This window comes from Lissotriton helveticus, chromosome 4_2 (genome assembly GCF_964261635.1).
Source record: "Lissotriton helveticus chromosome 4_2, aLisHel1.1, whole genome shotgun sequence".
In the NCBI taxonomy this organism is placed as follows: domain Eukaryota; kingdom Metazoa; phylum Chordata; class Amphibia; order Caudata; family Salamandridae; genus Lissotriton; species Lissotriton helveticus.
In genome coordinates this window covers 35,457,945-35,530,033 of record NC_136064.1, presented here as the reverse complement: position 1 = coordinate 35,530,033, position 72,089 = coordinate 35,457,945, and positions in this window count along the sequence as shown.

The following is a 72,089-nucleotide window of genomic DNA, read 5'->3' as shown; positions in this document are numbered from 1 at the left end:
AGCTGCCCCTGTGTAGCTGGTGGTGCAGTTTTGGTACTCACCTGACCCTTTGCCCTTGTTGAGCTTTGGACCCAAATACTGGAACTGTAAGTATGGTACATACCTTTTTAACCACAATAATGTTTTCCCCGTAGGATAACACAGAACTGTTTTGAAAATATTCTAAGTGTCGAATTCTGAAAATGAAAAGTAGTATTAATTAAAAAATCTGATTGCAAAGAACTAAGACTTAAAGTAAAATACAAACAAAGTATATTTTTCCTAATTGGTGTGGAGCTACTTTTGAGTCATGTGTCAATTATTGATAAAGTTTGAGCAATACATATCTTACTCTTTTCTGTGTTAGGCCTAAGGCTCCTCTTCCACACTACCACTAATAGAGCATTTTGGGTTTTACAATGGGCCCTGTACATTCTTAGGGAACCTCCGGTCTCTGTGAATAGTATTACCACCTCGTGGCAATATCATATACAGAGCCAGCTTCCTACACTTTTTCATATAATTCACTTTAGAAACTCCTCTAAGTTTGAAATCAGAGAAAGAAAAGCAAACACCAATGCTGCCGCAATTTGTCAGAAGACATAGCCAGATATTTGACCTCTGTCTGTGAAGCACCCTCAAATGTGAAAAGTTAAACACAGAACTTAAAGTCATCTTTATTTTGTTCTAGGACTTTCCCAACCCACCAAAAATGACACAACGTGTGATTGAGGATGACACCTTTTCATTGCCTATAAGCTGATTGAGAAGTGTGGCTCACTGGTTAGAGCAGGCAGACCCTGATGCAGAGGTCAGACCCGGGACCAGGGTTCAATTCCCGACGCGGCAGGGTCTTCAGCCCAAATGTCCACGGACTTGATAATTCTCGCCTCGGTGCCTACTCGAATCATGGGTTCACACTCTGCAGCTCTGGGCAATAGCTTGCTTAATCTCCACTATGGCCCCCCCTCGGCGGGATGCCTGGTCTTCACCTTGGGGATGCCCAGTAGGGGTAATCTCGCAGGGAAAGCCTGGACGGGTTCCCAAAGCAAGTGCTAAGAGACCTGTCGGTGATTTGGCGCTATATAAATCAAAATTAACATAACATTTTTATTGACAAATGGATTTCTTGATTCAAAGCCACAGAGAACTCTTTCTTTTTGATACTGTTAAATGTCCAAGTTTTAGACAGGTTATTCACCCCGACCCCCATTTGGTTAATATCAACCAATGTAGCAGTCTGGTATGCAGCTCCCTGCAGGTGTCAAAAGGCACCCCCAACAGGCAACATGCAACAATTCCCATAAAAACCTGACACATCCGGATTCAACATTACTCTGGGCAAGCTTGGTACAGTATTTTACTTCAGGTACATAAGAGTTCACAGGTGACTCTATTGCCTGAGGCAGCCTTCAGAGGTTGAAAAAGAATAGCCTTGCTCTGTGAAGGAAGGGTATTGTAATTTGTATAACACAATCCCCATGTCCTTTCCATACTACCCGTCTCCAAGGCATGTGAAGCCAAGTTTCAAACATTGTCAGTCATATCCAGATACGAATCAAGCAAAGGTAGGTATAATGTTCCCAAAAATACATTTCAAGCATTCCTTAGAGAACAAGTGACCACAAATATTTTTACAATTGCTTCAGGTTTTCTACATCTTCTGAAGGCGCTGCAGAACAGAGCTCAAAAAGTAATTGTGCCAGGATTATGTTTATTTAGCTCACGTAAAGATGAATGCACGTACTCAGGACACAGTACCATGATTGACCCTCTAATCCACTAGATCCCACTCTGTCATGTTATCTTGTTCAAACATGTCTCCCTTCACCGATCTACTCTCCACTTGTAACTCCACTTTCGAACCAGTCTCTTTTAGCACAAACCATATTTGCTTTCGACTACAATTCACCTCTCCTTCAGCTTTACCTTGTCTTTTTGTACTCTCACTCTATAATTTCATCTCTTATGCAGCTCCTGTATCTCTTTGACTATCCTTTCCTGCACATATCTGCATATTCTAACCTCTCCTACAACTCAGTCATGTCTACTCTTCCAACACTTTAAAGTGTCTTACCCATTGTAAAGCTTTTTCTCATTTGTCCTGGGTTAGCGTAGCAAGGATGCCATGGGCCCTGGTACAAACAAGGATATGGGCCCTCTAACTAATGTTGGGGGACAGTAAAATCCTCATTGTCAGGGTTCACTTGGCTGGGTGCCACTGCACTTACTGCACCAGTTAATTTCTTTTCGGCCCTCACCTCTCCAGTAGCTGACTCTCTATATCCACTCTCTTTCATTTTTCATCACTTGCAGCTATGTCACTGTTCATGCTCCAGAAATCCCTATGCCCCTCACATCTTTGCAGCTCGCTTTCATTCTCTCTCTCCTGCTCCATTATTGTTAACTGCTATCAGACACCCTACGAGTCAAGTGATATGCACTACTTCAAAGGGAGACCAAAAATCTGATTCTGTGAGGTAGAAACAAACTTTTGAAAAAGAGGTCCTTCTGACATCTTACTAACTCAGAGCCACAATGATTCTAGGTGTATAAAAGGGAGAGCTTTATATGACATTCAAATAGAGGCCCTTTTCAATTATGCCTATATAGTTGTCAATAAGAGTAATGGTTGAGAAAATTGGAGTTCTGTCAAAGTGAAGTGATACTCTGCATGGCCTGAGGTATATTTGGTGTATGCAGTAGTATTATATTTAGACACAATCTTTTTCGATCATGCTCTGCTGCTTGAATCGGCAGACTATGGTTAGTCTATGGCCAATTAAAAACAAGAAAGGAACAAGACAGCATGAAATAAGGTATGCCATGGGACAATGGCAGTGTCACATGTAGTTAATGCCCTTTTCAATCATGTTCACTGCTTGTCAGCAAGGGCAAAGCTGGATACCATGGAGAGACTTGAGGCTTTCTATTGTTGGCCAGTCCAACATAATTAAGATGATTTTTTCCCCCAAGATTCTATATCTCATCAGGGTCATACCCCTGGAATTTTAAAAAAACGCTGGTTTAAGGGGTTGGAGAATAATAAATAATTATCTGGGCACATGGGAAGACTGGGAGAGCATTGAAATTCCTGACACTTGCAAGAGAGAGAGGATGATGGGCAGTGCCAGATCTCACAGAGTACACCTACTACTTTTGGTATTCACAGAATGCACTTACTACTTTTGGTATTCACAGAATGGATTTACGACTACTAACTTTGCGTCCACAGTCAGGCCGGAAATTCCAGCCCCCAAGCTTCCAACTTGGGGGCGGAGCGTGCAGCCCAGAGGCGGAGCTTGCGGCTTGGAGGCGGAGCTTCCGGCTCAGAGGTGGGGATTTAGCCATGGCTGAAATCTCCACCTGTGGGCCGGAAGTTCCGCCCCCAAGCTTCTGACTTGGGGGTGGAGCGTGCTGCCCAGAGGCGGCGCTTGCGGCTTGGAGGCGGAGCTCCCGGCACAGAGGTGGGGATTTAGCCATGGCTGAAATCTCCACCTCTGTGCCGGAAGTTCCGCCTCCGGGTCGCAAGCTCCTCCCCCAAGCCGGGGGCTTGATTGCATTAGTAAACCATGTGATTTAGTGTTGTTGGCAACATAACAAGTCGGTTTGGTAGGGAATTAAACACAGTATCCTGAATGTAAATTAAAGCTTGCCAAAATATAAAAAATGTGTGAGTAAGTTTTTAACCTAAGTTAAATTACGTAATATGCAAACGATCGTTAAATTGAATACAAAAAACGATGACTTGTGTCAACTTGCGTGTAACATCAAGTTGATATGATTAAAGTATGAAAGACCGTTTTTGCTTCAAAAACCGTAAAATTAGTTTCATGCAATGAACTGTGGTGTAAAAAGGATAAAGGGATTAGCCCAAACTTTTGGGACGATTTACCTCCGATATAAAGCGTGTAGCTGTGTCAAAAAATAGTCTTACTGGCGTGAATGCGAAGGTTCGTGTGTCCATTAAGTTTGGTAAAACCTAGTTTGGTGATAGAAAGTTTAAATGGACCGATGGAGTCCATGAGCCAATCAAATCAGTGCTTCACTTAGTTTAAGGAAGAGATACGTTTGCAATTTCTTGCAACAAAAAGAAATTAGTGCGAAAGTTTGTAACCACAACATCAGAATCAGAAAGTCGCTGTTGCCCGTAGTTTGAAATTGGTTTTAGGAACCGATAGTACAACCGAAAAAAACATATTCTACAAAGAATTACAATAGAAATAGAAGAATGTGGATGAAAATGCTCAGTGCGTTCATAAGTGAACTACGAAGACATGGAAATTTGAGGAACATCCATTCTAATGGCATGTATCTGAAGTAAAAATTGTTACAATATTTATGCTGGTGTTCATCATTCGTGAACTAACTATGAGAACATTTAAATAGAAGAAAACTTTGTCTTGTGAACGTATGCCTTACAAAATAATCTGTGAAATGTTTTAACTAGTATTCTCAATAACGTGTCTGGTTTAACTGAAAGAGGGTGCAGGATAATTGTTGTGGTAAAGCATGTGCATCAACAAAGTACAAATTACATGGTTTTTACAACAATGAATTGTATGCAATCTTATCTATTAACACAAAAGGAAGGCTGATGGCTTTACTATCTGTAAATTTGATGTTGAATACTTCATACTTCAAAAAACTGTTACATAGTTTATACCCAATATCCACTTCACAAAAAACAGCTAAGATCCATCCTTTCATTGAGTCCCTTAGGATTTACTGAATTAAGGAAGTTGATCCAGTCTACTTCTCCTTGCAGGAGATATTTAGAATTGTCACGTACGCTGATTACAGGAATTTGTTCAAGGACACAAAAACGCAATTGACTATTGTTGTGTTGAGTGCTGTTAAAGTGTATAGCCACTGGTGATATGATGTTTCTAGTGCATATATTACTTTTGTGTTCATTTAATCGAATCCTGATTTTGCATTCTGTTTTTCCAACATATACAAGACTACAAGGACACTTTAACATATAGATAAAGTTTTCACTATTGCATGTAGCATTGACCTTAAGTTTAATCAGTGTTCCTTGCTGTGGGTGTCAGATGGTAACACCTTTGATTATCACATTGCAATTTCCGCAGTTGTAGCATGGTACAATACCTTTAAAGGTTCCTAGTTTAGTTTCTCCAGTGTATTTTTAAGTCTGTTTCAAGTTTCAGGTTCTTTGATAAGTGAATCTAGGTTGTATTTCAAAAATAGATCTGCAATCAGGTTCTGTTTTTAGCATCAACCAGTATTTTAAAATTGCTTTTTAGATGAGATAGCTGTGTGTTGAAAAGTTGGACACAAATACACATCTGTTTTCCTCTTTACTCATTTTTCTGGGCTGTAGTGAATTTACTCTGGTTATGGTTTTTACCTTGTTCATTGCTTCTTGTAATATGGGTTCTGGGTATCCTCTGTCTCAGAATTTTTTAATGCAAATCTTTTGGCTTTCGTTAAATAAGTCATTGTTGGATGAAATTGTTTTTAATCATAATAATTGAGAGTATGGGAGATGTTTTTTGAGTGATGGTTGGTGAAAAAAATGAAAATGTAGGAGATTATTTCTGTCTGTTGGTTTTGTATAAATTCCTGTGGTTAATTGTCCCTCGTTGTTAGTGATACAAGTATCTAGGAACGTTATCTGATGGGTGCTTACGGTACGTGTGAATTCAATCCTTTCATCAACTTTATTCACATTCTCAATGGCTTCTACTAATTTCTTCTCAGGTCCTGCCCATAGGATGAAAATGTCATCAATAAACTTCTTGTATGCAATCAGGTATTTCTTCCAAGGTTCTTGACCTAAAGCGTGATGAAGTGCATTATAAAATTTGCATATGTTGGTTTGGCACAATTGCCCATGGAAGTTCCCGATGCTTGGATGAAATTGGAGTCTTGCTATTTAAAATAACTATGGTATAATGTGAAGTGTAGTAGGTCCATGAGAAAAACTTTCAATGTTTCTTCTTTATCACTGTTAATGAGAAACAATCGTACAACTGCCATGCCCAAATCATGGGGGATGGACGTGTAAAGAGACTTTACATCTATTTTACATAGGATGGTATTGCTGGTGGCTTCAGATTTTAACGATTCCAATGTGTTCAGAAAATCTGTGGTGTATTTGATATACGTTAATGTGTATGTTACCAAAGGTTGAAGATTTCTATCAAGGTATTTGCCAACTGGTTAGTGTATTGAATTAAATATGGATACAATAGGTCTGAAAGGTGGCAAGGTAGCGTGTTTGTGTATTTTACGGATCATGTGGATATATTGGATAGAAGGGTTAACTTTGATGAGCCAATTCTTGTCTTCACTTGTGATTGTGCCAGAGTCCAAGGCCTTTGTGATGATTTCTAACAAAATTCTTTTAAACTCTTTAGTGGGGTCCCATGTTATTTGCGTGTATGTGTTGGTATCTTGTACATGTTCTTGGACTTTTTCAGCATAATAGCAAGTGTCCATGATCACCATGGCTCCTCCTTTGTCTGCCTGACAGATGGTAAATTCTGGATTGGAAGCAATTTCTTTGAGAGTTTGTTTTTCTTTTTGCGTCATGTTAGATGATTTGGATTTCTTTTGTTTGTAAATATTGTGAAATTCTTTTTTTACAATGGTTTAAAAGCATCCATAACTTTATGACTCACAGGTGTAGTGAATGTGCTTGTGTTCCTTAAGCCCATAAGTGTATTGGGTTTGTGTTGTGTTGTTTCTTCCACTATGTTGTTATAAAAGTGTCGCAATCTTAATATTCGCGTACATTTGTAAAAACGTATTTCTGTTTCCAAATTATTTGAATGATATATAGGAACAAAAGAGGACCCTTTTTGTAGTGTGTTACGTTAAAATTGAGTGAAGTGATGTTTGGAGATGTTCATCACGATTGTTTCTGACTCCGTGTGCCCTTTGGCACTGGCTGAGTGTCCCTTTGTGGTTCCCCTCCTGCCTCGTCTGGTGGTCTTTGGCCTCTTTCTAAAAAAGACTGATTTTCGCTCATGGTAGATGATGTTGATAGAACAATCGCAATGGACCGCACACCGCTAGCTCCTCCTCCGGATCGCCCCTCGGGACTCTGGTACATGGAGTTCTTGAGTGGTTCACCCATGTGGTTGCAAGTAGGTACTTGTTGGACTGATGATCTCTAGACCCTATACATGTCCCGGGTTTTTGGATATCGCCCGAGACATGGCTCGGGTTTCGGGATAACTTCCCTCATCAGTAGAGAAAATAGGGGTGGAAGAGAAGGCCGCCAAACAACCGTCAAAGGCCTCGATGCCCAAACCGGCATGCAGGTGCGTCGTCCAGGAGCCCGTCGGCTCAAAGCTCAAGGGAGCCAATTTGTTGAACAATCGCAATAGACCGCACACCGCTAGCCCCTCCTCCGGATTCCCCTCGGGACTCTGGTACATGGAATTCTTGAGTGGTTCACCCATGTGGGTGCAAGTAGGTACTTGTTGGACTGATGATCTCTAGACCCGATACATGTCCCGGGTTTTTGGATATCGCCCGAGACATGGCTCGGGTTTCGGGATAACTTCCCTCATCAGTAGAGAAAATAGTTAGGGGTGGAAGAGAAGGCCACCAAACAACCGTCAAAGGCCTCGATGCCCAAACGGGCACGCAGGTTCGTCGTCCAGGAGCCTGTCGGCTCAAAGCTCAAGAGAGCCAATTTGTAGAACAATCGCAATGGACCGCACACTGCTAGCCCCTCCTCCGGATCGCCCCTCAGGACTCTGGTACATGGAGTTCTTGAGTGGTTCACCCATGTGGGTGCAAGTAGGTACTTGTTGGACTGATGATCTCTAGACCCGATACGGTTGTATGTTTAAACAACTACTGCCGGAACCACAACTTCCTTAACCACGATTGCCTAACCACGATTTATCTTAACCACTACCTTTTTTTAGCACGACTTCCTTAACCACGAAATGTTATATCTCGTTTTTGGCCATTAGATGGCACTATTGTAATTATAATACTTCTTGCGTGAACCTTTCTTTTTAAAAAATCGGATCTAAATGTATTATCTTATTATTCTTTTACAACGCATACCATTATCTCTTTTTTTTTATTTATCATTTTTTTGTGGGGGGAGACCCCAACGCCCCCTTTTATCCCTTAATTTTTTGGAGTGATTTTTTACAGGTGCAGAGTGTAGTGGAGAGACTCGTTGTTTAGGGAAGTCGTGCTTAATGAAATTCGTGGTTTTTGTAAGTCGTGGTTCCGGCTTCGTTGTTCAGGTAAATCGTTGTACAATCTTCATTGTTAAGGATGTTTCCCACCCGATACATGTCCCGGGTTTTTGGATATCGCCCGAGACATGGCCCGGGTTTCGGGATAACTTCCCTCATCAGTAGAGAAAATAGTTAGGGGTGGAAGAGAAGGCCACCAAACAACCGTCAAAGGCCTCGATGCCCAAACGGGCACGCAGGTTCGTCGTCCAGGAGCCTGTCGGCTCAAAGCTCAAGAGAGCCAATTTGTAGAACAATCGCAATGGACCGCACACTGCTAGCCCCTCCTCCGGATCGCCCCTCAGGACTCTGGTACATGGAGTTCTTGAGTGGTTCACCCATGTGGGTGCAAGTAGGTACTTGTTGGACTGATGATCTCTAGACCCGATACGGTTGTATGTTTAAACAACTACTGCCGGAACCACAACTTCCTTAACCACGATTGCCTAACCACGATTTATCTTAACCACTACCTTTTTTTAGCACGACTTCCTTAACCACGAAATGTTATATCTCGTTTTTGGCCATTAGATGGCACTATTGTAATTATAATACTTCTTGCGTGAACCTTTCTTTTTAAAAAATCGGATCTAAATGTATTATCTTATTATTCTTTTACAACGCATACCATTATCTCTTTTTTTTTTATTTATCATTTTTTTGTGGGGGGAGACCCCAACGCCCCCTTTTATCCCTTAATTTTTTGGAGTGATTTTTTACAGGTGCAGAGTGTAGTGGAGAGACTCGTTGTTTAGGGAAGTCGTGCTTAATGAAATTCGTGGTTTTTGTAAGTCGTGGTTCCGGCTTCGTTGTTCAGGTAAGTCGTTGTACAATCTTCATTGTTAAGGATGTTTCCCACCCGATACATGTCCCGGGTTTTTGGATATCGCCCGAGACATGGCCCGGGTTTCGGGATAACTTCCCTCATTAGTAGAGAAAATAGTTAGGGGTGGAAGAGAAGGCCGCCAAACAACCGTCAAAGGCCTCGATGCCCAAACCGGCATGCAGGTGCATCGTCCAGGAGCCCGTCGGCTCAAAGCTCAAGGGAGCCAATTTGTAGAACAATCGCAATGGACCGCACACCGCTAGCCCCTCCTCCGGATCGCCCCTCGGGACTCTGGTACATGGAGTTCTTGAGTGGTTCACCCATGTGGGTGCAAGTAGGTACTTGTTGGACTGATGATCTCTAGACCCGATACATGTCCCGGGTTAATGGTGTTGATGGTGTTGTAGTCTTGTGAACTACTCTGTTCTCTTCTCTTGGTTGTTTTTGATCTCCTCGTTGCATGTCATCCGATAATGAACCATCTTTGTCTGAAAATCTTCCAAAATTACCTCATTGTTGTCTTCTTTGAGTGTAGATCTCTGGCCCATTGTATACTTCATCTAACTTATAATCCATTGTGTCCCTCTTACATTTCCTGATTTCCTTAGTGTAATTATCCAGTTGTTTATTCAGGTCATTTAACATTTGATCTAAATCTTCTTTAGAAATGACATCTATCAGTTCTTGTTTTAATTGTGATATTTCCTCATTACGGTCTTCCAGTAGTTTTAATAGCTTCTCTATGATCAATAATATGAGGTCTAATGAGCATTTATTCAGGATTGCCTGCCATTTTTCAGTGAATCTTACTTTGTTTTTGCAAAGTGTGAAATTGAGTGAGATCCTTAATCCTCTAGGAATTCTCTGAACTTTATGTATATTTAATGAGAGTACTAGCATTTAAACTTTGGTTATTAGCTCATTTCAAAATATATAAAAGATGTTTATGTTAGACTGTATTGATCCTGTGGTTCGACTGACACTTTCCGTTTCCTCTATCAGTGTGTAAATCCATAGTGTTTCATCCATTGTAAAGGCCAATATCTCGACCCTTTGGTCCGTATGTTTTGCAATATCTTCATATGACATTGTATTTGTTTGGTGCTTTGTCCGGTCACTCAGAATATGAATAATATTAATGTCTTTTAGATGGACTCTCGCACTCATGTTAAATTAATCCCTGTGAAATGATGTTAACGTTGGTAGGTGGTACAAGAAGGTAATACTCCTGAGTGTGAGGGTGATGCGTATCCAAAGTTAATAGCGCGATCCTCAAGATTGAGGGGTGTCCCCCACTTGCACTCAAAAAGCACAGTGTTCAAATAATCATTGTATTGTCAATAAAGTTTGTTCAAAAATTCAATGTATTATTCAGTGTATTCATAATTTCTTCACTGTAATCGTTGATTCCATATATTTTTGTCATTCTTATAATTGTAGATACAATATAATTTTTACATTAACCATAGTCCTCACCATTTGTTTGGATGTAAGAAGTGTTGGTTACTGATTTTTACCTCACAAAGTTACAAAACTAAGGCTTGTGATGGAGGGTGCTAAATTTTCCACTTGTGCTTTTTTTCAAATTGAGAAAATGATCACCAAACGATTTAAGATTAACACAGAGAAATCTTTATTAACATTTTTGGATGGAGCTCCAGATATTAATTCAGAGGATGACAGTGACATTGAGGTGGAATCTGGAGAGAGGCAGGAGTCGGGTAGTGGGGAAGAGAGTGTAGGTGATAACTTTGGTGAGAGTGGAGAAGAAGATGAAGAAGAATTATCTCAAGAAGATGTCTGTGGGACTGTCTCGGATAAAATTGCACCAGGTAATGATAACAACAATTATGGGATTGAGTTTACTGCAAGGAATCTAGGAGTCTGGAAATGTCCATTATGAAATCCCCCCCCCCCCCCAGTTGCATGTTTGCAATTGTTGTTAACTATCGAAATGCTTGTACACATAGTTTTAGTTTGTGAAACTAATAAATATGCAAGAGCTTTATTGGAGAAAATGGCAAAATGGATCAGTGAGCATCCCCATTCGTGGCAACGCCGATGGATGAATGGGGGATTGACTGTAGGCCTCTTGAGTAAATGGATTGGTTTATCTATTAACATGGGCCTCATAAAGAAATGTATTGTGAAACATTACTGGGATTTGTCACACCCTTCTCAGGCCACACGTTTCTTTGGGCAGGTCATGCCATTGTGACAATACCTTATTGTTTGTTGCAAGAATGCTTCACATAAATGACAATGACACTGCAAAGGTGAGGGGAGATGAAGGTTATGACCTGTGGCATAAATGTAAATGTAAATGTATTTGAGCTTGTAAAGCGCACTGCTACCCGTCCGTAGGTTTCCTGGCGCTGTATAACTCTGGGGAACCCGTCCTGGCTTTCCCTGTGGGATGGTCCCTGCTGGGAGTCCCCAAGGTGGAGCCAGGCATCCCCGGAATTGATGGGGCCGTTGTGGAGATTAGGCAAGCTAATGCCCAGAGTTGCCGAGTGGAACCCCTGGTTAGAGTAAGCACCGAAGCGAGAATTATCGAGTCCGCTGACCCAAGTCCACGACCCTGCCGCGTCGGGAATTGAACCCTGGTCCCGGGCTGACTTCTGCTCCCAGGTCTGCCGCCTCTAACCAGTGAGCGACACCACTCCACTCCATAAAGTACTTGATTCACTAAACCATGCTTTCAAGCAGTGCTATGTGCTTTGTATTGCTGAATCAATGATTGCCATGAAAAGCAGGGTAACTTACATTGAGTACATGCCTAATAAACGGCAGGCTAGATTTGGCATTAAGACATTTCAGGTATGTGACAGCAGTAACAGTTACGTCCTTCATGTAGCTTTATATTCTGGGAAGGATAAAGAATATGAACAGAAAAGGGATTTGTGTTTTCAATAAAGTGATTAGTCTTCTACGGTCTTGTGATTTACTAGGCAAGGGTTACCATCTAATGACTGTTACACAAGTATCAGTCTAGTGGAGCAGCTTCTTGTGAACAAAACTCTGTTAACCGGAACGGTGCGGGCACACTCTAAAGGGCTACCCCAAGAGATTGCGAGGGCCAAATTGCATGCAGAAATGTTTAAGTGTATGAGAAAGAATGGTGTTTTGGCGTGTGCCTTTAGCGAAAAGAAATGTCAACACAAGCCTGTTCTACTGCTGTCCACCTGCAGGCTAACAGATGATGTGACTGTAGACGAGGTATGGGAAGTCAATCATCAAACCTCAAGTCATTCTAGACTACAATAAAGAAATGGGTGGTGTTGATGTAAGCAACCACAAAATGTACAAATTCTCAGCAGAGAGATCAACACACATATACTGGTCCAAGGTTTGGCATAATCTAATAGATGTGTCGATAATGAATGCTTACAGATTGTATACATTGAATACTGATCCATGCAATGTCCAGAGTCACCACAGTTTTATAGTGAGCGTTGTACAGGCTCTTTCTCTACAGCAGTATGGGGTCTCTCAGGAACAAATATCTACAACACCACTACTTTCTCTATGCAGTGCGGAGCACAGGTTTGCGCCATTGCCTGGGTGAAAGGAGAGAGACTGTGCTGTGTGCTCTGATAGGAGTCAGCCTCGGGGGAGAAAAAGGTCCAGCCACTGGTGTCCTGCATGTAAACTTGGAGTTCATGAGCAATATTATCCTCAGTTAAGTAACTGTCATCCCTCTCCTAGTGTTCAGGAGGAAGAAAACTAGCTTTTTGTTGCTTTACATTTCTCTTAAAAAGTATCAAACATTTTACATTATTGTTGCTATATTAGTAATTTAAATATTTTAGTGTTTGCAGTTTATTTCAAGTCGTTGTAGGTAGTTCTAAAAATATATAAAAAACAAAAAAATAAAAAATAGGAAAATCTAAAAAGTAAAAATAATGTTTAATTATTTTTTTGTTTACTCTTTATAGTACATACCTGTAGGATAGTATGTGTAAATAGTTTTTGAGAAGCTTTACTTGAATGTGTCTCATGTTTCAAATGAAGTCAACCTCTGCCAAAAGATATGTATTTTCAGCAGCAAGAAGCAAAGCACATGGGTAAATAATCTGTTTTTTGGCATGGTATCGGTTATTATGATACTGAATCCAGCTCTTCTATGAAAAAACATTTAAAGAAAGGGAAAATAAATCTATGAATGGATGGACTGGTTTACAACACTGAAGTCTTAACCCTGTTCCAATCTCACCACTCCATTTGCCTAGTAAAATTGTGAAATGGCAGGCCTGCATAGAGTTTATTTTGGCTGTAAATGTGCACATAGAGTCAGAGGTCTCTCTGGATGGAGTCTAGTGTAGCATCATGGCATAGCCTGAATGCAACCAACAGAAGGCCTGTACCTTTGGACCCCCTTACAATAGGCAGGACCTTCCGGGTGGTTGCGGCGCGCCTGTGGAATGAACTTCCCCTGAGCATCAGACAGAGTCAGTCCCTTATGAGTTTCAGGCACAGCCTGACAACTTGGCTCTTCCCGCCGACTTGTTAGTGCTTCTCTGTGCCCATGATTCTTCTTCATCTGAGTCTGATAATGTAAAATCTAAAGCGCCAGGATACCCTTAGGGTGACAGTATGCGCGGTATAAAACTTTCATAAAATACAATGCAATACAATACAAAAGGTGAACACAAAAGAAGTCAGAACTTGTTTCTCAGTAAGCAATGTACTTTCAGCTGCATAACGTAGGGCACATGGATGAGTCCTCTTTTTCGCGGCATAGCCAGAGAAACAGGTTTTCACTCTAGAGAAAATATTAACATGGGTCCACCACTTTGAGCGTGTAGGCAGCTGACAATGAAGTCTGGCCGTGCTCCAGGCCCAATTGTACCTTTGCCTAGCCTAACAAAATGGAAGGATGCAGCTCTAAAGGGAGACTGAGAAGCCTATGATGCAGCATGGATGTCCTGGAGATAAATGGTGCAGAAAGAGCTGGATTTAACTCAACCTACTTTGAGTTCATCTCCGCTCTGTGATGCACGAAGAAATTGGGGAGGTAAGTGCTCCTACTAAAGCATCATAGCCATTGGTATATGCTAAATTAGATCTTGGAGCTCATAGGCAGACATCACAGAGATAACCTATGCTTTCCTGAATTGCCTGTGATCCAGGAAGGTAATGCCATGTTAGCCTTCCTTACCCATTTCATACAAAGTAACACAACCTTTACATTTGAGCATCCTCTAGAGTTCCAAGAGGCTCACAGGATCGATTCAAGACATATGACAAGTATGGTAGGACTTTGTTTAAATAGGTGCTTGTTTCCTCTGATACCAACATGTGCATCTGATCTTCACAGAAGTGAGTAAATGGGGGCATTTTGTCTACACAGAACATATAATATTCACCTTCAGAGAATTCTCCCAGGAAACTGTGCATAGACACAATAGAATCCTGAAGCAAAAGCCCTTTCTCTAGACAATAGACATCCAATTTGGCTTGCAAGAGCTTTAATCAATGGGAATCCATCATGTCAACAAGACAATATATTATGACAAACAAGGCCTGCTGGAAAGTTTTTTGCCCTCAATGTTTGACACAGACATTGACACTTCTGATAGACAAGAACATCTTGACCAGCCCTCAGCCTAGCATGACAGTTGCTTTATGATAGCAGTAACCTATGGGGGTTGGTCTGTGTCCACAGGCACTGTTTTGGTAGGGGGGCAGACCTCTTCTGTCCTCCGGTAGCAAAGCTTCCCCACTGCCACCCCCCTGTGTACCTCCAAGCCTCAGACACATTGGCACATCCTTCCCCCGCCTCGGCCTGTCACCTGTAATCCTCGCTCCCCAGGGGGGGTTCTCCGGTGGCCAGTGGTGCCTTGCCTCAGGCCTCTAATCAGTGATGGTCTTCTACGGCATTGCTGTATTGTCATCAGCTGCAGGAGCAGGCCAGTGCGGCCTGAAGCTCTCCACACTACAGTGCCACAGCTGTTGCCACCTGCACCATGCCACAGCTTTGCAGGCCTCTTTGCAGCTTTGCCTCCACAGTCGGCTGCTCAGGTGCTGAGTGCGAAAAAACACCCCTGTCTGCTTCTGCTCTCTAAGGGACAGTATGTTTCAACAAACAAGGGACAACATGGCTACCCTCAAGCTCGCCACCCGGAAACACCACCAACTGATCCGCGCCACCAAGAAAAATGCATACAAGGACCGGCTTGACAACAACGCACACAACTGCAAGGAACTCTTCAGCATCGTAAAAGAGCTCTCCAACCCCAACGCCAGAAACAACGACATCACCCCGTCGCAAGACCTCTGCAACTCCCTCGCCTCCTTCTTCCACAACAAGATCACGGACATACACAACAGCTTCAGCACCCAACCGACGCACGCCACGACCACAGCAACGCCACCCACCACCACTCTCCGCGCCTGGACTCCGATCAGCACCGAAGACACCATCCGCACAATGAACTCCATCCACTCCGGATCTCCAACCGACCCCTGCCCTCACCACGTCTTCAACAAGGCCGACGCGGTCATCGCACCCCACCTGCGGGACATTATCAACACCTCCTTCGACACCGCCACCTTCCCGGAGATCTGGAAGCACGCAGAACTCAGCGCTCTACTCAAGAAACCCACAGCGGACCCCATCGAACTCAAGAATTACCGTCCCATCTCGCTCCTCCCGTTCCCGGCCAAAGTCATCGAAAAGACCGTCAACAAACAGCTGGCCGCCTTCCTCGAGACGAATGGATCCCTCGACCCCTCACAGTCTGGCTTCCGAGCCAACCCCAGCACCGAGACCACCCTCATCGCTGCCACCGACGACATCCGAACCCTGATGGACAACGGAGAAACAGCGGCCCTCATCCTCCTTGACCTCTCCGCGGCGTTCGACACTGTCTGCCACCGCACCCTAATACAGCGCCTCGGCAACATCGGAATCCAGGAGAAGGCACTGGAATGGATCACCTCCTTCCTCGACGGAAGAACACAGAGAGTCCGCCTACCACCGTACAAGTCAGAGGCCACCGAAGTCATCTGCGGCGTCCCCCAAGGATCCTCGCTGAGTCCCACCCTCTTCAACGTCTACATGAGCCCCCTCGCGGCCATCGCACCCAAACACAACCTCAGCATAATCTCCTACGCCGACGACACCCAGCTGATCCTCTCCCTGACCAACAACCCCGCCGCCGCCAGAACCAACCTGCACGAAGGGATGAGAGACGTAGCCGAGTGGATGACGACCAGCCGCCTGAAACTGAACTCGGACAAGACGGAGGTCCTCATCCTGGGCTCCTCGCCCTCCGCCTGGGACGACTCCTGGTGGCCCCCCGCCCTGGGCACCGCACCCAAACCGACTGACCACGCACGTAACCTGGGATTCATCCTGGACTCCTCCCTCTCCATGACCAGACAAGTCAACGCCGTCTCCTCATCATGCTTCAACATCCTACGCATGCTACGGAAGATCTTCTGGTGGATCCCCACCGAGACCAGAAAAACCGTCACCCAGGCCCTCGTCACCAGCCGACTGGACTACGGCAACGCTCTCTACGCCGGAACCACCGCCAAGCTCCAGAAGAGACTCCAGCGGGTCCAGAACGCCTCAGCCAGACTCATCCTCGACCTCCCACGAAACAGCCACATCTCCGGACATCTGAGAGACCTGCACTGGCTCCCCGTCAAGAAAAGAATCACATTCCGTCTCCTCACCCACGCACACAAAGCCCTACACGACCAAGGCCCGAGCTACCTCAACAACCGAATCAACTTCTACGCTCCCAAGCGCCACCTCAGATCAACCAGCCTCGCCCTCGCCGCCGTCCCCCGCATCCGAAGAGCGACAACAGGAGGAAGGTCCTTCTCCCACCTGGCCGCCAAGACCTGGAACTCCCTCCCGACTGACCTGCGCCTGACCCAAGACCACCTCGCCTTCAGGAAGAAGCTCAAGACCTGGCTGTTCGAGCAGTAACGGCACCCCCCCCCCCCCCAGCGCCTTGAGACCCTACGGGTGAGTAGTGCGCTCTAAAAATGTCGTGATTGATTGATTGATTGATTTTTGATCGGCAATCAGGTCTCCCGGGGCAGGACTATGACGTTGATCACTCCTGGACATCAGGAGCCTCATTAATGTGTGACCATCTTGATGGTCCATCCCTCTAGCTATATGTCAGATATGTCTGGCGTAGAGCACACACCATATTTGGAGAACAAAATAAATTACACAAGTACAGGCCCATATGGTGAAATACAATAGAACTTCGAGACTTGGATCAAAAATGGGAGAACCTCTAGACCAGATATTTATTAAAAACATATATGACTTTCTCACTAAGGACTGTTTGAAAAAACATGCAAAGGTGCAAGAGGATATTGGGTTCCTACACCCATTTTTTGGGGACTGTCAATGTCTCAACCACAGTTTCAACTAGGCTTTTGGGCCCAGTCCTCTGGTTATTCCAACCCCGACTATTCTTAAATATTTAAATACTTACGTAGGTGGGGACCATACAAGTAAGTGGTATCCAAACTATTAAAAACCCTGATAAATCATCTCTATCCCAACACTTGAAAATGTAGTGGTTGAATAGGTTTCAATGGAACGGCTTGAACAATGAATGGTCAGCCCTCAAGTCATCGCATGATAAAACACTTAGAAGCACGTTTGAAACTGAGCTAATACAAAGTACAGAATAGATGTCATGAGTGCCTCCAAAATTGTGCCTGTGGCAGCATTCTAGAGATGTTTCACCGCAGACGGGGAAAATTGTCCACCTGCTTTTGGAAGGTATCAAAAACCTACAAGCTATCCCTAGGCTAAACATGTGTACTTGATGGTTTTTGAAGACCTGGTCCAGCTAGAGGGAAAAAAAGAGAGAGTATGCCTACAATCTAACCTTTTACTAAACATTGTTGGTACAGCCAGAGAAACTAAAGTAGAGTGAGATTACCTTACACCAACTGTAGAAAGTGGTACTGTAGGTCTCCTTGCACCAAAAGTCCCTCAGCGAGGGTATTAGAGCAAGGCAAGCTGCCATAAACCTATAATCTGTCCCTAGGTTAAACATGTACTTGACGGCTGTTGAAGACCCGGTCCAACTATTGGGAAAATAAGAGAGAGAGTATGCCTACAAACTGACCCATTACTAAACATTGCTGGTACAGCCAGTACAAAAAAGGAGAGTGAGGTTGCCTTGAACCAATTGTACAAAGTGTGGCTTTGGGTCTCTAGCCACCAAAACCAACTCAATGAGGGCATTTGCTCAAGGCAAACTGCAATAAACCTACAAGCTGTCCCTAGGCTAAACATGTGCACTTGATGGTTGTTGAAGACCCTGTCCACCTAGAGGGAAAAAAGAGAGAGAGTGTGGCTACAATCTGACCCATTACTACACATTGTTGGTATAGCCAGTAGAAACCAACAGAGAGGGAGACTGCCTTGAACCAACTGTACAAAGTGGTGCTGTGGATCTCCTGCCACCAAAAGCACCTCAGTGGGGGCATTAGCGCAAGGCAAGCTGCCATAAACCTACAAGATGTCCCTAGGCTAAACGTGTGCACTTGATGGTTGTTGAAGACCCGGTCCACCTAGAGGGAAGAAAAGAGAGAGAGTGTGCCTACAATCTGACCCATTACTACACATTGTTGGTACAGACAGTAGAAACCAAAGGAGAGGGAGATTGCCTTGAACCAATTGTACAAAGTGATGCTGTGGGTCTTCTGCCACCAAAAGCATCTCAGTGAGAGCAATAGTGCAGGCAAGCTGCCATAAACCAAAAAGCCTAGGGTAAACATGTGTACTTGACAGTTGCTTAAGACCCGGTCCACCTGGAGGGGAAAAGAGAGAGAGTGTGCCTACAATCTGACCCTTTACTAATCATTTTTGGTACAGCCAGGAGAAAAAATGGAGAGTGAGGTTGCCTTGAACCACCTGTACAAAGTGGTGATTTGGGGTCCTGCCACCAAAAGCATCTCAGTGTCGCATTTGTTCAAGGCAAGCTGCCATAAACCAAGTAGCTGTCCCTAAGCTAAACATATGTACTTGAGGGTTGTTGAGGTTCCTGGTCCACCTAGGCAAGAAGAAAGAGTAGGTCTATAACATGACCCTATGCTCCTCTTGTTGAAAGAGAATGAACTAGATCCGGATTCCTAGAGTGCATTCCAAGATGCTTCCCATGAGGCCCACAGATTTGGTATACCTTCTAGTCACCGACTTACCTGAATGATGTTTCTTGACAACATCCAACAGTCTTGCCAGCATGACATGATTGTTCATCTTCTTCACCTCCATCATAGACATCATCAAAGTGTTCTTATAAGTACAGTTTCCACCATGTGAAGAAAATATAATAATTCAATGATAAAGTACTACTAGTCACACATCCTCAAGCTGTATCCATCCATTTCTTTCACACTCACCTTCTTACCAGGCAGAAGTGGAAAGTAAGTAGCACTTTCAAAGGCAAAGCATCCCATCAGAAACTCCCATGCAGAACATGGTTAGTATTATTGAAACCATGTAATGCTAAACCAAGGGCAATCAAATCACTACAAAAAAGACATGGGTCACCCCCTCTCACCCCAACATCAAACATGACTGACTTACCACTGATTTCTTTCAATCCAGTTGTCAGTCAACCCAGTATGCATCTCTGTTTTCTTTTCTGTTAAGTTAGACTGCTATTTATTATGCAGAGAAGAGCAGTTAAATTCACTCTGTACTGTCCGCAAGGTCATGTAAGGCGAAGCTCATAATTTAACCAAGCTAAGATCAAAAGACAGTCACTGAACAGGATCTTGCATTCTTCACTAACAACCCATCTGACCATCCCTATTACAACAAGACACCAAGGGGCATATGTATGAAGCCCATTTCCTGTTCGCAAACGGGCCGATTCTCAGAATCGGCCCATTTTCGAATGGGGAAAAAGCCTTTTGGAATGTATCATCTAAAAAGGACCTCGCAAAATAGGAAATCGTAAAATGTGTGATTCCTTATTTTGCAAAAGCATTAAGGAATGCGATGTAAAAAGCACCCAATTTGTGCGATTTCTCTTTAAGAAATCAGAAGTACCAGAAACTTCAAGTTGGTGGTAATTAGCGATTTCTTTGAAAAATGAACTTTTTTGCATTTTTTAATGTGCCATGTGGCGCACATACATGCCCTTAGAGCATGTATTTGTGCCACATGTGTACACATGCATATTTCAGGGGTACACCAGGGTGTCCTTTTGACATCCTGGTACCCTTCAAATTGCATTCTCAATTTGCGATTCTCTAATTGAGAATCGCAAATTGAGAATGTCTTCCCATTCATTCTTATCGGCCTCCTAGCTCACAGGAATGAATGGGAAGGTATTCCTTATTTGTGAATCTCAATTTGGCTCTGCTGTGCAGGGGCAGATCAATCCAGGCATTAGCAGTTAGGAAGAAGGCAGGACTACCAGATCTCCTTCTGTATAAGCAGGGGTGTGTGGGAGTAGGAGTGTGACTCTACCTAACTATAACGTCTGTGTAACCTTTGGTTTTTTAGTGAATATATATATACACATACATAGACACACAAAGACACACAAGCATACCAACAGACAACCACACTCACAATAATCAGGCATCAACACATGCCAGATAGCCCATAAATTACTACATTCATAACACAAAGAAATATAACAGATACTCCCTCAAACATCATTAAATATCCACAGACATGATTAATCAGTACTGTATCAATGTTCAAACATCATCACGTGTGATTGGACACCCATGCACACCAGTTATCAGTATTCATGTGTCCAATCACATACCCCACAGACAACCGTTCATAGCGTATGACCCTTAATCAAACCAAAAAAAAACACTTTCAGGCCAACAGCTAATCTTGCAGGTCATCAGAAACCCTTGCAGGCCATCTGACACCCATGCCCATGCCCAATAAATATGTACCCACAAGGGCACCTGTGCAACATGCACATTTCTACATTTACAAACACATATACACCATGCATATTTAGTAACACAGAACCTACCTGAATTAGATGCATGATGGCAGAGCTGATTCTATAGAAGAAACACTGCATCATAAGTCAAAATAAGCAAAGTGAAGCAGTTTCAGCTGGGAATCATCTGTAATGCCAGAAAGCTTGAATTTAGATATGAACACTTTTCATTGTGTATATTACCTATGCTTATAGTCAAATACCTATGTGGCTTTAATCTCCTGTTATTATCCACACATATTTAAGAGTCCTCAATATACATAAATTGTCTTAGGCAAACTTTTGCTGAATAACTTTTTCTGACAGAGAACATTTTCTCTGAAAAAACATAGTGAATGATTACCTCTCTGAAAAGTGTCATCCGGTCATATGTGAAAACGTCTGATACTCATTTAAATGTATTCAACTAAGTAAAGGCTTACATTAATGACGCCAGTATATTTTTGACCATGCTGGGCTTGTTAGGAAACTATCTACTAAGGAAAGGCAGGAAATAAGTACATCCCTAGCTTTATCAAAACTCACAAGTAAAGTAAAAGCAAGGAAGGAAAAAGAGGGAAGGAGGCACAGTCATGGTAATGAATTTGTAAATGGTGTGGAGATATGAAACATTTTGTAGTCTGTTATACTGTGGGAAATTTAAAATGGTAGAAATGTGCAATTTCTAGTCAGTACGCTCCAATCATAGTACCTGATCCAGTGCATCTTGGTATTGACTTTCATTTATGTAAGGGTCTTGGGTACAGAAACCGAGTGCCAGGACCAAGTCAGGTCTTCCTTAGCTCGTAAACTGGACCTAAAACCTGGACCGCCGAAATGCATTAAAACAGACCTGCTAGTCACCTTGTGTAGTCATAAGCTGAGGTGGGCTACTTTTGAATATTAGCAGTGTAGACTGGCAGATGTCAATATCAGGGCTCCTTTCCACCAAGAGGTTTCAAGTGGAATCATAGACAAGAAGTTGTTTATATCAATTGGAAAACCTAAGATAAATACTAGAATTTAATGACAGACACCCATCTAAAAATGTAGGTGCCGTTTTATAACCCCAAGTCCCTCTAATGCTAAATATCATCATCATCATCATCATCAATAAGCTTTATTCGGTTGTGACAAAGCAACCATAAAAGTGCAGTACAAAAGTCAAAATACATTAGATACAATAAGCAAAAAATAAAAAAATAAAACTGCACCAAAAAGAATAATTACATTAAAACATCATACATAACTCATTAATATTAAGTTGAAGCACCCCTCAAGTTTATAAACAATCTACTCCTAGCAGCTTTTCAGTACTAAAAAATGCCTCCACTTCAATTCTCCTGAGGTAAACAATAGACTCACAGCAGCATTACATGTAGTATTGTTTAACATGGACGATTTGCAGAGACAAAATTAAAAACAAATAGGCTTCAGAATGTGCAAAAGAGCAAAGTACATAGATGCTTACTTTAGTATAGACGATCCCCGGGCTTAGGGTGGGTGGTTGTCATTATCATTATAAACAAACCATTCAGAAATCGGTTTAACAGATCAGTGCACCAAATCTATACCGGAGAATAAAGCAAATCGGTTGTGAATGGGTATATTATAGCTACTAAATACAGGGCCTCTGCCACCCATATAGTAGTTCTTTTCTACATTTGTTCTTACAGGGGGCAGGTATGTAGTTCTAGGGTAAAAGTCGCACAGTTCCCAAGTTACTATGGGGCCGTCTCCCATTTGTGGCTGCCAACTTTGCAGATATGGGACGACATGGGTATCCCTAAAGTTTATTATAACCAAGTCTCCAGCTATGTCCTTCGGGAGGGATCCTATCCACCCCACCCTTCTAACATTTAAGAATTTTCCATCGATGTTAGGTGGAAGGGGTCTATTTTTGGTTAGCCAGAAAGATACCTTATTTACCAATTCCAGTTGTCCTTCGATTTTGCCGTTAGTGAGTTCAGGGACGCCTGAGAGGATGCACACAAATGGTGCGGCCTCCGGCGGTAGGTCTATTTGGTTAATCTTTCTTTGAAAGTTGCCATGGTTGGAAGATATCCCCTCTGTGGACATGGATTCTGTGGTCAGCCCTACTCCGATGGCAGAGCTCTAGACTATTGGGGGGTTTGATGTTGTTACATACTGAATATTTGATGTTAATGATGTTTTTGGGGCAACTGAGTGAATTTGGGCAGTATTACTTTTTGCAGGAGTATTGGGGACGTCAGTAACAACTGGGGACTCTACTCGCTTATATCCTGCCATACTTTTTTATAAGTATCGCATTTGCCTTGGTTGTTTCCTCTATACTTGTGACCTTTTCCCCTATTACCTTGATCCTTTTTGCCAGCGGGGATATTAATGTTTTGACCAGAAGTTCAATCTGGGCCAGTAGGTCAGATGATATAGTGGATAGAGGGGACTCCAGAATTGAACATACTTCAGATGTTTTTGGGGTGTTGATAATGACCGAGGGCGGACTTAAATGCAATTTTTGTTTTTTACTGGTCTTCTCCTTTGTTTAGCACCTTTGCGCTTTCAATCGACAACAGGGGCCTGAAGGTTCGCTATCGGTTGGATATTGTCTTTAGCTGATAGTAAAGGGGGTGTACCCAGATGGCTTACATTTAGTTGGGATGGAGTGCTGAGCTGGGGACTTGTGTTTCTCATTTCACATGTAGGAGCACCAATTTGCTCGTTTCCCTCTTCAACGCTAGTGTATATAGTTTTGCAAATCTGATTTAAATCCTCCAGTAAAGTAAAATTGTGAATTTGGTCTGCTGCCACCAGAGGAGATTTGATGCTAGATGTAGTTTCTAGGGAAAGACTTTGTTCTGTTCTTTCTATTTCACGTTCAATTTCTGATGTTACCCTAGTTAAATAGTTGTCCACTGTCCCCCTCCGTGGCCCCCCCTGAGAGATAATATTTTTAGGAAACCCTTTATCAGTCATAGTGTGGCTTGCTTTTGTGTATATAGCAGTGTAGATATAACAACAACAGACACCTATGCTGGTCGGGGGCGTAACCTAATAACCAAAAGTAGTCCTATAGGGTGAGCCAAAGTGTAGATAAAGGCAGTCACTGGTGTGGGTTAGTTCGGTGTACCTCCTTTTTCCAGCGGAAATCAGGCGAGAGCCAAATGGGGTGGCCCTGCCCAGCCTCCTCCGGCCTCAGAGGGCCACAGAGGGCCCGCTCTTTGCCCGGGCTTAGCTCGCGCGTTTCCCGCGTGGCGGAGATCCAAACTCACTAATGAACTTCCGGTGTCAAGGGGAGGGGTGGTCATCTCTCACAGCCCCAGCAGCCCTCTGGAGCTTTTTGTCCCTGCTCGGCTCCTTCCACAACAACGCAGCGTCTCCCGCGAAGCGGGAGGCGCAAGAGGTATTTCTAAGTTCTCCCGGTGTCAAGGGGAGGGGCGGTCGTCTCTCACAGCCCACGCAGCCCTCTGGAGCTTGTTGTCCCTTCTCTGGCTCCTTCCACAACAACGCAGCGTCTCCCGTGAAGCGGGAGGCGCAAGAGGTATTTCCAAGTTCCCCCGGTGTCAAGGGGAGGGGCGGTTGTCTCTCACAGCCCCCGCAGCACTCTGGAGCTTGTTGTCCCTGCTCCGGCTCCTTCCACAACAACGCAGCGTCTAAATAGCTGAATGCAGAATGCAGATGAGCCTCGCCTTCCTGTGTTTGTGGCTGTGTATAGGAAATGCACAATGTGTGGCTGTCATACAACCCAGATGTGTGTTTGAGACTGGCTCTCAGGCACAAATAGCAGTAAATACAGAGCAATTTCTAATTTCTAAAAGTGGCATAGCTAAAGCAGTAAGGTTAAATCCAACGTTACCAGTAAGGAGGATTTATTATTATCATTCCAATCACATCAACCATGAAAAGCTGCCCCTCTCTGATAAGGTACTACAGGTTAAAAGTATACTACTAAATTTCCAATGCTGGCCTATGAGTGGTAGGCTTTACAGTAGTAAAAAACAAAATAGGATATTTGTTTCTACCAGGACATTCAAAACATAAAGGTACTTGTCCTGCCTTTTACTTACATAGTACCCTGCCCTTAGGGTTTCTTAGGGCCTACCACCTAAGGGCTAACTGATATTTAACAAAAGGGGAATTTAAGGATTGGCAAGTAGTTTTAAATGTCAAGTCTATGTGGCGGCAAACTGCACGCACAGTTACTCCAGTGGCAGGCCTGAGCCAGGTTTGAAAGGCTACTTCTGTGGATGTCATAATCAGTGCTACAGCCCACTAGTAGCATTTAGATTACAGACCCTGGGTATATCGTATACCACTTTACAAGGGAATAATCAGTAGACTATATATGCCAATTATGCATACACCAATGTCGTCATGTTTAGGGAAGAAGCACATGCACTTTAGTCCTGGTTAGCAGTAGTAAATTGCTCAGAGTCCTAAGAAGAATAAAAAGAATCAGCAAACATGGGAGGCAAACAGGAAAAAATTGTGAGAAAGACCACCCTAAGGACAACATTGCTAAGGCTTTCACACTTCCATGGTTGATCAAATGAATACCTCTTGGTAACTTTAAAATATCAGTAGTGCCAAGAGTCCACTTGAAGGTGAATGTGAGCGCTACCAATATGTCTGTTACGCTAAGAGCATGTCTTGCATTACGGGCTACCTCAAGATTTCAAGATGGCTTTTTGGCTTTCGTTTTACCCTGGCAGATTATACCTAAATTACAAAGCAACGTAAGCTTTGAGTACTATACTCCTAGAAGAAGAAGGTTCACGCATAGCAAAACAAGTCAGCTGAGTAGTGTTTTTGTGATAAAGTCATCCTTTTTACCTTGTTCAGCCCCATTTTGTAGACGTATGCTGTGGTAACAGACTCTGACTGTGCCCCAGGCTCTGGTAACCAGCCTAAGGGCCAGTATTCTGATGGACAAGATATATGGTATTTAGTTATAATTGCATTTGGTCCCTAGTATATAAAAAGGCAATGGGGATTCAAACTACCTATGAGTCCCTGTTATATAATAGGGTAGGGAAGTTTAAAGGCCCAGTAGATTTCCTGCACTAGAGTGTGCATTGATGTGTTGCCTGATGTCACATTTACAGGCAGCCCAGTTTTGCAGTCTTTAAAAGTAAATTGCATGGAGATTCGACTTTGGAATTAATGGTGCTTCCAAAGTAATAATCTACCTTCTTTTTACATATAAATCATCACCATTAAGGTCTCTGCTAGGTGCTCCAGAGGTGGGGTTTTGAGAAACTATAAGCAGGGACAATATAAAAAAGATGTGTTGTATGTGTCATGACCCTTGGCACATATTCTCCTTCTTTTGTTCTAAAGCTTGTAGCAATTCCCCCCACTTAGGGAAGTTGCACGCCGATTTCAAAGGTAAACATGCAATATGAAGAGATTACGCACTCTACGGATCAAAGAGCAGATACGTTTGCATATACGGCAGAAGCCAGTGAAAAAATATATTCTTTGATACAAGCAGGAATAACGGAACCAAAAGTAACAAGAAATAAGGAACAACAAATTAAACAACTCATGTATCTGACACGTAGAGAAATTAACCAACGACTCCATGCGAATACAATGATAAAATATCACAAGGCACAACGAATCCCCAGAGGCCTCAGAATAGCCCTGAAACCATCCTTGTGCAAAAACTCCAAACCATTCACTGAGCGATGGTTTGCGATACTAAATAAATGCAGTTTGGATTTAATACTCCTTATCATCGAAGAACTGGCCAAAATCCTGGAAGAACTAAAAACATAAATCGATACAGTAACAGAAGAATTGAAAAAGGGAGTCACTGGAGAAGAATTACAAAAAATTCTTGAAGACATCTCATCACAGTTAGCCCAGCACACACAGGAAGTAAACGAACGTAAACTAAGAAAATATCGTCGAGATACTCTCGACTATAAACTACAAGAGGTCTATACATGGGCAGAGGTATACGCCAGAAGGCGGCAAACCAAGCAATACACATCTCAGACAGATACTTCTTCAACAGATAGTGATAAAACCGACCAAAGAAAAGACAGTACAAGGAAAGTACCCTCAGACAAACCCTCCACTTCTGAGCCTTTTTTAGATGTAGGCCCAACAGCAACAGAAGACCCAGGAGGGGACGCAACAAGAACAAAAGAAACAAGCCATCCACAGACGAGAAACGCAACAGCCAGGAAAGACAGAAAGAAACAACATTAACGATAGAAGAGAACCTAGTGTTGAATATATCGGATTACCATTTAAACGATGTTCAGACAAAAACATTACAAAGAGGGTTGTCATTTGTACCTAGTACCCACACTAACCTATTGGAATTAGAAGTGAGCCTTTTCAAATTAACACGCAAGATGCGATTGAGACATTTCTTTGAGAATGTAATTACAGAAAAAACAACACCAGGAGAAGATGAACTTAAAGGATTAAAAAATCCAAGTAACTATATGCCACCTATCTCACACAAGACAATTGATCTTTTTGAGAACTTATGCAAACAGGAAATCTACCAAATCAATACCAATAAGAGAGTCAAAAATCCAAACATGTCGAGCAAGGAATATGGCGCTATAGAAAGTATAGCGAACAACGAACATATCATATGCCAAAAGGCCGACAAGGGAGGAGCACTAGTAATAATGAACAAGGCGTTCTACGAACAAGCCATGAATATTCATTTAGGTGACGTTAATACATATATGGAAATAGACGAGGATCCCACTACAGAGATACGCAAGACATTACAAACCATATTAAGTCAAGCTACAGAAAAAGGTATCATTCAAGAAAAAACAAAAAAATATCTGATACAAGAGAATCCTAAAAGTCCAACCATATACCTAGTACCTAAAGTACACAAAGATCCAAAAACACCACCTTGTCGACCGATTGTGTCCACCAAGATGAGTATCCATGAGCCGGTTGGAAAATTCATAGATAAGTACCTGCAACCGTTGGTGATAAAAAATCCTTCTTATATCAAGGACACGACTGATTTTTTGGTCAAGTTACAAGCAGTAAAAATGGAAACAGATTGTATCATGGCGACCATTGATGTCAAAACGTTGTACACGGCCATACCACACAGAGAAGGCCTGGAAGCCATAGAAAAAGCCCTGTTACAAAGTACTTATCCACAAGACTTACAAATTTTCTTGATGCAACTGATGGAGTTTACCCTCATGAATAGCTATTTTACTTATGACAAACGTTGGTTTATCCAACTAAATGGAACAGCTATGGGAAATTGCGCCGCTCCGGCGTACGCGAATTTGTTTATGGCATCTTTTGAAGAGGAACACATTTACCATAATCAAGAATGGGCGACACACTTACTAGCGTACATGAGATTTATCGATGACATGTTCATCATATGGAAAGGCTCACAGGAATCCTTGGAACACCAATTAAAAATTTTGGATGATCGGAATGATAGAATAAAATTCACGTGGAACATCAACAAAACAACCATTCAATATCTAGATGTGGAGATCACGTTGAACAATGGGAAATTTACCACAAACCTATTTCGTAAACCAACAGATAAGAACAATTTGTTACAATATACTAGTCACCACCCAGCATCATTGAAGAATCACCTCCCGTACTCACAATTTCTCAGGGTTAGGAGAGTGGTATCTGAGGAGAACGAATGCCAAAAACAATTGCAAACCATGGCAGAAAGGTTCGTATCTAGAGGTTACCCAAGAAATATGATAAAGAAGTCCCAAGCCAGAGCAGAAACAAAAACAAGGCAAGAGTTACTAACTTACAAAACAGTTACAAAACCTCAACGACTAACATGTGTCAGCAAATTTTCTAATGTAAGCGCCCGATTCAAAGGCATAATATATAAACATTGGCAAATAGTCAAAATAGAGCCGGACTTTAAAGGAATCTTTGATCAAGAACCATTATTCGCACATTCAAGAGGCAAAAATCTAGGTGAACTATTGAAGAAAACTAAGCAAATCACCCCAAAACAAAATTATAGGGGAACAGTTCCATGCTTAAATTGCGCACACTGCCATAACATCATTAAGGGCACCAACATCAGCCACCCCATGAGAGGTCAGAAAATACCTTTAAAAGTCAATGCCACATGTGATTCCACCAATGTGGTATACCTATTAAAATGCCCATGCGGAAGCGTATATGTGGGACACACCGAAAGAAAACTAAAAGTGCGATTAACGGAACACAAAAGCAACATCAGAACTCATTCCACGAAATCCACGGTAGCGACACATTTTACAGAAAAGCGACACAATCTAAACCAATTGAGAGCATGCGTACTAGAAACAGTACCTAAGAAAGAAGGGGCTCTGAACAAAAAGAACTTGTTAAAACGAGAGAATTACTGGATTTATCATTTAAACAGCCTCAAGCCGAATGGATTGAATGAACGAACTGAATTTTTGTGCTATTTATGAATTAGCATTGTTTACCTTTAATGACAGAATTTAATTAACATTGTTATTAGTTATGTTAATATTTCTTTTGGAGTCTTTGCTTAATCTCTACTCGCAAATCCACTTTGATTTTAACTAGATGTCAGGGAAGAGAAGATTCAGATTGTTAAAGTTTTGTTGTTTCAAAAAAAAAACGGGCTACGTTTATAAAACAATCAGAGAGAGGATCACCTGCGCATGCGCTAGGAGCACGGCGGCAGTTGGAAGTTCCATTACAGAGAGAACGCGTTAAGCGGGAGGAACCTTCATAGAGTAATCGGCATTTGAGTAACGGGTAAGCATTCGAACGCAGCCACAAGCTAACGCGTAAGCGGCAAGCAGAGTGTACGAAAGGCCCACGCCCTCAGAGAACCATTTAAGTTAAAAGTTAGACATTAACGAACAGGTTGGGCGGAGCGCATAATAGGGACTATTGATAACGGTGATAGTTAAACTCGATGTCGAGCAAAATAGTAGTTACATTGAAGTCATGTATATGAATTTAAAGGAATAACTTGAGAGCACAAACTAGATTAATACGAGTTATTGAGAATGTGAAACGTAACAAAATTATGTTTTAGCGATTACATTGTATACATTTGTGTTTATTTGTAGATGTTCCCTGAAGAAGGTGAAATAATCACCGAAATGCATTGGAACTACTTGAAAGTCGCTAAATAACATGCACAAATTGGAATATGATTGAAAAATAAATTTGTGCTGAACAACAGAAAAAAATTTTATGTGAAGCTTTTGTCATTTGGACTTAAATTTAAAGCTGTAGATACAGCATTGATACTGGTGCCATGGGAGATACACCTATGGGTTCATAGGTGTGCAACTAGTAACATATTCTCCTTCCTCATGCCCCTAGACAAGTTACCTTAACATTCTATATAAACTTGTTATCTTGTTTCTCCTGTCCTTAGACATTTCAACCCAATATGCCATACAATCGAAAGCAATCTCTTTATGTAAAATACATCCCTGGTGGTAGCAGTAATACCATATTTCTGTATACATTGTGTTTATTTACTGATGCCTTAATTTTATTTTTGTTAAGTTATTTGATGCATTATTTTTTTTTGTTTTTATTTTTATTCACAATCCTATCGCATGGAGTGAAACGTGCCATGAATCACGTTGATGTGCTGGCAACAATGGTTGCACGTTGGCAGTGTAGCTGAACCGGTGCTTAGCTTTTTAAACGCGCTCGATCATGCCACAAGTACTTGGGGGCAGATTTATGTTAACTGGCGCATCCCCAGGGATGCGCCAGTTAATGTGCGCCACAGTGCGCCACTGCTCCGCCACCCATGGTGCGCCGCATTTATAATGCGGCGCACCATGGTGCAAGGCAGTGAAGATGCGTGACGCATCTCTCGGCGTACGGGCGGCGCATTGCAGGAGTCATGTCGCAAGTGCGACATGACTCCTGCAATGCACAGGGGCCACCTCTTCAATGCATGTTGCGTCACCCTTACGCCTGCTTCAAGCAGGCGTAAGGAATTGTCGTAGAAAGTGACTGAGTGAAATCTCATAGATTTCACTCAGCCACTTTTAGGAGGCGTTCCTGCACAGGAACGCCCCCCCCCCCCCTGCGCAGGAACGCCTCCTTATGGCGCAGGGCTTTCCAACGTGACGCATCTCCTAGATGCGTCACGTTGTAAATAGGGCGCATTGTTTGCGCCGCCGTTGCGTCACATTAAGTGACGCAATTGCGGCGCAAAGAGGCGCAAGGGCCTCATAAATCTGCCCCTCGGCCTCGTCTTCCCCTACTTACCGAACAGACTACCTACACTTCCAGACGGCTTCGATTGGCAGCAGCGGCTTCCCCATCCTGAATTCCGGATAGCTTTAGTTGCTAGGAAACGCTCTCCTGCATTCTTCTCAGCTGTCACCTTCCTAGACTTGGCCTCCAGGGTTTGCTTTTTCCGGCAAGTCAAGTAGTTGGCGCTTCTCTGCTGCCGTCAACTTTCAATCGCTGCAGCAACTCTGGTTTGACAATCTAGAACAAATATACAAAAAAAAACAACATGATACGCCTGGAGAACAGGTACAACATAGCTAACATTCATCTATGACCAAGTGTCTGCAATAACGTAGGGCCAGATGTCGGTAAATTCAAATTTGCAAGTCCTTAACAGAGAATTTTACCGATTCGCTATTAAGGACTTGCAAAATTGAATGTAGGCAGGAATCACTAAAATATTAGTGATTCTTTAATATTCCCTAATAACGAATCACTAATTGAGATTCGTTATTAAGGAATACCTACCCATTCATTCCTATGGGCTAGGAGGCCCATAGGAATGAATGGGAAGATATTCACTATTTGTGATTCGCTATTAAAGAATCGCAAATAGCGGGAGCTATTACAAGGGTGCGAGGGTGTCAAAAGGACAACCTGTTGCACGCCTGAAATGTGCATGTGTGCACATGTGGCGCACATACATGCCCTACGGGCATTGATGTGTGCCACATGGCACTTTAAAAAAAGCAAAAAAGTGTTTTTTTAAAGGAAATCGCTAATTACCACCAACTTGAAGTTGGTGGTAATTAGCGATTCCTTAAGGCTAAAGTGCACTTTCTTATGTGCCACTTACATTGCATTTAAGGAATCGCAATTTACGATTCCTTAAATGCAAGAGCAAAATATGGAATCGCAATTTTGCGATTCCTTATTTTCCTCGTAGGTTCAAACTCACCTACATTACTCTCCGCCAAATACCGATCGCAAACGCTGAAATTCTGTGAATTTCAGCGATAACGATCGGTATTTGGCCATCTACATCTGGCCCTTAGACTTGCATTTTTTTTTACGAACTCCGTTTCTTGTTATCCTGTCTTTGGTTTGTGCTCGGAGGTTTAATAACCTATGTAAGAAGAAAGAAAGACTGGACATTTTCTTGGTGAAAGAGATATTATGGACATAATGCCCCATGATTTAGTTGTTTAAATATTGTTTATTCAATTTGAAGAGTTTAAGCGAATAGAGGTCTGTGCCAATTTTTATTCTTCTTTACAGTGAAAAGAAAAGAGGGCACCAGTCAGAAACTACAGGTTTGTAGTCTCTCAAGCTCATATTGTTCGAATGTTGCAACATATTTATTGTACTGTCTTACAAGACTAACTGCACTCTTTTATGTTAGTAGTTATTAACCTTGCAATATAGACACACAAAGAATGTTTTAAGAAGTGTATATACAGTTTATCAAGTGCAGAATCCTTCTATGGCACGTAATTCCCTTTGTAACAATTGTATGTTGTACATTGCCTAGTTGATTACTTCATACCTACTTAAGAAGGTACGTATCTATTCCTATCACGACTGTTGATTATAGGATTTCACAGGAGAAACAAGATTACCATTAGATGATTTCTACACACCTGTTCGAAACAACTCTATTACTGCTCTCTAGGAAGCAGCCTCCTGTCGAACACACAGTTTGTCTTTCCTTTGTCTTCTTCCTATTCCCCCCTTCCCTTTGGGAGTTTCCAATGACACAGTGTTCTATATTAAACACTGCAGTTGGGGATAATGCTGGGAGGGGATCGGGTCCAAATATCATCCAAACAAAATGGAACCAGTGTTTAGGTGTGTGGCAGATGATAGTATTCCTTGGTAAGGGAAAAACTGCCAATTTCATTTTTTGTTATTTATTTATTTATGTCATTTGTAGAGCACATGAATCAACCCACCCGGTTGGGGTATCTCCGCGCTATGACCGCATTTGGTACAGCGAAAGTAGGTGTCTCATAACAGTGAGGTTTTTTGTTTTTTCCTAAAGGCCATGTAGTTCGTGCAGTGACGTATGTCCAAAGGTTGTTGGTTCCAGATTTGAGGGGCTAAGTAGGAAAAAGCTTTGCCTCCTAATCTGGTTTGTTTTATAAGTGGTACAATAAGGAGATCCTTGCCTCCATATTGGAGGGTTCGAGAGGGAGTGTATCTGATCAGTTTGTCCTCGAGATATCTCGGTCCCATTTTATTCAAGGCTTGAAACACCATGCAGCTGATTTTGAATTTAATTCTTTTTCGTGCAGGCAGCCAGTGTAATTTACGGAGCAGGGGGAGTGAGGGTGTTCTGGGTGAGCACTGGGTACTAGGCGGGCAGCTGTATTCTGGACCACTTGTAGACTCCTCAGGGAGGTTCCCTTTGCAGAGATCTGTAGGGCATTGCTGTAGTCCAGGCGGCTTAGGACTTGAGCATGTACCAAGGTTTTGCATGTGGAGGAGGGGAGGCGGTGAAAGACTGTGCGAAGCAGGCTAAGTGCATGGAAGCATGCCTGTGTGGTTGCCGCGATGTGCTCATCCAGGTTTAATTTGTTATCTATTTGGACCCTTAGGTTCTTAACCACTGGTTTTCGGGAAGGTGCTGGTCCCAGTTCCTCGGGTCACCAGTTGAGTGACCATCTGGATACTAAGTCTTTGAATACCATTATTTCAGGTTTTTCTGCATTCAACTGAAGAAAGTTGCTGCTCATCCACTATGTAATGGTTTTCATACCCTCAGCGAAGATGCGTTTGATGTTAGGGATGTTTTTGTCGAAGGTAAGGAGAAGTTGAGTGTCGTCCGTGTAGTATATAGGTGTGAATCCAATGTTCCTCAGAAAAGCTTTGTTCCTTAGGTTAACATTGGAACATTTTATTTAAGTATAACTTTTGCTAGGAAGGGGCTAAACATATCTTTTAAGGACTTAAAAGATTGGCAATGATAATTCCAACAACGTACCGCTGTTAAATAATCATAACTAGTACAGAAAATAAATTATAGAACTTTCTTCTCTGTGAGCCAAAACCCAACCTTCTAGTGGCCTCTCCTGATTGGTCAGCCTTCACAGGCTTAGCCAAGCTGCTTTGTTGAAATGATAAGTGGCCATAATAGAACAGAGGTTATCTGATGGGTTGAGCCCTGCAGCTGCTGAAGAACAGGCCTGGTCGGGGGCTGGGTTTCAAAGACAGCAGGATAGTGAGAAGAGCCAGGTCTGCCCCCTCTCTTCCTGTACCCTCAGGCAGAATATGGTTGGCCCAGGAATTGAATTTTCAGAGGGTCTGGACTGGGAGTGTTAATGGAAATGAGCCACACCAGTAGGTTGGTTTAATCAGGTCTTTCTTTGCTGGAGAGGAATTCTCCTTATATTTTGAAGGGCAGTGCTTTGTGGGTCAAGACTATGCCACACTTTGGAGAAAATTGTCATGCTTTTAAGTGGCACCCTGCACCTCATTGGAACAGGGTGCCTCCCTTCTTGTCACTCCAGATCATTGAATACATATGTGAGAGCTACATAGCAACTTGTATTTGTATCCTGAAACTACAAGAAGGACTGCCCAGCTGGAATGCTGATCTGCACACCAAAGGATTGCTCTCTGAAGGACAGAGCCTGCTGCACCCTTGGAACTACAGCCAAAGGATTCTGCCTTGCTTCAAAAAGGATTAAGGAGTGGACTCCCTGAAAGCAACAAGTTACCAGAGCTTCCCTGCACTCTGCACCCTGGGAAGACATTCCCAGCCTACATTGCACCCAGTGAGCTTTTAAGGATGTGGCCACGAGCAATGTGGGAATTGTAGTTCCAAACTTCAGAGGACCATCTCAGAGGATCACTGACATAATATTGACAGACAAAATATCGACATACCAAAATATCGGCACTAAAATATCAATAACAATATTATCGACAAACAATACTTATTTAAAAATATACAGAAATATCAAAACCATATTATCGCCAATAAAAAATATTGTTTTAAACATAATCGAACACACAAATATCGTAAAAGAAAATATCGACATTTCTTTAAAAATATAAAAAAAATTCTAAATATCGAAAGTAAAAATATAGACAGCAAAATTATCGTTTTAATACAAATATCAACAATTTAAAAATTACTAAAATAAAACATATCTTTACACCAAAATCTATTTTTACACTATAAACACTCACTACACACCTTATAAATATAATACAATCTTATTATAACATATAAACATATATAAACATAGAATAATAACAAAACACACTACTAAATAATCAGTAAAATATTATTAATTATAATACATACAGCATTCAACATTAAAAGCAATGTTAAACACACTTAATTAACAAAATCAGTTAAAAAAAATTAGGTCTAACAACTTCTTAATTAGCGTTTCCCATATAGGGAAACCAACTGCCATAACAAAAACAAAAATTAACAACAACAAATGAAAACCTCACACTAATAAAATACACCAATAACATAAAAATATCAATTAAATCAACACTATGTAAACAAAGGAGACTCTGCCAGATTACTTCCAGAACGCAGACTTACATTACAGAAAAAAGCTTTTGAACCGCACTAAGTAAAACTGCATTTAGAATATAACACTACTTATAGTCTTCACCAAAAAATATATATAAAACATAATTCATTAATATGTCTTTCTTAAACGTATATATCCTCTACAAATATCTTTTAAAGCAGCCAAAAAATATTACAGCAGCATCAACAATAAAGTTACTAAGAAAGTAAGTATATTATTTTTTTTATTTTAAACAACTCTCTATGAAACCCACCCAAAGACCCACTTACTCACAATCTCCCCACCACCTACAACAGAATACAACAAAAATAGTAAAATTATATTTTTTCTTCCCAACAGAAACAGCTTCTAGACAACGAAAATCCAAGCTTGAAAACATTGCAACAGAATTTGTTTTTACATCATCAGCAACATTGTAAGTATACCTAAAGCGATGTACCTTTATTTACTTAAAAACAATACTGTATTATTTGAATTAATATTTATATATATTTTCCTTAGCACTAAAAAGACCACCATGACTGAAGGCGCACAATTTATAATGTCACAAAAAGGGAAAATGTTATTATGTTACATGGGTTATGTATATACACAAGAAAAAACTGGTTTAAAAGTCTTTTGGAAATGCGGCAAATATTAATCAAACACATGTTATGGAAGAGCTATAACACAAGAAACCACTGTTGTATCTGTAAAAGAATATAACCACCCCTCAAATGTAACTGAGATTGAAGTAAGATAGGCTCTTGAATCAATAAAAGAAGCTAGCACTAGTACAGATAGACCTACCACAGAAATACTAAAACATCAGTTACTAACAGTACCCCAAATTGCATCTAGCCAATGACCCGCTACTGATTCCTTAAAGACAATATTAGCTAGACAAAAGAAAGCCACTACAACTACAACACATGCCCCTAAAACTTTTCAAGAGGTAGATATTCCCCCTGAACTAAGAATATCACACAATAATGAGGCATTTATACTATTTGATAATAAATGCAAAGATAAAATAATCATTATGTTTGCTACTGCAAAAAATTTACTTAAATTACAACAATGCAAGAAGTGGATGATGGATGGGACTTTCAAAATTTGTCCCAAAGCATTTTATCAGTTGTACACAGTCAGGGTTTATTTCAAAATACTAATATTCCATGTATCTATACCCTACTCACCAATAAACAACAATCTACCTACCTTGAAATTCTAAACCAAATAAAACAAGAAACAAATAATTATTTTCAGCAGAAAATAATTATAGATTTTGAACAAGCCATGATGAATTCTATACTTAAATCCTACCCACTTAAAGCAATCCAGGGTTGCTATTACCATTTTAACCAATGTCTATGGAGACACCTGCAAAGCCAACGCTAAGGAGCCGATTCTGATCTCGCTCAGAAGGGCTCCGAACGTGATACGGCAGTAAAAAGTATGAGCCGTACACGTGTTTTCCGACTGACTTGTACAACTGTATGAAAGAACAAGTACAATGCGAGAAACGCAAAATTACCAACTGAATTGTTTCCGGTTCCGTACCGCTCCATACGTCTCGTCCGTAAGCAAACTGTGCCGTGCAATGGAGGCGGTTTCTGACCGAGCCTGTACGATGCATGATTCGGACAGCCAGATCGAGTCGGAGCCTTCGACACATAAATGCTCCGGGAAGAGGAATTCGGGGACCCGGGCCAGACCCCCCTTCACCCGTAGTTTTACAAGTCGATCACAGGAGGGGACCCAAGGGTCCCTCTACACATGTATGTACGGTGCGGGTGGCACAGATGCATACCCCACTTGTTGTTACCCGACCGAACGCCGGGGTGGCCTTGGCAGCTTTCCCTCCTCTCTCGCTGTCAGCTTCTTTTGACCTGATGGCGGGACTAAAGTCAGGTTCCCCTCGGGATGCTTGCCCCGCAAAATTTCTGGCTAAAATGGCAGCGGTCATTAATCCACTCGTGAACCCCCTGTTGAACTGCTCTCTTGCACAGGGTGTGGTTCCCCAGTCCTGGAAGCAGGCAATGATTATTCCCCTGCTAAAAAAGCCTGGTCTGGATGTGGAGGTGTTAGCGAATTATAGACCTATCTCGCTCCTGCCGGCTTTTGCAAAGGTCATTGAAAAGCACGTGCATAAGGTGCTTGCCGATTACCTGGAGTCCCACGACCTACTGCACCCTACCCAGTCGGGTTTCCGCGCCAATCTTAGCACCGAAACAGCCCTCCTGGAAGTCTCGGAGGCGATAAAGGAGGTGCTGGATTCGGGTGGGAGAGTGATGCTGGTGATGTTAGACCTGTCGGCGGCCTTTGACACCGTCCCTCATGAGGATCTGTTGGCTAGACTCTCAGAGATCGGTCTTCGAGGGACGGTGCTCCAGTGGTTTCGATCTTTCCTGGCAGGCCGGCGACAAACGGTCTGGGCTTCTGCTTGCTCCGCCGAGATGTCGCCATTGGGTGTCGGAGTTCCTCAGGGCTCCGTTCTGAGCCCAACTCTATTCAATATCTTCATGACCCCTCTGGCGGCTCTGGCGGAGTCCTTCGGGGCCCAGATCGTTTCTTACGCCGATGACACCCAGCTCCTCTTCACCTGTGAGAGGGGTGCGGACTTCGATGGAGGTAGGATCCAGGGTTGCCTTGAGGCTGTGTTTCAGTGGTTCCATCATAACAGCCTCAAGTGCAACTCGGATAAATCCGAGGTCCTCTTTTTTGGGTGCAGTTCGGACCCGGATTGGCAAGAGTGGTGGCCTGAGAACATGTTTCCACCAGCAAGTTCGTCCCAGGTAGCTAAAAACCTTGGGATTAAGATCGACAATGGCCTCACACTTCGCTCGCAGATAATCGGTCTCACTGGCACCTGTTTAGGCTTACTCCGGATGCTTCGCAAGTTCCTTCCCTTGTTATCGGAGGAACACAGGAAGATCACGATGCAGGCGATTATAGGCTCGAGAATAGACTATTCCAACGTCCTCTATCTCGGCCTGCCAGAATACCTGCTTCAACGATTACAGGTTGTTCAGAATTCGGCAGCACGTGCTATCTTTGGACTATCCCGCCGTGCCAGAGCCTCGGGCCTCTTGGAGGCTCTGCACTGGCTTCCTGTCCGGAAGCGGATAGTTTTTAAAACTCTCACCCTGGCACACAAAGCCTTGCACACCTCCGGAGCAAAATATCTTCAGAAAAGGCTGTCCTTTTACCGTCCTGCCAGGTCGCTTAGGTCTGAAGCCTTTTTTCTTGCTGTAGTGCCCCGCGTGAAGAGAGCTCGCATCGGTGGTCGCTCCTTTAAATTATTAGCGCCTCAGTTGTGGAACAAACTGCCTGTGTCCCTGCGCAGCACTCCCAACTTGTTGGCCTTTAGGAAGGGGCTTAAAACTTGGCTTTTCACTTCTTAGTTTCAGGTCCTATTAGTTTTCCTCTTTTTTCTGTTTCTGTTCATTTCCCCTGTTGTGTTATGAGATTAGTGTGCAATTGAAAGCGTCGGGACACTCTTTCGAGTAGCCGCACGCTATACAAAAAACCTGTATAACATAACATAACATAACATAACACTACATGGGGCGCCCTTGTGCGCATCGTACCATTTTTGTCAATGGGAGCCTATGTACTTGTTGTACAACAGGCTCCCATTGAGTTCAGTGGGGTTCCGAGCGACCCGTGTCCGTCAGTGCTTGTTCGCATCGTCCTCGGGCGCTCGGAGCCCCGGAGCATGAGTCAGTCAGAAAGCCCTCCGGATCCGAGTTGGAAGGAGCTTTCTCCCAATGAGATCAGAATCGGCTCCTAAGTGTTGAATATGCAACTGACAGTACTTTTGCATACCAAATATAAAAACTGATAGCACTGGCCTATGTCCCAGTAACTGAGGTAGCAGACCACTATAACATTCTAATAGAAAGCCCCTACTACAAATGAAATGAAGAAAAATTAAGCCCACTTTTAGATTACTTCAAAGATACCTGGTTGGGTAGACGCCACAGATCAGGGCACAGAAGACTACCAAAATTCCAGATTCCATGGTGGAATGTGTACCTGAGCACACTAAACAAACAAGCCGAAACCAACAATGCTGTTGAAGTATGGCATAATGCCTTCCAATTAACAACAGGCAGAGGGACACCTACCCTACACAAACTACTCCAAGCTCTCCGAAAAGAACAAAGCTCTCAGGAACTCAGAACGGAACAATCATTGACCCAAATAGGCCCAAAACTCACAAAACAAACCAATTTTTTTCCCGAATTACTACAAAGTCAGGTAACACTATACCCAAGCACAAGAGGCCTAGAATAACTATCACTAATAGCTATGAATATTTTTCATCAAAACACAAGCTGTATATATACCTTAAAAATTTCAAAATTTTGTAAAATATAAATAACTAAAATATAAATAAATAAATAACCTGGCCTGGACTACATCCTTCCTCTCCGGCAGAACCCAGAGCGTCTGCCTTCCACCGTTCCGCTCAAAAACCACAGAGATCATCTGCAGCGTCCCACAGGGTTCCTCCCTCAGCCCGACGCTGTTCAATATCTACATGGTACCGCTCGCCCACGTCGCACGACAACATAACCTCAACATCCACTCCTACGCCGACGACACCCAGCTGATCATATCCCTCACCGAAGACCCCCACACCGCCAAAGCCAACCTCAACAGAGGAATGAAGGCCGTAACTGACTGGATGAAGGACAGCAGACTGAAGCTAAATTCAGACAAGACGGATTTCCTCATTCTCGGACCCACCCCATCAGCCTGGGATGACTCTTGATGGCCCACATCGCTAGGCACAGCCCCGGAACCCACAGACCACGCACGCAACCTGGGGGTCATCCTCGACTCCACCCTCTCCATGACCAGGCAAGTCAACGCCGTTTCCGCGTCCTGTTTCAACACCATCCGAATGCTCCGCAAGATCTTCAAATGGACCTCTCTGACACGAGAAAAACCGTCACCCAGGCCCTCATCACCAGCAGACTCGACTACGGGAACGCCCTCTACTCAGGAACAACAACCAAGCTCCTCAGATGATGACAGCGAATCCAGCACGCCTCGGCACGACTGATCCTCGATGTCCCCTGATGCAGCCACATCACACCCCACCTGAGAGGCCTGCACTGACTCCCCATCAACAAGAGGATCACCCTCAAACTCCCCATCCACGCACACAAAGCACTAGACAACACCGGACCTACATACCTCAACAACCGACTCAGCTTCCACACCCCCACCCGAAGCCTCCACTCAGCCAACCTCACCCTCGCCACAGTTCCTCGTATCCGGAAAGCCACTGCCGGCGGAAGATCCTTCTCCTACCTCGCCTCCAAGACCTGGAACACTCTCCCTACCAGCCTATGACAGACTCAGGACCTGCTGGCCTTCAGAAGACTTCTCAAGACCTAGCTCTTCGATCAGTAGCACCCCCCCAGCGCCTTGAGACCCATATGGGTATGTAGCGCGCGTTAGAAATGCAGTGATTGATTGATTGGTTGATATATATTTAATGTAATAATATAATTCTATATTGACATCTTAATTACATTTTACAAAATATAACATATATTTAACATATTATTCTCAACATTGCCCTCCCACATTATTAATTAAATTACTTACGGTTTCTAAAGCTGAAAAAAAGATTTTCCAAACATCGTTAATACATCCAGGTATCTCTCAATCCAAACAAATGTATAAATGAACCCCCCAAAAATGCAAAAATCCAACTGTTGCAAAAATAATCCAGGGTCCATAAATCCAACTCGATTAAACCATAAAAGAACAGAAAATATTTTTTTAAAGAAATGCTCCAGGAAAACCCCAAAAATTAAGAAAGTGTTAAATAAATATTAGTATAAAATACTAATATAAACACGACTCCGAATAATCCAACTCGATTTAACAATAAAAAAAACAAAAATATATATTCTTTAAAGAAACTCTCCTGGAAAACACGAACATTTTTAAAAGTGTTAAATATATATGTAGGGCCCTTCTTCTTGTCTCCAACCCGCAATTGAGAGGAGAGCAGAACTGTGGACGGAGGGGGTCGCTTGCTGATTTCCGACCCGACCGAACGGAGCTTACACCCGGGGACAGGACTACGTTCCCCAGGGTGCACCGGCAAATATCACCTGTTGGTAGCTCAGGGGGAGGCGGGGACACTGCGCATTTAAGACACTTCCCCAGTTCCGTAGTGCGGGCCGCAGCCGGGACGAAGCCCGGGCAAAGGGCGGGCCCTCTGTGGCCCTCAGAGGCTCAAGGAGGCTGGGCTGGGCCACTCCCCATACATCGGAGTACGGATCGGGAGTGTAAGGCTGTGGCTCCCTTGATATATATATTTTGTACGAGACTATATGAACGGATTGTGTTACTCTGCGTACATTGACATTGGTAGACATAATTTGGGGTAAGCGCATCTGATTCTTTATGCAGATCGCTTGTTTCATCTCCCTGGTGCTTGCATTAAACCCTTAGGCTAGAGCTAAATAAGAGTATGAGTGCACGTAAAAATACCAATAAGACAAAACGGAGGGATGGGCTGACCAGTGGTACCCTTGATAAATATCTAACTAGGGAAACATCAAGGCTGGAACGCGAGATAGAAATCGCGGAACGGCGCTTGTCCACGGGCCTAACACAGAGGAAAGGCTTAGCCCCGGGGACAATTTCACAGACACCAAGTCCAGCACGAGTGCACACCCAAAATGATAGTAATGAGGATTGTGGCATTCCGCGCTTACTACAAGATTTAACGGCCTTAAGCGCAACAGCAGGGGACCTCCTCATGACTTCAACTAATACTAATGTTTCACCAGGCTTACTTGTTAACGAAGACCTACATATAATCTCCTGAACACAGCCGCCAAATAAAGAAGCACCCAAAATAGTGAGTGGAGCAGGGCAGTCAATAAAGAAAAGGAAGCGTGGGGGAAATACTAATAACGGTAGAAAAGCCAAAGTGCCAAAAATGTCTGTGAAATCCCCACATAAGACAGGGACCGGGGCAGGGAATTTCAGGTGGGCCGACACTTCCCATAGCGATACTGACATTAAAGCTATTCTGGGCGGCGTTGAGCAACTGCTTAAATCACTTTTCCTGCCCCTGGTCGAGAGGGTGAAGAGATTGTCAGAACATTATGGAACGATAGAAAAGGCTATTACAGCTAACACTGAACTAGTGAAGGAATTAATGGCATCTAAACAGAACCACCCTACACAATCTCCAGTGCCCTCGGGGGCAAAAAAGTTAAAAACATCAAATGTGCCAAAAAATCAGATTCCTACAACCCCATCCGTTCCGAGACCACAATTACAACAGCCACCACAACAGCCATCAGACAAAGCAGTGGCAGCAGTCAGCAGACCCGTAGTGGGGGAATTGCCTAGGGACCCAGATAATTCTCAACCTAGCATTGCACGGAAACCCCTATCCCCGAAGAAATCTAGAGCATTTTTTCCCAAAGACGACCTTCCTCCTGAAGCTGCACCCCTTGTGGTAGTACTAACAGGGGTGCCGAAACTTGAGCCAGGAAAGTTTGAACACTACCAAGAACTAAAAAACAAGGTTATATACTGGCTGAAGGAAAACAGGCCATTACCACCGAACATCAACGGACAGATTCTCCACGTTAGAAGACTAGATTGGATGGGGAAAAGGCCAAAGGACATAAGGGGAGACATAATCATCATTAATTTCAGAGATCACAGGGCCATTAGCTATATTGTGGACTGGTATACTGAGAACGGTAGGGAGGGAATTGTACCACGAGACCTTAGTTACTTTTATCCACAGGCTTTAATATCGAGGTTCCAAACAGATTGTGTAACTCAAGGGCTAGATCAAAACTTCAACCTTCCCATTTTCAATCGATTTTCAGCACTCTTGGGTTTAGAAGGTATTGATTGACTCCCTAACCAGCCGTTAGGGACCCAGTTAACTCAAGGGCTAACAGAATACAGGCGTTCTCCAAAGGACGATTTGCAAAACGATCAGGGTCTGACATTGGACCAAGAGCCCCTAGGGGAGGGACCAGAAACCACAGACCATAGTGGAGACGATACAGATTCTGGGATTAGGCGGTTTGGGCAAAAAGTAACGGAATACACCAGTATCGGAAGGGAAAATCAGATAACGTATCCAATAATGGACCCCTGTATAAGAGATGACAGTGATCTAGCAGGTAGTAAACGTGCCAGTGGCCATTTGCCAATTGGGTTACTGTCTTGAAACATAGCGGGACTTAAAAACAAGAAGGATATTGTCACTTGGCGGGACTTTGTGCATAAATATGGTATAATTTGTCTCCAGGAGACTTAGTCCACTATGCCTATCCACCTCTTGGCTATAAGACATTCTTTTCGCCAGCAACTACAGTATCTTCAGGTAGAGCTAAAGGGGGTCTAACTATTTATATTTCAAACACACTAGGGGCCCTAGAAGTAGTTTCAAAAAAATTAGAAGTGAATTTCCAACTACTTATACTTCATTTTAATAAGGTGGAAACAGCAATATTGGTAAACTTCTATAACAACCTCCCAGAGGGCGAGCTAATGACCACGTTACTCCACCTACATGAGGAATTGTCCTCTTTGACGATAGGTTCTGTAAGATTGGCCACCGTCATTTGGGTAGGAGATTTTAACCACCATCTATGTTATTTAAATACTCCCACTAGGTGTGGGTTATTCAACGAAAAGGAGGATCAGATTGCGCATTTTTCCCACTCCAGAATTGGAAGCTCTCTAAATGCTATACTATTCGATCTGGGGCTTAGTAAAGTAAACCCAAGGAAACCCTCTTTCCCTTACTATGATCCGACCTTTTTGGGAGGTGGGAGGTATACTACAATAGACTTTATTCTTATATCCACTGTATTAGAAAAGCGGGTAACTGAGTTCACAGTGCATACCACGACACTGAGCGATCACTCTGCTCTTAGTATACTATTCCGTCCATCTCAGAACTCTAGGACAGACTCTATAATGAGTGCCTTAAAGCAGAACTCTTTAACCCTGGATAAAATAAATGGGTTTTCTCTAAAGTGGGAGAAAATTGACCCCTTGGATATAGAGAAAAGAGTTTTACACAATGCCGCTAGCGAAGTATATAAATGTTTAGACCTGGCTACCCCTAACATAGACGTATTGAACAATTTCAGGGGGATACTTGAGACTATAAAAACTGAGCTATTTGTCAAATTGAAAAAGTTGGAGCAGAAAAACCGTGGGTGGTTTAACCACATTGGTTCCCATTCTAAACTGAAAAAGGCACTCAATAGAACAGATAGGGCCCCTGATGAAATTGCAAAACTAAGGAGGGACTATAATGCTGCCCTAAAAGAAAGGAAAAAAGAACTAAAACAAGATCTCTGGGTACAATTGCACAATAGCTGTCGACAGAAGGATAGTGCTGCATTCTGGGCCGTGGTTAAATCTCCATATTTAACAGAGGATACCATGGCACCAAGTATTGACGTTGCTATTGACGAAACGACCTGGGTAGGCCATTTTTCAAAAATCTTTACAAAAGGTCAAGGGAACATAATAAAACTAGCAGGCGTTGGAGAAGAGGAAGCGCAAGCTAGATTACCTTACGCAATTCCGTTAAACTTTACCCTTGAGGAGGTGAGGCTAGCTTCAACATCTAGCAAGAGCAGAAAGGCCTCGGGACCGGATGGGATCCCAATAGATTTTTTCAAATTTAACTTAGATCTAAGGGCCCCCTTGGTAACAAGAGTAATCACGGCATCCTGTGAGGTTGGTCTGTTGGATTCGTGGTCCAGGTCTATTATGGTCCCCATTTTTAAAAAGGGGGACCGTCAGGAGGTTACGTGCTATCGCCCCATATCGTTGCTGGACTCCCTGGGCAAGTTGGCAGGTAGAGTGATATTAGAACGTCTCCAGCAGTGGGCAGAGGAGGGTGCAATACTCTCGGACCTTCAGTATGGGTTCAGGGAAGGATTAGGAACGACAGACCAGGCCTTGAATTTGTCACTTATTTTGGGCAAATATGTTAGCGCAAAGGGAGGATCTATTTATATGGTGTATGTAGACCTTTCAGCAGCCTTTGACTGCGTATCCCATAATAAATTATGGTCCATCCTAGAGGAAATGGGCGTCGAACTACCATTACTGAATTTCCTTCGTGAATTGTACTCGAACGCATCAGCTAGGGTGAGTTTCGGGACACATGGTGAGCTAACAGCATCGTTTGGCATAGAGAGAGGAGTGAGACAAGGATGTGTCCTGGCCCCATTCCTCTTCACGCTATATACCAACGGGCTGGAGAGGGATATGATCAATGGGAGCCGGGACCTATCTTTAGTAAAAAATCGTTCAATTCCCGCTCTCCTCTATGCCGATGATGCTGTTATACTCGCCAGAACGCCCCTTGAATTACAGAAGGCCCTAAACAGATACGCACAATTTATGGGTAACCTGGACCTACGTATAAACGTCAAAAAAACCTTCATCATGACGGTGGGCCCTGGGAAAAAAAGGCATAAAAATATATATTTAGGAAAGGAGAAACTTGACAATACAGACCAGTATCCATATCTGGGCATCTTAATAGATAATAGACTCAACTGCAAACCCACGGTTGAGTCCAGAAAACTCCTCTTAATGCGTTCAACGATGGCCCTGGTTACATGTTTGAAAAAATTGGGAAAAAGGCCCCCTCTAGAACTGCTCCAGATATACAAGGCTAAATGCCAATCAGTTGCATTGTATGGGTCTGGAGTATGGGGATACACAAATACCATCATGTTGCAAACTGTTGAGAATGCGTTCTTGAGGTTCCTCTTGGTAGCTCCCAAGACTACCTCCACTTACTCCTGCCATAATGAATTGGGTATTCCTTACTTGACCGATATAGCAAAAACAGAACCACTCCTCCTGTGGCACCGCATCTGGTCAACTGACATAAACCTTTTTACCCAGGGGATTATCTTAGACTGCATTGCATGTCACTTGACCATTACCACAAGAACGGATGGTTGCTTTACGTAAAACGTTTCCTAACAGATTTAGAAAAACATTATTTAATCCCGTCCTCCATATGCTCCTTACCAAGAAAGACTCTGAAGGCTATGTGCCTAGCACACCTAGACGAAGTAAGTCTGGCTAGGGAGGTAATTAAACCATCAGTACAACACTCTATAGCCATCCAAATGACATTTTCGATTCAGCCGTACCTAACACATAACTTTACAATTTTTGAGAGATTTTTGTTGGTTAGATTCAGGCTTAATGTTTTCCATCGTTTGGTTGCATTTCCAGAAAGCAAAAAATGGTCTACAGATTTAACTTTTTGTCCCTGTGACAATACATCGGTGCAGACAACAATGCATACTGTATTATTCTGCAAATTATACGTAGATCATGGAAAGATTTGGCTGATCCCAATACTACGTTTCATAGGCATGAGAAGATGTCGCCCGACATTGTTATACTTGCAGTTTCTATCGAGGCATATTGTTAAATTTTTAAAATGTATATTTCAACATCGGTAGAATCTTTAAAAATATGCTGGGAAACTTAGGAGGCGTTTTGCGGGAAATACTTAATGTTCAATCATGGCCACACTGTACATATTTGGAATCAGGGATCCGGGATAGGGGGATGTGAGGAACCTATAAAACCGTTTTTCAGGCCTTTTTTATTAACAACTAGTATGAACTGTTTTTAGCTGTATAATTGCATCACAAATTGTATTTTTAGCTGTATTTTAGACAAAAGTTTTTATGGTCTCTTTTAATAACAATTAGTATGAATTGTTTTTTAGCTGTATAATTGTGACATGAATTGTTTTTATGACAAATGCTTTTATGTTTTTTTCTGTGATAAAAAAAACGAATAAAGACAAATTGGAATTGGAATATTAGTATAAAATACTAATACACATTTCTTAATTTAAAAAACGTTATCTTCTCCAAAAGGCGACTTCGATAAAAACAACCTGTAAAAAAGTAAAGAAACATACCCACCCACACAAACATACACATACACTATAATTAAGTACATTTAAAAACACATTTAGCACCATATACACACATTTCTCTACATATTCTAACATCTCTACACTAGGCCCAAAACACTAACTATGGATATCTCGCTAATATATAACTAACAACTAAAACACACCAAAAACACAACCACCTAACACTAGGCATACTACCACCTAACTACATTCAAATACAAGTAAAAACTTTGGGCCCTATTAGGATGGAGGTTGGAGGCACAACTGCAGTGCTGGCGGTGGCAGAAAATGCCATTTTCCGCATGTCAGCAACGGTCCTCACAAACGCCATTTTAGTAGGGGCGAACATAGCCCATTTCCAGTCCGCCGCGGTGAGACGCGAACCACCATAAAAATGCGCCCGCCACTGCAGCGGAGGGAGCCAATGGAGACCCATCGCTGTGCAGAATGACATCCCGACTGCCGTACAGATCAGGGTACCCCAAACAGCCAGCCGCACAGCAGTTGAGAAACCGCCGAACCAGAGACGGCGGATGCACGACTCCGGAGTGGGATACCAGATTCCCACTCCCTTCCACCCGGTCCCGACCGCAAAGGATCCAGCTCTACACATCTTCCCGGTGTTGTATCTGATACACTACCAGCAAGTTATGCACCGTCGGGGATGCCGCTGCAGGTATGCAATCACACAACTCCGCACACAACCACAAAACACAACTTCGTGGGCAGATATAGGGTTCCGGTCCACACCAGACACCCTGGTGGGGATAGGAACACATTCACAAGTGTACCCACCCATGTCCTACCTGACACCAAATCATCCCTCCGCATCCAGGTCATCCACCAACCACGATATCAATGCAATGTCCCGGTAACATCACCCCAGCGGTAAAGACGAGGGAAAACATGCGCACAATGTAGAAGGCAAGGCCAGCGCCAGGCATGGGCAGTGCACAAATATCATAGGGCCACACCTCCACCCTCCACATACTAGGCCCCCCACATACATTAAGGGACATGCTATATGCCGCTTCTATTCTGACCTTGCACAATAATCAGCCAGGTGAACCCGTACCTTGCACCACACACCAAACAACTAGGGAGACAGTATCATCATTTGGGGCTGCAGAGGAATACACAGCACAGAAGTTCAGGGCCAGGGTAATGCTCACATCACACCTAAACTACACTCATGTCAAGAAAACTGAGACCAAGCACAAAATGAACACTCACACATATTATGAATAATCACTCATCTGGACACACAGCCTGGCAAGTCACACAGACATACCCCACACTGACACACAGACACATACGCAGACCAGATGTCAGCAGCAATGGAGGAGAACAAATGGGCAAGACCAAAGTGAGGTGGACACTAATGGCAAGCCAAGGAGCAAGCCACAAAGCATGTGTACATCACATGCAAGAGAAGGAACATATCACAACAACCTTAGGCCATCAAATCACACATGGCTGGCACAGTGAGTGAAACCAAACCACAGCTACCCCTGTGCAACAACTCAGGGAATCAGCAAGGCAACCCATGCATAGACAGACACAGGGATGATAGGAAGTCTCTGAAGTCAAGCAGTGATCAGCCACACATCTGTATCCAACAACTTGACAGGTGTATGTCATCAGCACAAGACACAGGGCCCATTGACACACTCCCTGTCTGTTAAACATAAGTTGGATCCTTCACCCATACCCCTCCCACACCCACATCACACCTGCAATACTCAACACAAGTGTCAAACATATGTGATGATGCCAATAATGTCCAGAGTATACACTGACAAACATTCACACTCCCTGGGGGCATCCACAAACATCACACACACTCAGGGATGCCTGAACCAATGTTGGCACAAAAACAACAGCCAAACACCAAACTCACTAAAAACATACATAGAAGTACAACAAGCCCGGACCTGTGCAGTAAAACAGTGGAAAGTCAATGGGAGCCCAGACAGAACAGGAGTACGCATCATCACTCAGGAACAATGCACAGACAGCATACCCCAACACAGACAAGAAGTGCATCATCTCAAAACAATCATGGACACAAACTGGGATCAATGAGCCAAAAAGAAAACACAGACAGACATACCACACCACCCATGAAGTCAAAATGGTTTCATAGTGTACCACATGGTTGCACATGCACAATCCTGACAAGTAACATGTCAAATATAAGAGAAAAGAAGATGAAGGATGCACCCAAAACAAGCCCAAGAACAAGAATAGCCCTAAGTGCATGTGACAGACACACAAATTATGCACACTACACTTGCAACACAAATCTGAATGTTTCACAATGCACAAACAAATCACACACAATGACATGCAAATAGAACATCACACACAGAGCATCTGTCAACTGCAAGAGACAACACAGGCCAAACACTGCACACATCCACATCAAACACACAACAGATGCACATGGCAATCCATCACATTGCAAACACAGCTGGACATCAGGGGATGCACACCACGCAAGGGCAAGGCAACATACACTCACAGCACTGCATGCACGACAAGCAATGTGTGCACACCAATCTAACCAATTCCACACGGACATGAGTGCCACACCATGAACACCCACAACCCCAATCACCATAGCACACAGACAACATCACACTCAGGAAGGGAAGAAGTACCTCAGCAAACACACATACAGCTCACCCGTCACCCAAGTGCCCAAGTCTGGGACACCCAGGTTGAAACCATATGACAAGAGGACCGTGCAGCACAAACAGTAGAACTGCATATGAGCAACCATGACTGAACAACAGTACAAGAAAATCACATATAACCAAATGGGAAACTATCATGAGTGGCACATTGGTCATGTGAACAGATCCGCACCACAAAGCAGAGTGTAACTAATGGAGTGGTGGGGAGGCACACACACTGGCAATCCCAGGGGACAGCTGACATGAGAGTGAAGTGGTGTGTACGTCAGTAGTGGACATGTCTGGACTGCACCATATACCAATAGATGGAGTGCTCACTTACAATGGGTAGGCATCAGAAGCACAGATAGTGGATCTCATAACTTCACATCCCACATGCCATACTGGAGCCAAAAATGCCTCAAGTGACAGCAATTCATGAGGAAACACACCCACAATGTCAGTGTGGTTGAGCAGGTCTGCACAGTTAGCACAAACACTAACAAAACACATGGCTATACAACAAAACACAACACTGACTTGCCAGTCACACACTCTGCATACTCACATTTGGCACCAACAACAAGTAGGTGTCCCTCAGAAGTGCAAGGACACACCAACACACCGCACGGTGCACAACCTACAACTCCCACATGTGCACACAATCACGAGCACAGGGCTGAGCAATCAAACTAACAGGCACTCCATTCCAGGTTGACACATGTGTGCAGTTTCCATCACAAGGGGTACACAAAATTCAACACTACTAACAAAGTCACCCCATTCACACTGCACACTTCATGACCACACAAGTGCACACATTGAAATCAAACCATGTGACTGTGATGACAGATGACCATACACCAACATTGCTGGTCACACACCAAGAAAGATCACATAGACATGATGGACCCTGGCCAGCCTGCCTGCAATACTGTGGATAGAATCCCACTCTGTGCTGGCAGTGCATACAAACCTTACATGTGTACAATTTAGCTAACATCACCATAGACTGATTAGGATAACAGTAGGTCATCACAAATACCCATCATTGCACCCCCAACCCGCAGAATAAAGAAGATCTGAAGTGCCTGTCACCTCTGCAAAACCCTGAAAACGTCAAAACAGCCATTGGCAATGTTAAAGTGTCATACAGAGCATGTATCACATTAAAGCATACCCACACATAAAACTCTTCATTTAGCAAAGACACTGACAAAGCAGACAACAGGAGTAACTGTCTTTATTCACATATTACACAGATAGGCATCAAAGGAAGACAAGAGCAAAACCAGTGACCAGTACACAGTACAAAGTAGGTACATGAAAACCTGCACAGGGAATGGGCAAAGTCAGTAATGAACATCAAGGCCAGTGGCCAGTCTAAAGTGCAGAGTAGGCACATGAGAGGTTGCACTTGGAATGGGCAAACACAGCAAGGTACATCAAGGTCAGTCCAAAGTGCAGAATAGGTAGATGAGAAGATGCACAGGGAATGGGTAAACACAGCAAGGAACATCAAGCCAGTGGCCAGTCCAAAAAGTAGAGTAGGTCCATGCGTGTGTTAGATCCTGCACAGGGAATGTGTGAGACTGTACCCTGCCATGGTCAGTGTTGGAAATGGGATCCCTGGCTGGCCAGGGCTTTCGCCAAAGTCAGTCAGAGACCACCACCCCCAAGTCAGGGCAAGGGAGTTACACGCCAAGATAACCCCTACTCACCCTCTAGGTAACGTGGCGCGAGCAGCAAGGCTAAACTTGGAGGCGATGTAAGTTAAGTATTTGCGCACGCACCCCAGCAACAACACCCAAAGGCCCACCACAAAGGAAACTCCACACAAGGTTATATAAAAATAGCCTTTGTATTACACCAAAACACATTAGATAAAACACACTTTACAATGTGCCAGAGGCACGGGCAGAATTTACAAGGGATTATTTACAAGACAGGGCCACCTGGACCACTGTCAGGAATCAGCACTTTTAGAAGTAACAATACAATACTTGTAGGCCTAGACCTTAGAACATAGCCTATCAGACAGTACCTTCCGTCCTGGTTGCACGGGATAATGCGAGTGACCTCCTTAGTAAGCTTGAGCGGGCGACCCAGCGAAGCGGCGCGGCTCAGGGGAGAGCGGCGCTGCTCGAGGCTTGGACGGGCTGCCGGCACGGTACAAGCGTTTCTCTGGGGCGACCAATGTGTGCGGCTCAGAAGAGGAGGGGAAGGCAGGGTGCGGGCGACCCAGCGAAGCGGCGCGGCTCAGGGGAGAGCGGCGCTGCTCGAGGCTTGGACGGGCTGCCGGCACGAGCTGCCGAGGGGAACGAGCGAGGCACACTTCAGCGAGGCCCCAGGGGCCAAGGGAGATCAGACAAGTCCCAGCAATTTGGCAGGGAAGGCACCATAGAGTCCACTGGTCCTGGGACTCTGGTCAGGGGGCAAGCTTAGTATCAAGCCCTTGGGATCACTTATAACAGAAGATCACTGTAATACAAAATAGGACATAAAGCGCACAACCAGTACCCACTGGTAACTGGTAAGTCCCCACTACGCAATCCTAACCACCCTAGGAACAGGTCACGCAGGGAACCAGGACCTTACTAGCACCACCTGCACTAGCAAGAACAACCACCTCAGTATCACAATACAAGTAGGGGCATAGACCTGGGGACAAAACACATGATGCAGAACCTACATTCAGCGGTGTAAGGAACAGGGCACATAATGTATCAACAACACATTCAGAGGTGCAGCAAAGAGCACTTTGCAGAAATCACAGTAACATGAACTTACATCAAAGTCCAGGGTCCAGGTTGCGCCACTTGCGCCAGAACCTAAACGTAGCAGCTGCCCACTACATGCTGGGCAGCTGAGGGACAGAACAGGGCCTAAACGCTGCAGCTGGCACTAAGTGCTGCGCAGCTGGGGAAAGGCCAGGGATGAAGGAGTGCGCCTCACTCCTAAAGTCCAGAACATGTCCCTAGAAGCAAAAGAAAGACCTAAACGGTGCAGCTGCCCACTAACTGCTGGGCAGCTGGAAACAAATCTGCGCCAGGGGTCCTCACTGGCCCCTCAGGAACCAAACTGCATCCAAACTGCGCAATAGGTTGGAGCCCTCTAGGCTCTAAACACATTCATGTGTCCCCTGGAGCACTCTGGCTCCTCCAATAAGGAACTCTCCCCCAACAATGGAGCCCTCTGGCTCTAGGAAGAATGGGGCCAAAACAGGTGGGGGCCACTCGGGCTCTAGGCATCACTCTGCCCCTGAAGACAGATATGGCCACATCGTGGGAGCGGCCCGCTATCATGTGGGGCCGCTCAAAGAACAATCAGGACAGCCCCGAGGCCCCTCTCCTTACCGGGCTCCGGGCGTCCATTCTCTCTGTGTCCCCTCACCGGGGGCAGCGCAGGACTTCGCCTCTGGGGCTCCCCTCACTCCTGGGAGCCCCAACACGCAACATCCGGCTCCAGGAGGGGAGGGGGGCATCTTCACCCGGTCCCCCATCTCGGGACCGGGACTTGGAAAGTGGAGCCCTCAAGGCTCCGGGCTCCTCTTCTCCGGCCGGGCGCCCTGCCCAATCAGAGCACGGCGGCGGGCGGGACTTCCTTCAGCAACCCGGAAGTCCCGCCTACAGTCAGGCGCGATGCCGCCTGACTTCCGGTTTTGCCCGCGGCTGCGGCGGTGATTTCTCGGGGCATAGCGAGGGGTGGCACCCTCGAGATTAATTAAAACCAACACAGCGAGGTGGGCACTCGCCAATTAATTAAATAAACGGGGTGGCACCCGTATTTAAGAAGAAAGTGCAACGAAGCACTCTGGGGCACCAGAGGGGCAGGAGCGCTTCCCTCAGAGGGAAAACGACAGCGCTCTGCCCAGGCATGAAATATAAAGCGCTCACAGCGCTAGCAGGACACAAAGCGCTCCAATGCGCTAGGGACAGCACACAAGCGCTTCCAGGCGCTAGAAGCCACCAGTCAAGCGCTCCCAGCACCACTAGACAGGACAAAGGGCCTCCAGGCGCCTCAGGGGAACACAAGTCCAGCAAAGCTCTTCAGAAGTCCAGGGGCTGGGCAGGGCCCAGGGGAGGCAAGCCTTCCCCCTGGGCCCAAGCAGCAGCACGTCCCTGGCAGATTCAAGCAGCAAACAAGAACATTTTCATGGGGTCACAGCCCCTCTTTTATACACCTTTTCCCTTTGTCTTTAGGTGCAGGGTGGGGGCAGAACCAGTCGCAGCTGGTTCTGGAGCACTCTTGATGGCCCAACCACCCATTCTATTCACTGGCAGGGCTTGGGTCATCAGTCACACCACAGGGGGGCGGAGCCAGCATTGTGTGGGGAAAACCCAGCCCATCCAGGACACAGGTACACTCCTCCCACACATCACTCATGCTAATCTCCCACTCAGCACCGGGCAAACCCATCCAGACTTCCTGGAGCCTGGCATGCCAGCCAGCTCCAGCCAATCACGCTCCAGCACCCTCACTGCACACATATCTCAATGTCCAGAAGTAGCACTTCCCTTCTAGACACATACATGCCGCACATACCGTTGCGCAGCATTCACTCTCACGAGTTCGCACATACCAAACTTAAGCATGCACGCCTCACGCATCAGGAACTACCAGGGACACAGACATTCCCCATGCATTCCTATGGGAGGGCAGGCCAGTCTCACTCCACGCACTCAGGGAGCGCACGCACTTTACACTGCGCCACAGTGTCAAAGTGCGCAAAGACCAGAAATCACTATCACTGGGTCACAACCACAAAGCAAAAAGTTCAGGGGTGAACCTGCCAAAAGGGCCAAGTCCAACACGACCCCCTTCCAGCCAAAACGCAGGGGAGAACAATCACCACCGTGATGGACTTCCCTGCTTGGGGCGATAGAACACGGACGCGGGCCCGCACTGCAGGGACACCCTCCGGTTCTATGCCACGTTGATCCATGAGACAAGCACATACTAAAAAAAAAACAGGCCCAACTAGGCTACCCCACTGGTACTCCTTAGTTGTCCACGGCTAGGACCAGGCCCTAGGCCACCTAGATACCACTGGTCCTTGCCAATCCACAGAGTGGGGGGTAGTAACCCCTGGCCTGCACTAGCCATTCTCCACTCCCTCTCAGTGTAGTTCCAAACTACCACTGATCCTTCAACCTAGGGTCCGCACCCTCAGGCTGACCAGAGGTCACGGGCAGGAATGCCCCACCCTACCTCTATTTCTGAAGCACCCTCCAGAACACAACTCTCCCACCAGTTTAGGACCTGACTTCCTCAGCAGCAGTGACCACAAGAACGGTGTAGTAAGGCGTTGCACTTTGCGGGTTGCCAGATGCGGCGCAGGCGGCGGCTCGCGGACCGCGTCGAGACGGGGACGGCGAGCGGCATAGACTGCGCGGCCGAAGGCAGACGCGGCTCAGTGCGGTGCCTACAGGACACCAGGCTGGTCATGACAGAGTCACAGCTCCCTTAACTGGTCTACCATCTGGGATTCAAATTCACCGGATGCACAGGGGTCAGACTTCCTCTGACCCCCTTCCAGAGTTCTGCACCCTCCCACTGTAGAACAGGGTCCCTCCACTTAAGGTAGGCCCCACCTGCTCTCAGGGTAGTACCACAACACTCAGCCAAGAACCCTAAAGATCCCTGCTAGGCCTGTACCACCCCTTCTGGGAAACACAGGGTCTCTTCACTTAAGATGAGCCCCACCTGTGTTCACAGGGGTACCCCTAGAAGACAAACCGGCCAGGACACTGGCTACAGTCGCCCTGCCGTCCAGGACAGGCAACACCTGAACCTGGCTCCCTAACCTAGGGACGCTACCCTTTGGTTAGATGCCTGGCGCACCAGGACTTCCACAAGTTGAAAACAAAAATCTAATACTTTCTCTCCTCCTTCAGCAGCAAGGCAACCACTGCAGGTCAATACCCCATACAGCTTACCCGGTTCCTTCTCATCAGGCAGGAGTTCCCTCTTGTAACTTCAGGACACTACATACAGTTGTCCTTACGTCCAGATCCGGAAACACCGGCTACTGGCTCCCCAACCGAGGGACGTACCCTTTGGTCAGATGCCTGGCGCACCAGGACTTCCTTGAGGGTGACACATAACTAATGTGTCGTGTACAAGTCTGACTGACACTCTGGACAGAAGTGGCACCACCATGGTCACTCACTGGCGACACAACCCTTCTGGCTGGCCCCTGACCCACTGGCTTTTCCACTGGGGAACCTATCCCCCTCGCACCCCTCCATCTGGACTTCTGCACCCTCCCAACTGGAGCGGTACTGCCAGACACCAGAACTACTGGAACCCTGGTTACAGAGGTTCCACGTTCTCCAGATACTCTGGAAGATCCTCCTCAAATGACCTATTGGTACAGCCTAGGCCCCCGACCTGATGTTCCCTTCAGAAACATTCCAGGCCCTGACACTGGGTTTCGGGCACCTGGAGACATGCAGTCCCACCCACTCCTTCTCCTCTTGAGACAGGACGTGAGCCCCTACACCGAGACCTAGCTGGGCTACACTGAACCTCTTCCACCACGCTGGGCTGGAAGACACCTCAGACACTCCTTTTGGAATCACTCCATCCCCTATGCCTCTCTCCTCCCAGAACATTACCAACTCCAAAATTCTGTCTCTCAACAGACCACAGAAATCAAAAAGCAGGCTCCACTATCTGCAGACGTTCTTGGGAAAAGTTCAACACACAGGACTTAGGTATCTGAATAAAACAAGAGTACACAAGCATTCAGCAAGCTCCCCATCCAGAGAACTCACAAACACGTCCAGTGCCACACACCATTCATCCACACACACCCCTCCCCAGACTGGTAAGGCAGTTTCTACCACCCCTGACTTCTCAACCTGACCACACTTGACACAGGTACCATTACTCCAGGGCAGGGACGGGGGACACATGCACTGGACACACTTATGCTGCCACCACTGGATCCCACCCTTCTGTGAAATCCAGAAAACACACTGCACTTAGGGGGATGATCTACCCTCCCGAGCTAGGGACACCTAACTCAAAGTGCACAAGAAACACATTTCCACAGAAATGACATTTTCAGCAAACATAAAACAATAATCCCCAAAATGTTTTTATCTAAAATGCAGAGTTTTGTGGTGCAGCCAGCTGCTACTAAGGTACAAGGCAAACACAAATCCTTATCCCACCGTTGCCACCAATGTTGGAAATGGGATCCCTGGCTGGCCAGGGCTTTCGCCAAAGTCAGTCAGAGACCACCACCCCCAAGTCAGGGCAAGGGAGTTACACGCCAAGATAACCCCTACTCACCCTCTAGGTAACGTGGCGCGAGCAGCAAGGCTAAACTTGGAGGCGATGTAAGTTAAGTATTTGCGCACGCACCCCAGCAACAACACCCAAAGGCCCACCACAAAGGAAACTCCACACAAGGTTATATAAAAATAGCCTTTGTATTACACCAAAACACATTAGATAAAACACACTTTACAATGTGCCAGAGGCACGGGCAGAATTTACAAGGGATTATTTACAAGACAGGGCCACCTGGACCACTGTCAGGAATCATCACTTTTAGAAGTAACAATACAATACTTGTAGGCCTAGAACTTAGAACATAGCCTATCAGACAGTACCTTCCGTCCTGGTTGCACGGGATAATGCGAGTGACCTCCTTAGTAAGCTTGAGCGGGCGACCCAGCGAAGCGGCGCGGCTCAGGGGAGAGCGGCGCTGCTCGAGGCTTGGACGGGCTGCCGGCACGGTACAAGCGTTTCTCTGGGGCGACCAATGTGTGTGGCTCAGAAGAGGAGGGGAAGGCAGGGTGCGGGCGACCCAGCGAAGCGGCGCGGCTCAGGGGAGAGCGGCGCTGCTCGAGGCTTGGACGGGCTGCCGGCACGAGCTGCCGAGGGGAACGAGCGAGGCACACTTCAGCGAGGCCCCAGGGGCCAAGGGAGATCAGACAAGTCCCAGCAATTTGGCAGGGAAGGCACCATAGAGTCCACTGGTCCTGGGACTCTGGTCAGGGGGCAAGCTTAGTATCAAGCCCTTGGGATCACTTATAACAGAAGATCACTGTAATACAAAATAGGACATAAAGCGCACAACCAGTACCCACTGGTAACTGGTAAGTCCCCACTACGCAATCCTAACCACCCTAGGAACAGGTCACGCTGGGACCCAGGACCTTACTAGCACCACCTGCACTAGCAAGAACAACCACCTCAGTATCACAATACAAGTAGGGGCATAGACCTGGGGACAAAACACATGATGCAGAACCTACATTCAGCGGTGTAAGGAACAGGGCACATAATGTATCAACAACGCATTCAGAGGTGCAGCAAAGAGCATTTTGCAGAAATCACAGTAACATGAACTTACATCAAAGTCCAGGGTCCATGTTGCGCCACTTGCGCCAGAACCTAAACGTAGCAGCTGCCCACTACTTGCTGGGCAGCTGAGGGACAGAACAGGGCCTAAACGCTGCAGCTGGCACTAAGTGCTGCACAGCTGGGGAAAGGCCAGGGATGAAGGAGTGCGCCTCACTCCTAAAGTCCAGAACATGTCCCTAGAAGCAAAAGAAAGACCTAAACGGTGCAGCTGCCCACTAACTGCTGGGCAGCTGGAAACAAATCTGCGCCAGGGGCCCTCACTGGCCCCTCAGGAACCAAACTGCATCCAAACTGCGCAATAGGTTGGAGCCCTCTAGGCTCTAAACACATTCATGTGTCCCCTGGAGCACTCTGGCTCCTCCAATAAGGAACTCTCCCCCAACAATGGAGGCCTCTGGCTCTAGGAAGAATGGGGCCAAAACAGGTGGGGGACACTCAGGCTCTAGGCATCACTCTGCCCCTGAAGACAGATATGGCCACATCGTGGGAGCGGCCCGCTATCATGTGGGGCCGCTCAAAGAACAATCAGGACAGCCCCGAGGCCCCTCTCCTTACCGGGCTCTGGGCGTCCATTCTCTCTGTGTCCCCTCACCGGGGGCAGCGCAGGACTTCGCCTCTGGGGCTCCCCTCACTCCTGGGAGCCCCAACACGCAACATCCGGCTCCAGGAGGGGAGGGGGCATCTTCACCCGGTCCCCCATCTCGGGACCGGGACTTGGAAAGTGGAGCCCTCAAGGCTCCGGGCTCCTCTTCTCCGGCCAGGCGCCCTGCCCAATCAGAGCACGGCGGCGGGCGGGACTTCCTTCAGCAACCCGGAAGTCCCGCCTACAGTCAGGCGCGATGCCGCCTGACTTCCGGTTTTGCCCGCGGCTGCGGCGGTGATTTCTCGGGGCATAGCGAGGGGTGGCACCCTCGAGATTAATTAAAACCAACACAGCGAGGTGGGCACTCGCCAATTAATTAAATAAACGGGGTGGCACCCGTATTTAAGAAGAAAGTGCAACGAAGCACTCTGGGGCACCAGAGGGGCAGGAGCGCTTCCCTCAGAGGGAAAACGACAGCGCTCTGCCCAGGCATGAAAAATAAAGCGCTCACAGCGCTAGCAGGACACAAAGCGCTCCAATGCGCTAGGGACAGCACACAAGCGCTTCCAGGCGCTAGAAGCCACCAGTCAAGCGCTCCCAGCACCACTAGACAGGACAAAGGGCCTCCAGGCGCCTCAGGGGAACACAAGTCCAGCAAAGCTCTTCAGAAGTCCAGGGGCTGGGCAGGGCCCAGGGGAGGCAAGCCTTCCCCCTGGGCCCAAGCAGCAGCACGCCCCTGGCAGATTCAAGCAGCAAACAAGAACATTTTCATGGGGTCACAGCCCCTCTTTTATACACCTTTTCCCTTTGTCTTTAGGTGCAGGGTGGGGGCAGAACCAGTCGCAGCTGGTTCTGGAGCACTCTTGATGGCCCAACCACCCATTCTATTCACTGGCAGGGCTTGGGTCATCAGTCACACCACAGGGGGGCGGAGCCAGCATTGTGTGGGGAAAACCCAGCCCATCCAGGACACAGGTACACTCCTCCCACACATCACTCATGCTAATCTCCCACTCACCACCGGGCAAACCCATCCAGACTTCCTGGAGCCTGGCATGCCAGCCAGCTCCAGCCAATCACGCTCCAGCACCCTCACTGCACACATATCTCAATGTCCAGAAGTAGCACTTCCCTTCTAGACACATACATGCCGCACATACCGTTGCGCAGCATTCACTCTCACGAGTTCGCACATACCAAACTTAAGCATGCACGCCTCACGCATCAGGAACTACCAGGGACACAGACATTCCCCATGCATTCCTATGGGAGGGCAGGCCAGTCTCACTCCACGCACTCAGGGAGCGCACGCACTTTACACTGCGCCACAGTGTCAAAGTGCGCAAAGACCAGAAATCACTATCACTGGGTCACAACCACAAAGCAAAAAGTTCAGGGGTGAACCTGCCAAAAGGGCCAAGTCCAACAGTCAGCAACACAGTTATAGGGATAACAAAGGGCAGTCCAGGCACAACTGTGGGAGAGACAGGTGTGTGAAGGGGACTTTGACTCAGACTTGGCTGTCAGTCATACTGGGAGTTGGCTGAGTGTCGGGAACAGTTGGATGACTGGACCTGGTAGAGAGAGTACCAGCTGAGGTAGAGGCATCAGTAGCTTTGGAAGCAGGTGGGCTGCTTGGAACAGGTGGTGTGATGGCACGTAGATGTGGAGTCATGCTGCCTTGAGACACAGTGTGGGTGGGAGATTGTGGAGGGGTGCCTTTCCACTTCTTGGGGACGCGATAGGGAATCTTGGAAGGAATGGTAAGTGTGGCAGGCACTACAGGCACCCTCACCAACAAAGCTGCATCACGTGCAGCAGGTGAGCCTCCCTCTGGGGACCTGCTGGATCCGGAGGAAAGCTTGGCCTGGCCTTGCCTATTCCCCTCTACCACCTGTTAACCAGGTGAACCCCCCATGCTGACCTCCTTCCCCTGCTTCACAGGGCTCTAGATGGAAGTTGAGGTTGTGGGTGAATCTGCCATAGCAGGCTTTTTTTGTGGACCCTTAGCTGGCACCAGTTGCACAGCAGGAACGGGAACTAACTGCTTTTCTTTGTGAGACGCTTTAGGGACAGGAGAGTCCTTAGCTGGGGATGCCTCTGAAGCATGTGAGCCTGAGGCCTGCTTCTTGGCTTTATGCCCCTAAGGGTCACCTGAAGGGCTTTTGGCTTTGTGCTCTGGGGTGGCTCTAGTTTTTTGGGGGGATAGTGTCTGTGCTCTGGCCCGCTTGGGCTTTCCTGCTGTTGTGTGCTGCATGTGCTGTATCTTGAGCCTGAGGTCCGTGGTGTGTTGTCACTATCATCAGAAGTAGCCACTGGCAGAGGGGAGGCCAAAGGGACTAGAGCTGGACTCTGAGATTGTGCCAGCTGAATGGCTGCGGTCACTGCAGAGGACAAAGACTGGACAGTCCAGTGTAGCCCACCCACGTCTGAATGAATGCCCTCCATGAGAGCAACTACCTGTGCCAACTTTTTGTCGTGGTCTAGGAAGGCGTTGATGAGAGTTGATTGGCCCACACACAGCTGGCGTAAAAGATCCACAGACTCAACACTGATGGCAGCTGGGGTGAAGGACACCCTTCCCTTCTTACTGGTGCGAACATGGGCAACACTAGTGTAAGTAGCTGGGAGTGTGGGCGCTGGACACTGTGTGGTAGAAGAGGAGGCAGAGTTCCCACTCCATGTGCCCACCATCAAAGATGTGTGACCGCTGGCGTCAGATAATGTTGAGCTTGGTGTCTCTGGCTGTGATTCCTCAAGCAGACTACTGTCCCCTCTGAGGTACTAGTCACATCAGTGTCATTGTGCAGTCGTGCTTGATGCCTCACCCCTGGTGTTTGTCCCCTGCCCTTCAGTTCCCACGGTAGATGCTGCAAGAGACAGAGACGTAGGGTCAGTTCAGTGGCATTAACACAAACATCATATGCAAAGAAAGCACTGAACAAGATGATGACATCCCCATGTTGCTTACCACCCTGTGAAGTAACATTGTGCAACCTCAAATCCAAACTCAAATTTTGTGTGTGATAATGCAAACGTGCCATGAGTGACCCTTGTGATGACCACACAGTCAAATAGCCTTCCGGTAGCTCCGTGTAACCAGACACACAGATCCCTCTGAGCACACCTAGGGCCCTAAGGGAGGAAAAGAGGTACAACCCAACATGATGCCACTGTCACATCTGGAGGCAGAAGAAGTGGACAACACAGATACAGACTCCAACATATCAGTCCACAATGGCCATGAGCTCATGCCATCCACCATGTCGTACTTTGGGGCACAATTACAATTGCACATTGGTGTCAGATGTGTTGTCTTCACAATTCGGATGTCATTCAATGCACACATTGATGAAAGCACACTCAGATGAGGCACACTGATGTTCCCTTTCATGGGATGTCCCTGACCATCCCAATGTAGACGATGCCAGAAGGCCACAACTCAGAATGCAATGTCAAGGGCCATTACTCCAATGATATCATAAAGTACAGATAGGGAAAATGCATGACAGCTGAACCTCCACACAGCCTTACGCTGGTGGGCTTTGAGCTGCAGGCATCAGAGACAAGAGGGGGAAAAATCAGTTAAACAGTGTTATGCACCACTATATCTCATTTCAGGAGCATGATGATAACTCAGCTCAACTTCACAGATCTGTATAGCAGAGAGAATACAGCATCTCACATAGTACATTAACATGGGAGATTCAGATGAAAATGTATGCAGGTATGAGGCTGGACACAGTACCCGCCCATCTCGAAAACAGCACAGAAAGCTGTGTGTAGGTTGCCCACATCTACTATCCAGTTTGTGGGTGAGCAAGATGTACATTACATAGGGAATTTATTTTTGGGGCAGACTCAGTGTGTCCAACACTGCACCACCCTCAATGTCCTTGCCCTATGAATGGCTCACTATGTCATGGAGGTCACATTTAGGGACATGATATTACAATCTCACACCCTTCTCACAAGGCCTGTCATGTGCAATCTACAGGGCTAAGATGGCTCTTTGATGGATAGTTCAGCAGACAACCCATATGTTTTACTCTGTACATTCAGTAATGTGTCCTTGTCAGATTGGGCAGTGACTGTGAGGCCAGGTGGGCTCACACCGAGGTCAAACATGGGGCATTAGAAATGTCACATGAATCGACATTGAGAGCTTAAATAGTGCCTACACATCCGTGTCTGTACACATGCTGGTGGAAATGGAAGGGGCTCTATACAGAAGTTCGACAATATCCTGTGTCATAGGTCAATTACCACCAAGAGTGTCACCCTCTGGCATTTAACTCCTGAGCATACTGCTTACCTACATATGATGACAATTATGAGTCAGACACACTTCCATCAGTACCCTCTGGAAGTGCACCCTTGGTAAGGCCACAGATGAGCCTGTAATTAAAATCAGGGACCCACACATCCATTCACACAGGCAATTTCTGTCCTAACTGCTGCATAACCGACTTGCTCCATCACTGTATGGCTCACAAAACTATACATGTCTCTCCAATTTTGATGTGCAGCGGTGGAAACATGTAAAATAGGCTTAACACCCGTGTCCCTTAGGGACAGAATGCTAGGCAGTGTATGACACCAACCCACACTCTCAGGCACATACTGCAGCAGATCAACTTCATGTGTGCACTACCTGCACTCTCACTTCCACTCTCAGCAGTAGCCCTTGGTGGTGAGGGGCGCCAGGCAGCAGACTCTGGAGACAGGAGCAACAGCAGTTGGTGATGAGGGGTGTCAGGCAGAAGGCTCTGAAGACAGGAGCAGCAGCAGATGGTGGTGAGTGGTGTCAGGCAGCAGGTTCTGGAAGCAGTGGAAATGTGAGGCTCACTCCCATATATATATATTGCCCCCTGGGGTAGGTTCAGTGGTTCTGGCTGCTGCAATTGGTGTTCCAGGTCAGCTTTTTTCAAATGCATCCAATGACCAGGCCCGCGGTGGCGGAGCACGCCTACCGCGATTTTCAAAATTGCATTAGGCTACTGTGATTGCAGTCCCCATTGGCTGTAATGGATTTGGCATTGGCGGTGACACTCCGCAGGGGCTAGCCGGTCACTACCACAATCGTGCATCTTTCAATTGCATCCAATGACCGGCCCCGCGGTGGCGGAGCATGCCTACTGTGATTTTCAAAATTGCATTAGGCTACCACGATTGCAGTTCCCATTGGCTGTAATGGCTTTGACATTGGCGGTGACACACAGCAGGGGCCAGTTGGTCGCTACCGTGATTGTGCATCTTTCAATTGTATCCATGACCATCCCAGCGGTGGCGGAGCTCGCCTACCGCGATTTTCAAAATGGCACTAGGCAACCGCGATTGGGGTTCCCATTGGCTGTAATGGCTGTGGCATTGGCGGTGACACACTGCAGGGGCCAGGCAGGTGCTCCCGTGATATGGATGCCATACATTGGTGCCAGTGACTGTAATTTGGGTGGCGGAGCATGCCAACCGCCATTTGGCAATACATATATATGGATCACTACCACACGTGTGGCTTGGGCATTAGGTTGACACACCGCTGGAGCCACGCAATCACTACCGGAATATGGATGCCATACATTGGTACCAGTGACCGTGATTTTTGTTGCAGATCACTTTGACAGCACCTATGGACACGTCATGCTGTGTGAATGGCCAATGGCTAGTTCTCGACAGTGCACAGCAGACATATGATTCATGGCACAAGATTGTGCACTGAATACCAATGTAACATTGACTAAACATGCCATGTCGTTGTCATATATGTTTGAAAACGTCAGATTTTGTTTTGGAGGTGCTAGCTGTGTGAAAAGTGGACAGGTGTATGGATGGTGCAGCTGAAAGTGTCGCTACATGTATGTTGAGCTGTAAGCTGAACTGTGATACTAGTCATTGTTGGGGTTGTGTCAGTCATAACATTAGATGTCGGACACATCTCCTGGTGAATTGCATTGACATGCGTCCGCTTTCATCTCACCTAGGAAGAGACCAAATGTGCATCGTCCCTTCACAGTGCTGGCAGACATGGAGGGTAAGGAGGTCATACGGAAATTCCATCTGGATCGACCCACCCTACAAAACCTATGCACTATGTTGGAGCCCCACCTGCTGCCTTGCAGGACATATCCGAGTGCTTATATACCAACTTCTAAGGTGATGGCACCTCTGCATTTTTTTGCTTCTGGATCATTCCAGTAAATGGTGTCCAGCGCAGATGGGATGTTGCACCTATGTTTAGCATGGTGCTATGTGATGTCCTGTCCGCTATGATGATCTACAAGTACACATATATCCATTTCACAAGGAGGCAGGAATTGGCAGCTGTGAAGGGAGATTTTTATGCACTAGGGTACATCCCCAAAGTTGTTGGTGCCATTAATTGCACACATGTTGGCCTGGTTCCACCACAGGCATGTGAGCACATCTACAGGAACAGGAAGCTTTTCCATTCCATCAAAGTGCAAGTGGTATGCCAGGCGGATATGATCATCTCACACATCTGTGCCAAATTCCCTGGCTCGGCCCATGACTCATACATCATGCAAAACAGCATTGTGACACAGCTTTTGGATAATCTGCTTCCGGAGCATGAATGGATTGTGGGTGAGTCAGGTAGTGTGCTGTGTGTGTGACATGCTATCATCTGCCACAGTTACATTACAAAGTTGCTCTGTGTATCTCCCACCTAGGTGATTCTGCATATCCCAACTGTCCTTGGTTGCTGAGCCCACTACAGAATGCCAGGACCCCGGCTGAAGTCTGCTACAATGATGCCCATGGGTGGATACTTCATGTGGTGGAGCGAACTTTCAGTCTCCTAAAGTCACGTTTCCACTGCCAGGACAAGACCGGAGGTGCACTGCTGCATGCTCCACAACCTGGCCTTGCACAAGGAGATCTCCCTGCTCCTGGATGCTGATGAGCAGCTAAGGACCTCACCTGCAAACCAACCCATGTCCAGTGATGAGGATAGTATAGAGGAGGAAGGTGTCGACCTGCGTCAACAGCTCATCAACCGCTACTTCACTTGAAGGTGAGTGACAATGTACAAAGGAGCCATTGTCTGTTGATGTCGTTGTTGGTGGTAGGGTGTAAGATGTATGTGAGCTTTGTGACTACAGCCTGTTATTGACTGGGTGCCAATGTTCCTGAGATATGGTAGTGTGGCACAGATACAGGATGTTAATGTTGATACTGTTGCTCATTGTAATGTTGCAGATTGGCGTACACCGATGACAAGTGTTGTGTGATGGCTGTGATGCCACCACCTGACTAGTGAATATTGTTCTGTTGTGTTTTCATAGGTCCCTTCACTCTCTCCTTACCTACGAACAATCGCTACTGCAGGTACATTGGGATCATGGTGAAGACTGCACATCCTGTAATAAACATGGAGCAGACACAACAACATATGTGTGTAAAGCATGTTTATTTAAAATGGGTACATGTGACAGGGGAGTTGTGGAAATGTGCCTTTTAATGAGCACACTGGAGCAGGGGGCACCCTTCTCTGTCCACGCGTCCGTAGACCAACAAAATAGAGATTGGCACTGAAGCTGGAATTCAAATAACAAGTTTAATAATCACTCATGAGAGGGACCGTGTCCACACAGCACTCTCAAGTCCTGCCTGAGGTAGTACATTGAAGTCACAAAACACAGGACTTTTATACAGGTTTTGTGCAGTGTAAGCACGTGAACAGAAACAGGGAGAACAGGTTTTAGGAATAGTTACCAACAAACATGGACAGATAAAATATACATTTTCAGCAAAGTGGGAGGGGGAGCAGTCGTGCTTATGGCAGCAGAAATGATTGACAGCAGGTGTACTGGCAGCTACAAACTCTCAGCATGTACATTGCTTTTAACTGAGTCAGGAAGTCAAGTAAAATAGATAGCACAGGCAAAAGAATTATGAAGGAAACCTAAATGGATACCACAGCCAAAATGGCTGCAGCTTATACCAAGTAAAATATTACGTTTTTCACAGAGTGAATATTTATGAAAAGGTAAATAGTGAAGCAATGAGTTGTCAGTGATGGTAGAAGAGACAATCGAGTAGTCACCACATTGATGTGGTGACCCAGTCCAACAGACGGATGCCATTAAAATACAGTGTGGGGAAGGACAGTCAACAAAGTCAATGCAATAGTGAAGAGGGTTGCCATTATGGCTGACTCCTTGATTGGAGTTTCGTAGGTGCTTTGCCATGGGTTCCTCCCTCAGATTCCTTTGGACGGCCCCTTAGTCGTTTTATAGGGGGGGCTATGCTGCATGGCCAGTGAGGTCTGAGCTGTACCCCCTCTCCGTGCCTACAGTGGAAGATGTGGAACTGTCATCCTGTGGAACAACAGAGGGAGGTGGAGGTGTTGGTTTTGCTGCAGGCCTGTCCCTCAGAATCACCACTAGCTGGCCCAAGAGGTCCACAATTTGGCCCATGCGGGTGCCAATGGACCTCAGCAGCAGGCTGAGCTGTCGTGAATCTTCCACAGCCTGGCCCTTTCATCCCTGGGCCCGTTCATAGGCCCCAAGGACTCTGTTGATGTTCTACCAACGGAACAGGGTTTGACGTGTGAGGGAGTTATTGCGCACAGCTCTATTCCTGTTAAATTATCAGAAAAAGTGGCGTGATGAAATGGTGCTACAAGAGGAGGGATGACCCTAAAAATTCCCTCTGGAGTTGTTGTGTGAAACAACAACTGTGTCATTTACCAAAAGTATCTTGTGCACACATATATAGTAATACATGAAATATGTACAATATTTTAGATTTCACAAATGAAAGAAAGAATATTTGAAGCGTCGTTGATCTTGTAGCTTTAATACTCGAAACTAGACAGCGCCAGCCGACACGTGTTTCGTCTGAGTATACATAAACTCTGACTCTTCAGGGCTTCTACTTGTATGTAGCAAGAGGATCAATCCCCCTTAACCGGTGATAATTCCAACCCGGTCAGGGTGTCGATAGATTGTTGCTCGCAGGTGTCAATCATAATGACCGTCCGCTCTGTTGCGGTGTGCTCATCGATAATAACACCGTATTAGTCAAACAGGACAGACCAAAGAATTATTTCAAGTCAAATCTAGTGTCCAAATTTTGGTCTCGCGTATGGAAATCCCAGCAATTGGGCTGTATCAAGTCGGCCTGTCCGGCTGCCTGTTTTGGTCCGCGGCGTGCTCTGCAATGGCGAAGATGTCTATTGCATACAGCCCCATTGCCCATGTAGCGAGAACCACACACCAAGTTTTCAATGCAAGCAGCAAGAATGCAGTGTAACAACTTTCTCTTAACCTGTGGGAGTCAGAAGCTGATCCTTTGAAAATGGAGAATTCGCCCTTGGATTCACATAAATTGTAACATCTACGTCACTGCTGCAATGAAGTCCCAGACCTAGCAGCCCTGCCCTCGAGTCTTGGTTTACTTGGGATGGAGCCTTCTTACCATTTGGGACGTGTAGTTGTGTTCGGGTACTGTCTACCGCAAGAGCCTGCCGAACTCCAGCTCCCAGACCAGCACTGCCTGCTACTGCAGGAATGTACTTCAGCCGCCAACTGGCTTACGTTGCTCGCCGAGATATTTTCTTGCCAAATGGCACCCCACATATTGTCCATACTGCTAGGTGGACCCTTGAAGGTGGATGACAGACTGATCCTCGAGCCAGGGGGGCCCAGCTATCAGGGGCTGCAAAGATCCCCATTTTGGAGCCGGTGTTGTAAACAGAGCAGTAGGTGCAAGGGAAATGGGCCCCTGCTGCTGACGGTAAGCCTCACTACACATTTTATTAGGAATAAAGAATTTAGTCAGTGTGTATAAGAATGCTGCACTGAGTGGAGTTTGGGATATATTTGTATGTTTTCATTGCAATGATTGAAAAAGGAACATGCTTCAATTTTGTTTAGTTGCGGCTGCAAGTAAAGCCAGTCCTGCCTGTGCTTGCTTTATGAAATATGGTTGGTGGCATTCCCACTGCAGATGTGTGAGACAAGATTGGAAATCCTTATGGACTAATACGGACATGGGCAGAAGTCTGCAAAATATGGCAGAGTTTTTATGTCACTCATGGAAATCCATGCAGTAGAACTCAGTGAGATCTGCCTACCCTTACCCCTTACCCTTTTCCCAAAACCCCTGGTTTCTTCTTAAACATGAAAAATGAATACAGCATGCAGTGACCAAACTTGAGCTCCACACGTTCAGTGACTTCTTCCCAGACGGTAATGTGATATCCCTCAATACAGCCACCACTACTCCTGATGTCACATATATTGATCAATACATTGTTTGCAAATTTTATGGAACGTTACTCTCCGCCTCCCTCTTCTCCTCTGGCGACTGAGGACTTCACAGCCCTTACACTCCAAATAAGTAACCCAGCCGAGAGACACTTGGTCCCCAGGCTTGACCCTGCCGGCATGGCTTTTAAACACACTTACCACAGCAAGGATTGTCAGAAAACTGCACAAACTAAACTGGTATCCCCAACCATCATCATAAATTACTCCATTTCGATTTGTATATAGAACCTATACCATGCCTGACGGCCTTGTCAAAATTGACCCTTCCAGCCCTCCTCTTTGCCCTAAATGTAAACTCTCAGAGGCAGATATTTCACATATGACCTGGACTGGCCCCGTTATCGATGCATATCGGTCGGAGGTATTTGATATCCCCTCCTGCATGACTTTGCTTGTTCTTAACCCCTCCCCTCTACTGCCACTCCAGGGTAATGTATCATCCCTCCCTAAGAACCTCTGTAGGTTCTCAGCCATTCCTTTATTACAAAAGGGAGATCGCTCTTCGATGGGGCAGTACATTATGCCCCACTACGAAGGCCTGGCTCAGGAGTCTGACATATTTTGCCACTAACAAGTGAAGTCTACTCAACATTACAACCCCCTTCTGCTCGACCCAAAGATATCTGGCAACAACTTTGATCTTATTTATTAACTCTGGAATCAACCTCCAAAACCCTAACCCTCAATCTCCCCCAACCACTCCCTTCCTTTGTCTCACCAGCCAAGACTTTGTTAACTAAGGCCCCTTCCCTCACTCAGCTCTTTTTCTAAGTGATGGTTGTTAATTTGTGGGAGCAGTACAATGTCAAGTATTTTTACATGCCTTTCACAAAACAATTTTCGGTATGTACTCGGTCCATATTGGGACCTCATGTATTGACATAATGTTAGAAATATCATCCTGTCTATTTCTAGTTTGTGAAAAAATTATAAATAAAGTTTCTCTTAAAAACGAAATATTAACTAAGTCACCCCTACGTGTTTTTTAATACAGTTCATGGACTTAAGCAGTCTTTTGGTCTGCAACCTGCAAGGCTCAAACTCCCTTTTCACCCTAAAAATAAGGCTAAACATCCATCAGTATGAACGTGGGTAGGTACTCCCCAGATTTATAACATCACTGCCCAGTGTCACCTTACATATTACACCAACAGCACATCACTCTGTGCTGCACATTTGCAACAGGCGTATGCGTCAAGCATTGCACACCTTTTCTTAAAGAAGGTAATTTAAATTAAAATGCTGTTTTATTTACCTATATAATAATTTTTTATGGCTAATTTCCTAGGAATGTTAATTAAATTATATTTAAGAAATGGCGACCTCTTCTAGACCCTGGCTAGAGGTAGAGCCTCCTTTGGTGACATGGGAAAATAAATAACAGTGGAGCCACTTTGTTTCTACCGAAAGTGTTGGGCTATTAGGAGTTGTTTCTTTCTGTCTGCAAAAAGTGGGTCCTGCTTGTAGTATCACCATTTTCCCACAAAAAACATGATAGTGTTGCAAAGTGGCAGCATTAAGTGTCTGAAATTAAAATAATCTTTTTTTCACAGGGTATGTTTCTGCTGTAAAGTGACTGTAGAGTTTACTTAAAAATTACAGAATGCCTTGAAAGCAGTGTCAAAATACTTGTTCATGTTTTCATTTTTATCTCTTATATATTTAATTTATTTTATAAGGCAAACCAGTGTCTTTGCAGGGGCAATTTACAGTGAAACAACTAAATGAATTTTCTTCTTTCCTCAACGATTCCTCCCCTCCCTTTAGAAAATGGAATTCATTCAATTGAGAATATTTTCCTTCTGAAACACAGTCAAGCACACTGTGTGCACACACATGTATGTACACATGCATTTGCACAAGCCCACACACTTTCCTTTCCATGAGAATGGTCTTCATAAAGCATGTCCGTGCTCCTGTTAAGTACAGTCCCAGTAACCTTGACAGTAAAGGCCTTTAATTTCCAGGCTTTGGGGAGTTCGACCGGTGGTGCCCCTGTGACCGTCAATGCCCAAATACCTCAACAACTGCCTCTCGTTCTACACCCCCACCCGCCAGCTCCGCTCCACCAGCCTCGCCCTCGCCACCGTCCCACGGATTCGCAGAGTCATCACCGGAGGAAGATCGTTCTCCTACCTGGCAGCCAAGACATGGAACTCCCTCCCCGCACACCTACGACTGACCCAGGACCATCTCACCTACAGGAGACACCTCAAGACCTGGTTATTCGAGCAGTAGCGGCACCCCCCCCTCCCTTCAGCACCTTATTACCCTCATTGGTGAGTAGCGCGCTCTACAAATGTATTGATTGATTGATTGATTGCCTCAACTTACCTGTGCTGCTGTTGGTGTTCCACCTGGACCCTCCGGTTCAATGCCTGCTGTCTGTTTCCAAAAAGAAGAAACTCATTAGGATTGCATTTGGTGCCAAATGCTGTGT